The 72,089-nt window shown below is 33.4% G+C and overlaps 1 protein-coding gene across 2 annotated transcripts; it reads left to right on the top strand.

Annotated features, from left to right (window-relative positions):
* Positions 1-20,111: 20,111 nt before the first annotated feature.
* Positions 20,112-50,007, top strand: LOC114334776 (microfibril-associated glycoprotein 4). Of its 2 annotated transcripts, none has more exons than XM_028284869.2 (6): positions 20,112-20,273; positions 24,580-24,715; positions 28,962-29,186; positions 33,370-33,591; positions 33,667-33,897; positions 49,745-50,007. In XM_028284869.2, the coding sequence occupies exons 1-6, from the start codon at positions 20,205-20,207 to the stop codon at positions 49,912-49,914; spliced, it is 1,053 nt and encodes a 350-aa protein (XP_028140670.1). In that variant the 5' UTR covers positions 20,112-20,204; the 3' UTR covers positions 49,915-50,007. The 2 variants fall into 2 exon arrangements, with proteins under 2 accessions (XP_028140670.1, XP_028140668.1); XM_028284867.2 differs by having other exon boundaries at positions 28,953-29,186.
* Positions 50,008-72,089: the final 22,082 nt, after the last annotated feature.

The raw sequence follows: 72,089 nt of genomic DNA, 5'->3' as shown, positions 1-72,089 counted from the left end.
AAATACGCGCTAAGATTTTTTTACACAAAAACGGTGCACCATATGAAAATAAGATAAGAGAGGTTTTTTATCATAAATTAAATGAGGAAAACAAAAATAAATTTAAATTTGAAATATCTCAGTGGCGTACTTTTTTTATTTAAAAAAATTCTGACCATTGCCTATATGCGCGCCAATGATGAATACAAATTCTTATTTGTATGTCAAAAAATGCGCAATGACTATCTCTTAAAACCCACCAAATGTTATTTTCACAGCTTAATCGGTCTTAGAGGAATAAATAAATTGGCAGTTTGAAAGAAAAATTTCAACACCCCGTATCTCGGAAACGAATCTTTTCCCCTAAAAGTTTTTCATACTTATTTAGAAACATCCTGTATAATGTTAAATAGTGTAGGTGATAGACCACAACCCTGTTTGAGAACTTTTGTTGCGATGATTGTTTTTGTTATTTAATTACCTAACTTAACTTGCACCTATATTTTTTTATACAGTCTTTGTGTGATAGTCACCCATTTCTCTCTAAATAAAGGTGCAATCTTCTCATTGCTTCCCACAGTTGTTTCTTGGGCATGCTACTATGTTTCCAAGTCTATAAATAGACCAGGACTAATCTGTAAAAAAACGTGTATTTTTGGATGTGAGAGGTGGCATTCGGATTTTTGCAGATAAAGTTAGGTGACACCTTCAGTAATAATAATTGACTTATGCTCCTTCTCAAATATGCCCGGAAAATTAATAAAAAAAATTAAATATTTAAAAATTTCGAAAAACATCGATCTTTTTCTGCTTTTTTTTGCTTATAACTTTAAAAGGGTTCGTTTTGGAACAAAGTCGTACAGAAATAAAATAAAGATAATTGAATTTTGTATAATATACGACTGGTCAAAATTGTCTTAAGATATTACTTTTTCTGCAATATAGCAATAAATACAAAATAAGGGGGTAAAATACGCCTGTTGTTATTAAATGTTTCTTAACCACTTTGGTGGCACTTAGAACCTTAGTAATTCGCTTAGAAAATTTTTATAACTTACTTAAATGGTCTACCAAATGTCATTAAGATCCACCTAATAGACTTTGTATGATAAATTTGCGATATAAATTTTTTAAAAAAGTTCAAATGTGTTAAAATCTTTCTGAACAAAAAGTAGACCATTTAGAACTTGGCTAATTTTTTTGGATATAAAGAGGTGCTCTACCTATCTAATACACTTTGCAGAATTAAAATCGGATTATTTAAGGGGCCTCGGCAATGTTTTAAAATTATAAACAATTCTTTGGCTTATAAACTAGTAGCTTTGTTTAATAATAAAAAAATTAATTTTTAGCAATGCAAATAATTAATACCGGTATAATTTGACTTAAACTTTCAAATCCTGTCAGCAGAATTGCTATTTTATTTTTTAATCAAAAGTTATTCTCGTTCAAAAATTGCAATTTTTCGATTTTTTGAATGTTCCATCGCGTTTATCTCGAAAACTATGCATCTTACGAAAAAACTTGTAAGAACATTTTTTGCTTAGAATTACCCAATAAATACAAAAAAAAAAATTTTATTTTGCGAAAAATCGATGTTATGTAATTCCTCAAGTTCATTTTGTTTATAACAATCTTATCGACATCCGGATCAACTGTTACCAAAAAAATTCGTGTTCTGCGGGTCAAAATACATAAAAAAACTTGGGTAAGTCCATCTAAATAAAGGAGCCCGTAGCACCCCCTCCTGGACACAGCACTAATTTGTTTATAAGCAAAAAAATTGTTTATAACTTTAGAACATTGCTGAGGCTGCTTAAATAATCCGATTTCAATTATGTAAAGTGCATCCGATAGGTGAGTGCTTCTTTATATGTAAAAAATTGACAAATCTTTGTATATTCTATTTTTTGTTGTGCAAGATTTTAAAAAATTTTAATTTTTTAAAAAAAGTTTAGATTGCCAATTCATTATGCAAAATCTAGTGAGTCAATTTGAATTAAATTTGGTGGACGGTTTTAGCACATTACAAAAATTGTCTAAGCGAATTAGGAAGGTTCCAAGTGTAACCTAAGTGATGGAAAAACAATGAATAAGGACAGGCTTGTTTTGCCCTTTATTTTATAATTATTGCTATTTTGCAGCAAGGGTGTTAAATTAGGACATTTTTAACCAATAGTACCTGATAGAAAATTTAATTATCTTTGTTTTATTTCTATACGACTTTGTTCCAAAATGAATCGTTTTAAAGTTATAGGTAAGCAAAGAAAATAGAAAAACAACGAAATTTTTTGAAATTTTTAAATATTTTATTTTTTTTATTAATGTTCCAGGCATATTTGAGAAGGAGCATAAGTCAATTATTATTAACAAAGTTATCACCTAACTTTATCCGCAAAAATCCGAATGCCATCTCTCACATCCTCCTAAAAACAGATCCTTCCTAGTCTAAAAGGTCATATGTGTTTCAATGTTTTTCTCTTTGTTCTTTTCTATCAATTGCCTCATGATGAATATAATGGTCCATGTGCAGCTCTTTTTTCCTTATTTTTTATATGAAAACTATCAATATTGACATTACCCATCTAATGGATTAACAAAATTTTTAAAAATTATCATCTATAAACCGTTCGGGATATATATCTAAACAAAGCTTTTTCTTATGCTGATATAGAGATCATCTGTATGATAATGAAACGCACTCCAGTCAATAATGGCCCACTTCAGTAAACGAATCAGTGTACAAAAGAAAGGGAAACGATTTGTTTCCCGATCCGACCGAGCCTGGGTAGTCATCGAAACAGGTCATTAAATACGTATTATCATAACGTATGCAAAGTTATTCACCTACTACAAAAACTCTGTACCTAATTCGCCCAAGGTGTCCATACATAATGAAATTTTACATCTGAGCGGTTTATGAATTGATCTGCTCCAGCGGCATTGGTTGGTGTTCCTAGAAGGCGGTTTGTTTTGGTTTTTTATACAGGGTGTGTCAAAAGTAGCGGGGCGGTCGAATAGTTCGCGGAAGGAACGTCGGATCGAAAAACTGAAAAACATGTTTTCAATATTTTTCAAAAATCTCTCGAATTATACCAAACACGAGGCCCTACTCCACCTTCTGGAGGTGGGGCGGGAGGTAACTTTAAAATTAAAAGTTAAAATTTCTTATGCTAAAATAAGTAACTTTTATTAGAAACCTTTTTTCGATAATTTGTTATTAGACCAGGGCGCATCTGTAAAAATATTAGTACATTTGGACGTTGAGAGGTGACTCAAATTTTTTTGCAGAAGTTGCTTGAAAATAACTCAAATAATAATATTTGAGTTATCCTCCCTCTCAGAAAGGTCCGGAACATTGTTTAAATAATCAAAATGTCAAAAAATGAAGGAAAAATTCGATTTTATTCTTGTTTTTTGACTATAACTTTAAAAGTATTCATTTCAGAGAAAAGTTTTAATAACATAAAAGTTGGCTAATTAAATTTTCTACAATATAGAATTAGTTATAAATTTAAAAAGTAGTCACCCTTGTTGAAAAATAGCAATAATTGCGAAAAAAACATACAAAAACAAGTATTCGAATTTTACGTTTTTCAACCATTTATACTATATTTAGGACCTTCATATTTCACCCAGAAAAACTTTATGATACAGTAAAACAGTACTGTAAATTTCATTACGATCGGTTCAACAAGCTTTCGCAAAAAAAACTCATTTTTTCAAAATATTGCCGGACTGAAAATAAAGCAGAGAGCAAGTTGAATTTTTTTTCATATAGAAGTGAACTGTACCTTTCATTTACAATAATTAAAATCCATTAACTATCACGGCGTCAGGAATTTTTTTAAATAAACATTAATTTTTGGTGCTACGCGCAGGACAGCGTTGTTCGATTCACACAAGTTGATTTCCATCAAAATTTTTTCCAATCATTATCTAATATATTATTTTCTTACTTTATATTTTGTTTTATTTTAATATTTTAATTCCACAAAAATCAAACTAATTTGATTATTGTTTGTGAAATATTGTTTAAACAATTGCGTATGTTTAACGAATAGAAGAATACTGTACCTTTCATTTGCAATTTGCAAAATTAAAATCGATTAACTAACACGGCGTCAGGAATTTTTTTAAATAAACATTAATTGGTACTACGCGCAGGACAGCGGATAGTTTGCTCTGATTGGGCATTCAAATGACCTTTGATAATGATTGACACATTTTAATTTTTTTTACATTTCGATATAATTAAAGAAATTTGTTTATTGCAAAATAAAAACACATACTCTATCTTTTGAAATAACACTTTTTTAGCAAAAACTTTCTTTGTTCATATATTTTAACTTAGATAATAAAAGTTTATTATTTTTAAACATATGCAATTGTTTAAACAATATTTCACAAACAATAATAAAATTAGTTTGTTTTTTGTGGAATTAAAATATTAAAATACAACAAAATATAGAGTAAGAAAATAATATATCAGATAAAGATTGGAAGAAATTTTGGTGGAAATCAACTTGTGTGAATCGAACACCTCTGTCCTGCGCGTAGCACCAAAAATTCATGTTTATTTAAAAAATTTCCTGACGCCGGCGCTGTGGTAATTAATCGATTTTAATTTTGCAAATTGCAAATAAAAGGTACAGTACAATTCTATAAGCAAAAAAATTCAACTTGCTATCTGCTTTATTTTAAGTCCCGCAACATTAAAAAAAAAATGAATTTTTTTGCGAAATCTCGATTGTAGAATTTATTTTACAAAATCTATTAAATCGATGTTAATGAAATTTACAGCGTTGTTTTATTATATCATAAAGTTTTTCTGGGTAAAATATGAAGGTCCTAGGTGTAGCGTAAATGGTTGAAAAACGTAAAATGTGAATATTTGTTTTTGTATGGTTTTTTTTTCGCAATTATTGCAATTTTGCACCAAGGCTGAGTACTTTTTAAATTTCTAACCAATTCTGTATTGTAGGAAATTTAATTTAATCGAATTTTTCCTTCATATTTTGACATTTTGATTATTTAAACAATGTTCCGGACCATTTTGAGTGGGAGGATAACTCAAATTTTATTATAATTTAAGTTATTTTCAAGCAATTTATGCAAAAAAATTTGAGTCACCTCTCAACGTCCATCTCAAAACAGATGCGCTATATTTATAGGCTATTGATTATGTACTATAGAAAGGAACTACAACGTTAACGGGGTTTTATTATTTCATATGGTCAATGAATCTCTATATATGAAAAAACCGCGGAGTGCTACCATTTAAAGGGGTGCGTTTTTGAGAAATGGGTGAATTAGTCCCTGGGCACAGGTTACATTAGGGTGAGTTCTATGCACTTTTGGTACAAATACGTCTACATAAAAATTGTTCCTGGTTAAATTTATTTTCTAAATATAACTTTTTAAAGGCAAAGATACTTTTTTTTACAAAAATATATTCAAAAGAAAAAGCACAAAGAAACCCAAAAGAAAGAAATTTTGTTTTTTGTCCCGTAACTTTTGTCCACGGGGATATAGGTATAGACATTGCTTCACAGAAAAAAAACTTACATATTTTGTCTTTAAAATGATGTTTGGTAGAGGTCATTAGGATGTACAGTTTTCGAAATATGATTTTTCAAACATCGCCACTCACAGCAATTTTGTGCAATTTTCCTTGTTATTTCGCAAATATTGTTCTGTAACTTTTTTCTACGTAACTTTAGGTATATGCAATGGTACATGTAAGAGGAATAGAAATCAATTACCTTTAAAATGGTCTACTGTATAATGTTGTACAACTTCTTTTAAAGAGGTTATCTTTTTCAAGACTTTATACTTTTAACGAGTTTTTATATTTCTTACGATTACTTTTTAATTTTCCATTATAACTTTTTTTCTATATGGTATATATTATATAATAAAAAAGAAAGCTTATTCTGTTTACTTTAATATGGTGTATTATAAAAAAAACTCTAAGATAACTGAGGTGTCAGAGGAAGATATTAAAGCTAATGCTAAGGAAGAGATGGACTTTGATTTTGAAAATTTTTTAAATGTCAACGTTTAAATAATTTTAACTAAAGTGATGTTTTTTAAGACTAATGTTTATGTAATTTTTGTAAAAGAAATAATTTTAAATAATGCAGGTAAAAAATATCAAAGAATCACTCGGTTTCCATTATGTATTTAAATATAGATTATACACCATTTTAAAGAACAGAAAGTAAGCCATCTTTTTTGCGCAATATATAGATAGTATTGTATAGTATTGTATATTCATGTACAAGAAAAAATAAGTTAAAACGAGAAATTTCAAAAGTAATCGTAAAAAATGTAAAAAATAATATTTTTTTTATATTACGTATTATATAATATGCTATATAATAATTTTATTTTATTTTTATATTATATTATAAAAAAATCGTTAAAAGTATAAAACCTTGAAAAACCATAATCTCTTTAAAAAAAGTCGTACAACGTTATACAGTAGACCATTTTAAAGGTAATTGATTTCTATTCCATTACGTGTACCATTGCATCTACCTAAAGTTACGTAGAAAAAAGTTACAGAACAATATTTGCGAAATAACAAGGGAAATTGCCCGAAATTGCTGTGAGTGGCGAACTTTGAGAAATCATATTTCGAAAACTGTAAATCCTAATGACCTCTACTAAACATAATTTTAAAGAGAAAATATGTAAGTTTTTTTTCTGTAAAGCAATGTCTATACCTATATCCTCGTGGACAAAAGTTATGGGACAAAAAACAAAATTTCTTTCTTTTGGGTTTCTTTGTGCTTTTTCTTTTGAATATATTTTTGTAAAAAAAAAGTATCTTTGACTTTAAAAAGTTATATTTAGATAGGAAATTTAACCAGGAACAATTTTTATGTGGACGTGTTTGTACCAAAAGTGCATAGAACTCACCCTAATGTAACCTGTGCCCAGGGACTAATTCACCCATTTCTCAAAAACGCACCCCTTTAAATGGTAGCACTCCGCGGTTTTTTCATATATAGATGTCCATTGACAATATAAAATAATAAAACCCCGTTAACGTTGTAGTTCCTTTTAGCTATCTTATTTTGAATATAATCAATAGCCTATTATTAGAGGTATAAAGAAAATAATGATATTCTTTTTCTCATGATCATCTTTCAGTGCGTCACAGTTTTTTGATTTCTTTCTAACGTATTCAATTGTATATGACAGAAAAAAAGGCACGTCGGTGATTACTTCTAGTTCTGTGATTATTCTAGTTGTCGATAGATGGCGCCATAATTAAAAAAAATAATTTTTTTTTAATTAGATAATAATATTACAAATATAATCTGTATAATTTATAAGGCTATACAAATCAAAGAAAATACCATTTTATAAATGCAAGAAACACATTTGATTTGTTTTTATTCTAAATTGAAAATAAAATGTGACAACTGTCAGATTTAACTAAAATGTCATGTTAGAATAAATGTCATAAATGTGTATTATCACGGACTTACCCTTTTTCCTATCATTTGTGACGCACTGAAAAATGATCATGAAAAGGACAATATATTAGATTCAATGGTAAATATTCAAATTATTGCCGAAGTGTGACGTTTATTACGTTTCAAATTCTTAAAATTTTGTAAGTTTTATTTTCGTTTTTCTTAACTTATGAAAAATACAAAGTATCTTTTACGGTTTTTCAAATTATTGAATCAAAACGTTGACATTATAATAAGAAAAATGAGACCTTGTGTGACAAAATCGGTTTACCGAGCTCAAAGACATAGTTCTTCAAATATAGAGTAAAAAGAGCTACTTTCGAAGGGGCGTACCAAGGTCATCTAGAGGACTAAAACTAGCTATAGGCTATTTTTTAAGGTACAATAACATACTGAAATTTGGCAAAAATTCGGGGAATCAGTAATGGTACAGCTGGTAAAATGAGAGCATGCATGAAAAAGTTCAATGTTGGTAGTTCTATGGAAACAGTAGCAATCGATATTGCAGGTCCATTTCAAGACACGCCAGAAATAGATGATGGAAATAAAGATATCCTGGTAGCAACTGATTATTTTACAAAATGCAAACGGGGCTCATGCGATATTAAATGAAGATACTGCTTCCATTGCACAAGTACTTGTTAAATAATTCTTCAGCTGATTTGGTGTTTCTTTGGAGATCCACTCCAACCAAGGGCGAAACTTTGAGTCAACACCCCTATACAGAACGTTTTTAGATTAATTGATGTAAATAAAACCAGAACAACACTCTTGTATCCTGAATCAAATGAAACGGTGGAGAGGATGAACCGAACCGCAAAAACACCTGTCCAAAGTTCTATCCCAACATCAGAGATATTGGCATCAACAATATGGCCTAGCGTTCGGCTCGAATGAAACTACAGGTCAGACTCCCACCTGATGTTGAGTGAAGTGGGAAGGTCCGTATGAAATTAAAAAGAGGATAAATGACGTAATATGCGGAAATAAGAAGTTGTCAAAAGGTAAACCAAAAGTTGTTCATATAAATCGCCTTGCCCCAAACACGAATACACTCGCATGAGATGAAAGATGACAGACAGCTAAGGCTTAATGAATTTATGTCAAATTACGCAGAAAGAAAGGGTTCTAGTTTCGGCGTGACCACAGAAGCTCAGTAAGGTCTTTTATGTGTTCCGGAAAACGTCTATCTAGCCCAATGTGTTGCTCAAGGCCTCGAAGTGACTAAAGGAATCTCGTCCGATTCAGTAGGATATTTGGTCGCTTGGATGAGCTGTTAAGAAATCAGCAGCCTAAAGTCTGAAGATAACTGCGATTAGAAGTTGCTTCTCATTCCTTGCTGAGTATGGTGACCAGAAAGTCTTATACAGACAAGCCAAGCTACGATAACACCTACGATAACATACATAGCGTGCTTTAACTAATTTGAAGAAAGTCGTGTATAATTATGACATCACAAATTTGGTTTATTAAAGATAGGCCATGCATAAGAAAATCTGGATTGAAAGATTGTGAGAAGGAGTCGTGCAATTCAACTGTTGTAATAGACTGTTATTTCTTATTAATGGGTATATGCAGAGCTGGAGACTCCTGTAGATTCCGTCATCCTGGGTCTTCATCTAAAGTTGCTAATCTGGACGCTCAGATCTAAGAGGGGAGCAGTGTAAGGGAAAAGTTACTTTCAACAGGCCTCACATAACAGTTGCAACACGACCTACTGATTCGCGGAAGCTTAGAGATTTCTCGGCGCTGTTACAAGAAGCGACCAGAAACGAAATCATGTGATACATAGAGATGGGTAAATAACTCAGGTATTTTTTAGAAATAACCTATCCTAAGCGCGCTGGTAATAATTAAAGTTAGATAATAAGATTAATCCGAACTGTCAACGTCTAAAATAAATAGCTTTATATAAATTCGAACCGTTGGTTTTATTTGAACTTACCCATCATCATTCTCTTTGCATTATCCATATGCGGGGTCGGCTTCCCTAATTGCATTTCTTCACACAATTCTATCTTGGGTTATATCAATGTTAATCCCCTTTACCAACATGTCCTGCCTTATCGTCTCCCCCCAGGTCTCCTTTGGTCATCCTCTCCTACTCCTTCCAAGAATCTGCACTTTAGCTATTATTCGTATTGGGTGATTAACGTCTCGACGTTGAACATGACCAAACCATCTAAACCTTTGCTCTCTCATTTTGGCATCAATTGGTGCCACACCTAGACTTCCCCTAATATACTCATTTCTAATTTCATCCTTCTTTGTCACTCCACTCATCCATCTAAATATTCTCATTTCCGCCACATGCATTCGTTGTTCCTCTTTCTTTTTCACTGCCCAACATTCAGTTCCGTGCATCATAGCCGGTCTTATGGCTGTTTAATAGAATTTTCCCTTCAACTTCATTGGAATTTTTCTGTCACACAACACACCACTCGCTTCTTTCCACTTCATCCATCCAGCCCTAATTCTACTGCATGCATCTCCATCTATTTCTCCATTACTCTTTAATACCGATCCTAGGTACTTAAAACTATTGCTTTTCACAATCATTTCACCATCCAAAGATACCATTTTATTTGTAGTAACTCCATCTTTAAATGAACATTCCAAATACTCTGTTTTTTCCTACTAAGTTTTAAATCTTTTTCCTCCAGAGCTTGTCTCCACTGTTCTAGCTTTTGTTCTCTTTCACTATTTCCTATTAACACTACATCATCAGCATACATTAGGCAACCATGGAATACTACCCTGTAGTTTCTCTGTTATCTGGTCCAAAACTAATGAGAATAAATAAGGACTAAGCACCGAGCCTTGGTGCAATCCTACTTTCACCTGAAATTTATCAGTCTCTCCCACATCTGTCCTAACAGTAGTCGTTACTCCCTTATACATATCTCTCACAATCTTTACATATTCGCCAGGGACTCCTTTCTTATTGAGTGTCCACCACAGAATCTCTCGAGGAACTCTATCATATGCTTTCTCAAGATCACTGAATACCACATGAGCGTTGGTCTCTTTATTCCTGTATTTTTCCATCAGTTACCTTACAATGAAAATTGCTTAAAAATTGCAAAAGATTTATTTGAACTTACAACAATATAAAAAATATTCGAAATGGCTATTTAATTCCAGTCCAAATATTCTCACATAACTACTCTTTCGGCAATCATTGCTCCACAAACTTATCATTGATTAATAAAACTTTATTATTAACACGCTAGTAAGTAATAACTTCTCCATTTCAGTAATGACCGCGCAAAGTCAATATCCAACTACACATTCTTTTCTAATCAAAACTTTTCAACGCTTGCAAACTTTTGTAATTTCAAGTATGCACTGCGATGAAAAAGTTGGTCATTAGAGGGGTTCTCGATTCAATCACTTAGAATGCCAATAAAAAGGGTATATGATATGATCTACTAGTGAAGTCGTCAATCAAAATTGTTGATATTTTATTTTTATAGATGACGAGAATAAAAAATCGCTAAACGCCGTAAAAATAAGTGGCGTACACAATATTCCAACTACAAAAAAGCTGATATGAATATTACGTGACGCAAAAATGTATGTTCATTTTGATGGAAAATAAAATTCTAGTTTTATTTTGAAAGATTTTTTCATAATATATGCTAAATTTGAAGCAAAACGCGCCACAAAAGAATAACTTTGATACAGTTTGCATTTTGAAGCTCTTTTGTGGCGTGTTTTACTCAAAATTTAGCAAAAAATATTATGGAAAGATCTTTCAAAATAAAACTATTATTTTATTATCCATTAGAACGAAAATCCATCATGAGTTTTCCAAAGTTTTTTATAAATTAAACGTATGAACTTGAATGTAATGTTTCTCGATTACACGGCTAATAATCAGCTTTGTCGCATTATCGTCCAAATGATCTAGTGGCTACGACACAAAACTTGTAAATAGAGCAATCCGATCGATCAGGAGCAATTCAATCGAGTTCAAATCCCAGCAATCCCAGTACTTCTTTTCGTATATAATATCACAAGAGAGAAAATTTTGCCGGCAATATTTTCGACTGGTATGAAAGTTTGTTGCCTGGCAATTTTCGCGAATTAAATTTTGACTTAAATCACGAGACGTCAGTCGAGTGATTTTGTCAAAATTTCATAAGCGAAAATTACCAAAAGGCAACGAACTTGAATGAAACCAGGAGAAAATTTTGCCGGTAAATAATTTTCTCTCGAATGATATTCGACAAGACTATTTCACGAGACAATTAATGCACCATAACAACGAAATATAATCTTTATTTATTTTTTATCACCAGACACTTTCCTGACGGATCTGTCATAATTTTGTCGCTGAGAAATCACATTGCTAAGGAGTTTTGTCAGTACGAAACGATGCGTTGCTATGAAGTTTTATCAGTTAAAAACAGTCTAGTGAAATAGTCAATAGTAATACCACTAGTGATTCAATTTTCGCGATAAGTCTGTCGATTTACTTCTAAACGAAACTGAGTTGCTTGAAAACACCACGAGCCCGTAGGACGAGTGGTGTTTTCTTTAAGCAACTCAGTTGAGTTTAGAAATAAAAGACAGACTTATAAGATAAATTAAATCACGAGTGGTATTTTATTAGACTATTTCACGAACAAAGTGATAGGTCAAAAATTCAGTAGAATGAGAGGAAGGAATTTAATAATAATACATTTGATCTAGGTAACCCAAATCTACCCATTTTTTGAATAATTCACAATTAGTCATAATCACGAAATATTTATTATAACTATAAATAATTTGTTATAATTATTTTTTACCTATAACAATAAATATTTTGTAGACGAAAAATATACATTATTCTCGACTATAATTATTATAAACGGTGCAATTGTAAAAATTTTGAATGACCGTTATTAGGTGGATACAATGTATTGTTGCTATTATTACTTGATGTACTTGGAGTATTCCTAAAAGTATTCACTATGTTCTGATGATGTTCGGCACTAAGATGTAAATACGGTTTCATCGAGTTCGAACTTCCATGTCCAGTAATTTTCATAGCTTGTTGTTCACTAATGCCAGATTGTAGTAACTGACTAACTGCAGTGGCACGATTAGAGTGATTCGTTATTTTCACTTTTTTAGTGTCTAATCCTATCTTTTCTGCAGACATTTTTGTCCATTTGGATATTGTATTAATACCAATAGGACAATTCTTGTACCAATTACTATTATTTTATTTATTCCACTTGCCATTCACAGTCAGAAAAAGTCTATTATTGGTAATAGTTTCCCTTTTCGATATAAGTTTCCGGTATAATCTCACAGGACACATTTCAGGATTCTTCAAATTTTGAGTAAGCCATTTATTATCTGCACAGTTTTTATCACCACCTTGGCGGGTTTTGGAGAATATCGGGTTATATGCAATTCTGTTTGTTAAACAGCCTTTGTTGTTAGTCTCTTCCTTGAAAAAATGTAACATGGAAAAACTTGCTCCGTTACCTCTCCAAGCTAATTCTACGGCAGCTATATTAAAAAATTTCTTTTGGAGTCCCTCTGGCGTGTCTTCGTCCCATTGTAAGCACATATTTTTATATTCATCCGAAGTCATAGCGACAGAACTCATTTTCCTTTTATCGGGTACAGTTTGCAACAATTTTCTCTTACTATCACGAGCCGCTCTCGCTTCCTTGAAGGTTATACCTTTGAAGGTATCAATATGTCTCTGATACTCACAGAAATATTTTTCTTGTACCAATTTTGCAGTAGTGTTCCATATGGTGTTAATAACACTCTCCTTGTAATCACTACCATCAATTTTTCGCATGTTGAATGAAGGCCCAGTCTTTTAGAATGAATGCTAGTCTTTCGTTGTTATTTTCTGCATCTAATTTGTAGTTGCGATCCACACAGAACATCATAAATTGTCTCCATATATAAGATTTAGATTTTCTTGTGTTACTCGGTATATTTTCTTCAATGTTTTGGTTTATAACTTCGTTTGAAGTACCACCGAAACGACTCATTTTGACGTATACAGCTACAATAATTTTTTTGGCAAACGTCAAACTTTGCTTTGCGATCGTTATCCATGGTTCCGTCGTTGAAAACACGAAGCTGATAGACCAATCAGAATTGAAAGACAGTTGGTGTTTTCGCGATAACACAAGCTGTCTTTGGTTTGTGATTGGTTAGATTATGTGAAAATTTTAAGATGAGTGAAATAGTCAATATAATTCTTTGTGTGTATCGAATATACACTAGATTATTTTCTATTGGGAATATATTAAAAAAATGTGATGGCTGACAAACACACTCGGATTGCCCGATCAAATTTAGCGTCGTAACCACTACAACTAGAATATTTCGGCAATAATAATTAAGCCCCATTTGAAAGCTTAACTCAACGCTACCGATTGTGTGTATTTGCGGTTTTCCTGTCTCTCCTTGAATCTAAGATATACAGGGTGTCCCGAAAAGATTGGTCATAAATTATACCACAGATTCTGGGGTCAAAACTAGGTTGATTGAACCTCACTTACCTATATACAATAGTGCACACAAAAAAAGTTACATCCCTTTGAAGTTTCAAAATTAAAATCGATTTTTTTTCATATATCGAAAACTCTTAGAGATTTTTTATTGAAAATGGACACGTGGCACTCTTATGGTAGCAACATCTTAAAAAAAATTAAAGTTAAATTTGTGCACTCCATAAAAATTTTATGGGGGTTTTGTTCCCTTAGACCCCCCCAAACTTTTGAGTACGTTTCAATTAAATTATTATTGTGGCACCATTAGTTAAACACAATATTTTTAAAACTTTTTTCCTCTTAGTACTTTTTCGATAAGCCAGTGTTTATCGAGATATTTTGAATATTTGTCGAATCCACCACATATTTATATAGGGTTAAGTATGATTGTAGCGACCGTTAATAATCTGAAAATTTATTTATAATTTACATTTTTAGGTATCCACAAGGAAGAATTTCCTGTAGCTGGCTGTATACCATTAATTACAAGTAAAATTTAATAAAAAATTTTGGTCTTGGTAAAAGGTATATTATTTTAAAAAGCCCTATAGGGCTACAAACATCGAACAAAACGTTTTCGCTCTAAAAAGAGCATCATCAGTGTTGCAAGAACATGGTGAGCCAACCAAAAAATACGAAGGTCAAAGCCTTTCAAAAATGGACTAAAAGTCACATCAAAATGCTAACATAGCAAATTCCATCCTTTGGAATTTGCTATGTTAACAGAAGTTGCTCGCACTGGAAATGGACTTCTGGCGAAGATCGGCCTGCATCTCCAGACTCTCTCTTATAACGAATGAACGGGTACGAGATATTATGAATAGAAAAACAAACATAAATGAAGAAGTCCAACAAGAACAACTTTGTTGGTATGGCCATGTTCAAAGAATGGAGGAACATCGACTCCCAAAGCTAATAATGGAATGGCAACCCCCGGAAAGAAGAAAAAGGGGCAGACCGAAAACAACCTGGATAAGTGGAATCCAGAAAGCAATGCCTGAGGGAGATATCCGACCAGGAGATTGGACAAATCGACGCGGCTGGAGAATAGGAACCGGAAGGCGCAGGACGCTATAAACTGGTGTTATATATATCAGGAGATACATATTATGCTGTTCTCTCTGACTGAATCAGGATACACCGACGCGTGCAGTCTCAGATTGCAACGAACAAAATGGCTGGTGTGCCTCGAGCTTTAACAGCCTCGGAGGTTGTTGCCAGAGAAGGTTCCCACTGTTTTCAATCTAATGGGATGCAGAATGATATTTATATTAATGTCGTTTTATGTATTATTAGATTGAAAACTTAGTCTGTTTTTTAGCAGATATCGCTACGGCATCCCAGCCGTTTCGTTTCCTTCGTTGCATCCTGGTCAATGTTATACAGATTTATTAAAGACTGTATCGTTCATGTTAGTATGAGCTCTTAAATCATATCCCACCACTTTTCCTTATTCCGACTTTATCAACAAAAACTTTTCGTTTATAAATTTGCAAAAAGTCTGTGTGTTATTGCGTTGCCGCTCCTGCAATACTTAGAGCAGGTGTATTGATGGATTCTTGTGTAGTTTTGCCTTCTGAATCCAAATCTGAAAAGGCATTTCGATATATCTAACCGTCTTCGAGATAATCGACCTCAAAATCTAAAATGTGACGTCACAATCCGGTTATCTCCTACAGACGCACTAAACGTCAGCTCAAATGGCTGATTAGGAAGTAGGCTACTTTTTTTTAAATCTCGATTTGCCAAGCGTAGGTTATTTACATTTGAGTTTGACACTTCGTGAATGTCAAATTAAATTTTAAATTAAGTATTAATAAACATCAATGACATTTGATAATGAATTTAATTATTATATAAAATAAATAAGATGTTCAAAAATACAATTTGAATATAAATATTTTAAAAGCAATAATTTATTAACAGTTTTAAAAAGGTTTATACCAGTATAAATACGGCCTCCCCTTTATGATAAATGGACTGGTCCATTTGCTATAAAATTAAAATATTATGTATAGTATGTTTACTACAAAAGCGATATTACGTAGGTCCAAATTTTTGACGTAAGAGAACTGTCAAAACATTAGAATGTGACTTTTCATTATTGTCATGTTTATTATAAACACGGCAATAATGAAAAGTCACATTCTAATGTTTTGACAGTTCTCTTATGTCAAAAATTTTGACCTACGTAATATCGCTTTTGTAGTAAAAATACTATATATGGGCCATTCCACGAACATACGCCTGTTTTGGATTACTTCGACAACGAATATTTTACTGTGCAACATAAGAAGTACGAAAGTAAATGGCGCTAATAATTATTCCATTAAACAACAATGTAATTTGCAATTTACTTTCGTTCTTCTTTTTTGCACAGTAAAATATTCGTTGTCGAAGTAATCCAAAACAGGCGTATGTTCGTGGAATAGGGTATACCTAGTCGTTCCCTAAACTCGACACAACTGGCAAGTGATTGTAGAAGATAATTTTTTTGTTTTTTGAGAATTTTGCCGAAATTGGCAAAATTACTAATTATTTAGTAATAATTATTAACTATTTAGAAACTATTTTTTTGTCGAATTGGCAAAATTATTGACTAAAATCACTAGCCAGTATTGTGTCTGTGTACATCCTTCTAATGGAAAAAAATATTTGAAGATTTTGCTCAAATTATGGATACCAAGAACATTTTCATTTATAACTCTTTTATTTTTAATTTGACAAATAAAAGTTATTCTTCATAAAAAGCTCTTCTTGTTCTAAGATTTTATGATGCAATCGTGTCCCAAAACTAGGGGAATGGTCGAATATTTCGCGAACTAAACATCGGAAGGAAAAACTGAAAAATACGTGTTTAATAATTTTCAAAAATCTATCCAATGACACCAAAGACCAACTCCCACTACACCCCCTGGAGGTGGGGTCGGGGGTAACTTAAAAACCTTAAATGGAACCCCTATTTTTTCTTGCAGATTTGCATTTATTTCGTAAAATTAAGCAACTTTTATGCAAGACATTTTTTCGAACTGTGGATAAATGGCGCTATAATTGGGAAAAATGATTTATCCTGATACCACCGGTAAATTATAGAAATGGTCTAATATCTCGAGAAATACACTTCCAAATAAGAAACCAAAAAAGAGGTTTTTAATATTTTTCGAAAACCTATCGATAAACACTAAACATGACCCTCCAACCCACCCCCTGGAGGTGGGGTGGGGGTAACTTTAAAATCTTAAATAGCAACCCCCACTTTTTATTGCAGATTCGAATTCGTCATGAAAAATTAAGCAACATTTATTCGAAACATTTTTTAAAAATGCTGATAGATGGCGCTAATAAATCGTATTTTTCCAATTAAAGCTCCATCTATCAACAATTTAAAAAAAAAATGTTTCGAATAAAAGTTGCTTAGTTTTTCATGACAAATCCGAATCTGTAATAAAAAGTGGGGGTTGCTATTTAATATTTTAAAGTTACCCCCCACCCCACCTCCAGGGGGTGGGTTGGAGGGTCATGTTTTGTGTTATTCGATAGGTTTTCGAAAAGTATTAAAAAAATTTATTTGGTTTCTCATTTGGAAGTGTATTTCTCGAGATATTAGACCGTTTCTATAATTTACCGATGGTATCAGGATAAATCGTTTTTCCCAATTATAGCGCCATCTATCCACAGTTCGAAAAAATGTCTTGAATAAAAGTTGCTTACTTTTACGTAACGAATCCAAATCTGCAAGAAAATCTAGGGGTTTCCATTTGAGATTTTAAAGTTACCCCCACCCCACCTCCGGGGGGTGTAGTGGAGGTTGGTGTTTGGTGTCATTGAATAGATTTTTGAAAATTATTGAACACGTATTTTTCAGTTTTTCGAACCGATGTGCAGTTCACAAAATATTCGACCGTTCCACTACTTTTGGGACACCTTGTATAAAATTTTATTAATTTTATACGAGGTATATAAAAAATATGAATTTCGATCAAGAGTAAACTACCTTTTCGTACTTCCGGGCCTAAAGTGACAACTTCACTCCCTTGTGACAGGTACTAAAGTGTCACATTTAATCCCTCCGGGATTAAATATTGACGAAACTCCCGGAACGATTAAATCACAAACAAACGAATTTAAGGGATATTTTATTGAAAAATATAATTAATTAGAATGGTAATTAACGTTAATATTCAAATTAATATTGTGACAGTTCGTCATATTGACCAGTCTTTCCTGGGTTAATGCAGCAGGTAACTGACGAGTAACAGATAGGTCCTTTTCATATTGAACTGGTGTTTGTTTCGAAGATCCTGCGGAAACAGGAAGCGAGAATGAGGACTGTGGCATAACTATAGTGGACGAATCGGCGACTTGACCAAATATTTTATCTGAAATTTTTTGTTTATTTTTAATAGACGATTCAATATATCCCTCGGCCACGTTGGAGGATTTCCATCCTCCATGTCTCTTCAGCACGTCTATTGTTGCTCCCGAATCAGCTAACAAAGACGCAGATGTGCGTCTAAAACAATGTCCCGTATAAGACGTCGCATTTTCTAATTTCAAGAAAGCTGCTATTTGCCGTGGAATTGTACCAAACATGTTTTTTCCTACTACTCGCGTAGTACATTCTTTGTTGATGTATTGAACAAAAAATTTTGAATGAGTTGTCCCTGTCTTTCGCAATGCCACATATTTCCGAAATATCGCCACAAAACTGATGGCACTGTTTTCTGAATTTTTGATCACAAAATTTCGGTCAATTTTATTTTTGGTGTTTCTAATCGCAATTAGGAAGGAATCGCCCAAATCTCTCACATCGTCGATTTCTAAATCAACCAACTCTTTTCCACGACAAGCTCCCGCAACGCCCAAAATAAGTGCAACCTACAAAAAAATTGATTTCTTAAAATTTCTGAATATAAACAAATTTCCAAATTTACCTTAAGCATTAAATATTTATCATCCGGAGCCTCCCGTAAGAACTGATCTACCTGCTCAGACGTGAGAATTCTTGACTTCTTTGGCTTAAATCCCTCATTTCTTCTCTTCAAAAAAGCTAATAATTTTGGAAATTTACTTATATCAATATCTTCTCTAATGTTAATAACCGATTTCAGCATTGAGTAATGTGCCCAGAGAGTTGAGGCACAAACCGCTTTTGATTTATCATCGAAGTAGACTAACAGCGCATTTTCAGTAGGTTGTCTCACATTTTTTAAGCGGCACCACTTTTTAAAAGCATCGTACTGCTGCTCGTATAGTTTTCTAGATTTCGGTGGTAACAATTCTTCACCTACTTCGGCTGCTCTTTTATCAATATCAGATACACCTTCTTCACTCATGATACCAATAATTATCAATAACAATGTTTCTTTACAATGACACTAGTAATGACAATGTTTCTAAATTATAACTGTCACAACGCAATGTTACTATGGTAACTTATTTTAAAGACAGTTTATTAAATGAGTTGAAGAGAGAAAAAACTGATTGAAATTATTGAAATAATTAATAAAATCATACCGGAAGTACGAAAAGTATCGTATATACCTTGCGACTGAAGTACATTTAATCCTTCAGGTAAATTATGGCCCTCCCTGCGGTCGGGCCATAAACTTTACCTTCAGGATTAAATGTACTACTTCAGTCCCGCGGTATATAATGTACTATTATAGTTCATAACATTTAAATTAGAATGATATAATTGCACATTAAAACATAATTATTAATTCTAAACTACTTTTCATAATAGACATTTTCCATATTATGAATTAAAATACGTAAATATACAAAGTTTTCGTTATATCAATGCTAGCATTTTCAGCTTGTTTTTATTTATGTAATTTAAAACAAGATGCAAGCATTTGTATCTCAGGTAGAATTAAAATTGATAAAACTAGGCCTCTCATATCTTTGTTGTGACAATGGATATCAGTTGTAAAAATCCTACTCTTGCAGACCGTCAAAATTAACTTCTTTCTACTCTTAATTTTACTGTCCCAGTTAATTACGTCAGCACAAAAGATAAGTAACTGTCTTACACTTTGGTAGTGAGGGGACTTACTCGTCTATAAAAAACCAAAATTCCCCTTGCAATAAGAAAGATAACAGCGCCTTAGACATTTTATAGCAGTATCAAACCACCGGATACAGTGACGAAATTTTCCTGTCCTGAAAAATTTATAAAAGTGTTAACATCTTGATCATAATTAGTACGAATATCACAATGATCGCTGTTGTAACGTTTTTGTTGTTTTTCGTACACTTTAGTGAAAATGCGGTGTATGTTGGAAATGTAAGTTTATACTAGAATTAAATACAGGGTATTTCTTTGGGAAAGTAATATACGTTAGCTGAAAAAGGGGACACTTAGGCGATCTCAAAAACCCACTACTTAATGATGGGGTGATTATATTATATAAATAACTTTGGCGATGACAATGACATCGTTGATTGGGAAGAATAGTATGATATTTCAAAAACATTAAGTTTACAGGAAAGGCAATTAAAGATTGAGATGGGTTACGAGATCGGATTACTTAAGCAATACAACATTAAATATCCTTTCCATCAGAATATTTAAAACTTACAGTATTAACTGACAATATGGGTTTTACATCCAATCTATATACCACCCCAACTCATATTTTTCATCCCCATTTTGAGTTATAATACTTTTCTTTATAAAAATTTTGTACTATTTCACAATTATAAGGTATAAGGGACAATAAAACGGAACAGTTTAAATGTTTTATTAGAGTTTAACCTTCCGATGACCAACCTTGTTTTGTTACACGGATGACCAAGGGGGGGGGGGAAAAATGACCCCAGGTCAAAAATGTCAAAAATGACAATTAACAAAAAAATAAAGTTTTTTTTTTAATTTTTAATTTTCTTTTGGCATGGACTTTATGTCATTCAGCCAGTCACAACATGAGTATTAGTGTCATGTGTAGTGTGTATGTTGAGTAAGTGTCTTGTTACTTTGCAAATTCGACGTCATAAGAGTAAAACTACTTGGAATTACACATAATAGACGGTATTTTACTAAACATCAACTTCAGAATATATTTTTTATTGGTAAAATATAGGGAATTTTTTTTTATTTCAAAATACGAGGATATCTAGAATGATATTAAAGTCAAATAAAAAAATAAGGAGTTAAAAATTAAAAATACTTTTGAATTTATTAAATAAAAACCTACGCTGGGGTCACAATTTCCCCCGCTTGGTCATCCGAAGGTTAAAGAATAAAACATTTATTAAACCATAAAACCGCAATATTATTCTCTCCGAGATTTCTTCTTCGGGTAAATTTAGTAAAATGTGTTGATATGGGTTAGGGATACTGTTGTGCTGAGAGCGGGCATGTATTGTAAAATTGTCACCCTGTATTACCAGAAAACGGCAGTTCTCGCCAGTGACGCACACCCACACTCCCCTACACGCGACACAATATTTATTATATACACGAAATTTTCGATTTTCTAAATCTGACTGAATTGAAAATTGGGCTAACTCCCATCTTAATTTCAGGAAGAGACTCACCCATTCATATATAAACCATCCATTTTGGTCCACGGGTGTGGATTTTACGGCCGTTTATATTTAGGGTCTGTTTTTCGTTCTCGTTCCCAAAACTCCCAAAAACTTCGAAAATTTAACTTCGACCTTTACGACTTCTGATAGTACTAATCATTACCTTTCTAATGCATGTCTAATTTTGAAAATCGGTTATACCATTCAAAAGTTACCGAGCTCAGAAATATGACTCAATTTTTATTTAAAAAAGGGAAAATGTTTGTCGATATGTATGTATGTATTATTGTGTTTTCAATTTATCAATCAAAGGCAAAATGAAAATTAAATTAAATTTTTTTTAAATAACGCGGGCACATAAATTTGATACACCCTGTATATTGATCTGTAAATATTTATTAGAATTTAGTTTGGATGTAAGTAGATTTCTTTTTTAATGAGCTTTCCGATGAACCATTAAATACTTTTGTGAATAATTAAAGTGAAAAGGACGATGTATTTAGTTTTAAAATGGAAAAAGATTGTTTATTACGGGGACTATAGAATCTACAGGTAGAGGTAATTATCATTTTCTAGAAAAATGGTTTAAAAGAAACTTTGGAATTTTAATATCTTTGTTTCACCCCGCGTAAATGTTGTAGGGTTCCCCGAAATTAATTAGGATGGTCGGAATAATTTTGAAAATGACTGTTTGTTTGTCGAATGGAAAAGAGAAATGTTTCTGATTCTTGGCAATTTGGAAGGGGAAAAGTGGTTGGAATGTCGAGTGAATTTAAAAAAAAGAAGGCAGTATGTTATTGGCAGCGCTGAGGAGCGGTCGACGTTTTCGTGGATAAGTAATTAGCAAGTACCAGTGGTTGTTTGATAGTGGAGAATAGTGCTGAAAAGTGGATCGAGAGACAGATCAAATTGAGACGAAATACCTCTTTGATTCTGTGTTATTGTGAGAAGGAGAGCAGAGAATTTTTGGAGTTCTGTTTGAATCGAGAACTGGTCAAAAGAGGCTTTGGCTCGTTTTGGAGAATTGGTGCTGGTATGCTGATAGTTTTGAAGCTGGAGAACGGAGAGGGCTTTGATGAGTAGCCTTTAACATAGTCAACGAGGGAGAGCTGTTTTGGGTCACGAGAAGACATCAGAGTGAGTGAAGCAAAAGGTCAGTCAATTTATGTGAAAGATATTTTTATGTTCGGAAACTAAAATTTTGAGTAAAAAGCATATGAATTAAAATTTCAATATTTCAAAAAGTAAATAGGAAATATAGGTAATCTTGCAAATACATAAATTTGTTTTGTTTAGTTTGTTTTACCAAAGTCATCGGGAACAAACCGATAAATTGTTTTTTTTTAACTAGAATAAATTTAAGTGGTAAAAATTTCATTCGGACATCTGTTTCCTCAGGTTTTAGATTTGATAGATTTTTAGAGTATTGATTTTGATAAATAAAAGACAATTCTGTATGTTTATTTTATATTTTGCTTTATTTCTTTTTCCTTGTTTATCCCGATTAAGATCAACTAAGAGATACTGAAACCACGAGAGAAGATAAGTATAACGTAAGATAATTTAGACATTTTTTTTAATATTATAAAAAGGCACCCTGAGATTTTTTATTAATTTTTTATGTATGATTTGCGACAATTAAATAATTAATCAAATAAATAATAATTAATATAAAATTAATAAGAAGCAGATCATAACAATATGTATGTGGAAAAGTTAAACCGATCTGAATATTTTTTTCTGTGTTTGAAGAGGGGGTCAGGGCCGATTCAGGACCGATGTAGTTTGTGACTTTTGACCACCCATAAGCCAGCTATAGGACTTGGTAGGTACAAAACGGCATATTTTTTGGGGGTATATATCGTCGGTTCAAGAAGAGACAGGAGAACCGCAAATACACCAAATTAATAGTATTGAGTTAAGCTTTCAAATATTGTTCAAGCCGCTAGGATCAGACATCCACACGGCTCAGTATAGCAGACAAACTGAAAAACTAAACTTTGAAAATTTTGGTTTTTCGACAATTACTCAAAATTTCAACGTACGAATTTCGCCCATAATTGAGCGTTTGTAGAACGACTCTAGGTGAATCTAACGGTGTATACCTCATATCCGGGAAAATTCGAATTTTTAAGTTATAGTCTTCATAAATATGATCAAATCCATTTCTTATGAGAAAAACGGTTTGCTTCAAGCTCAATAATTTCTGTAATAGCTTCAGATATCATACTTGACCTTAGATTCATCAGATACTACTTCATGTACAAACGTCAATACGTTTCAAACTCATGTTTAGTAATCAAAATCGGTTAAGCCGTTTAGAAGTTATTAAGCTACAAAAGTATAATCCAGTTAACGATTATTCCTTAAATCGTTTATATAGTTGTAGTGGTTACGACGCTAAATTTGATCTGGCAACGGACAATTCGAGTTCATTTACCGGCCATTTCAATATTTTTTTTCAATATATTTCGAATAGAAAAAAAATCTAGTGTACATTCGATGGGCACTAGATCATTTAGGAGATAATGCGACAAAGGCGACTATTTATAAAGCTTAACGTGTAATCGAGAAACATTCCATTTAACTTCATACATTTCATTTATAAATAACTTTGATAAACTGAATATTACGTGGAGCGAAAATGTATTTTCATTTTGATGCAAAACAAAATTCTAGTTTTATTTTAAAAGATTTTTTCATAATATTGGCTAAATTTGAAGAAAAACGCGCCACAAAAAAGTAACTTTGATACAGTTTGAATTTTGAAACTCTTTTGTGGCGCGTTTACTTAAAATTTAGCAAACATTATGGAAAAATCTTTTAAAAGAAAACTAGAATATTGTTTTTCATCAAAATGAAGATACATTTTCGCGCCACGTATTATTCATATCAGATCTTTTGTAGCTGGAATATTGTATGCGCCACTCATTTTTACGGCGTTTAGCGGTTTTTTATTCTTGTATAACATACATAAATAGATTTATATTGAGTTTATCAAAGTGTACGTAAAGTTCTATGTGAAAGATTAAAATAACTTTAAGTTGTAATCCTTGTTTTAGATACACGAACTGCACAATGATGTAAATAATTTAAAATTCACAAAATTATTAAATGCAAAATTGGAAAATAGACCGGATCCATGGAAAACAGATATAAATAGTTTAATTCAACCAGAAAACGAGGAGAATAATATTGGTAAAAATTTTAATATTTTTATATAGTTGATTATAAAAGGGAATGACAAAAAAGTCAGTTCCGATAATTTTAGAAAGATCTAAACATTTTAACCTACTTTTTTGTATGCTTATAAAGGGTGTTAGTAAAAAAGTATGAAAAACTTTAACGGGTAATTCGCATATATATATATATATATATATATATATATATATATATATATATATATTTTTAAAAAATAATTACAGTTTTCTCTATGCTTCCTTTCCAAGATACGGGGTTTTTAAATTTTTATCTCAAACTCCCAATTTTTTATTTCTCTCTTTTTGCAAAGACCATTTGAGCTATGAAAATGAAATTAGGTGGGTTTTAAGAGGAAGTTACTGCGCAGTTTTTTACATACAACTAAGAATTTTGTATTCATCGTTGGGGCGCCTTCGGGTAACGGTCTGAATTTATTAAAGAAAAAAATGGTACACCGCTGCCTTATTTTAAATAAAAAATGATTTTTAAATTCCACTTTCAATTTATGATACAAAATCTTTTTTCCTTTTTTTCATATGGTGCACTGTTTTTATGCAAAAAATAAAACATCTTGGAACGTATGAATATTACTAATAAGATTTTAGCTAGGTGCAAGGCTACAATAAATGTTCAAAATGACCTCCTTGGGGTGACAGAAGAATTTTATACAGCGCGTGTACAGGTGATAGTCTGAACTTTTTTAAAGAAAAAAAAAATAGTACGCCCCTGAGATAATATGTCAAATTAAAGATCCTTTTTGAATTTCTCGTTAAATTTACAACAAAAAATCTTTGTTGCCTTTTTTTCATTACGAGCCGCCGTTTTTATGCACAAAAATAAAACATGATAATGTTTACAAAGTATTTGCAATAAGTTTCTGAAAGCTAACTCGATAACTTTGCAAGTTAAACATTAGAAATAAAGTTTTCGAAAAAATACACCAAATAAAAATGAGACCTGTAGCCATCAAAAAAAAATTAAAATGCATTTTGATTTTATATACAATCAACGTATGACAAGGGTCAATAAAAAAACAAATTTTTCAACTTTGTGTTTATTTTTTGGAATTTTAAAATTGGGTTCATCCCACCTAAAAAATGACAACGAAAAAACGACGTTTTTGGTGCTGCCGGGAGGGGGAAGTATAATTTTTAATCACACAGAACGTAAAAAATTGAGCAAAAATTGGATTCTGGGAGTGAAGGTATTTTGCTTATCTTAACGGGGGTACTATTTAAATAACTATATAAATTAAATGGTAAATAATAAATATATCTGGTGAATATTAATATTTTACACCTACTGAAATAGAGGGTAAAAACACAAACTTTACGTTATATTTTTGGGTTACTCAATGATTATCAGATAATACAAGAAAGTCTTTTAAGAATCATCATTGAAAAAATTTTAAGTTAAAAGTATTAGTACGTTCTTTAACGGTAAAATATTGCAAAGCCTCTAAATTTTAAAGAACCGCTTGTAGTCCTGTCGCCAGGGGGGTACAACGGCCTCCTTTATTCAGATGGACTTACCCAAGTTTTTTTCATGTATTTTGACGCGTAGCATACGAATTTTTTGGGTAACAGTTGATCCGGATGTCGATAAGATTGTTATTTACAAAGAACTTGAGGAATTACATAACCGCGATCTCTCTCAAAACAAAACATTTTTTGGTATTTTTTGGGTCATTCTAAGCAAAACATGTTTCTACAATTTTTTTCGTAGGATGGCTAGTTTTCGAGATAACCGCGGTTGAACTTTCAAAAAATCGAAAAATTACAATTTTTGAACCCGAATAACTTTTGATTAAAAAATAAAATAGCCAGTCTGCTTACCGCATTTGAAAGTTTAAGTCAAATTATATCGGTTTTAATTATTTGCATTGCTAAAAATTTATTTTTTTATTTTTTAACAAAGCTATTAACACATAGTGTTTCCCGTGCCTTTACATGCGTTATAACACATGCTACGTAGAAATAGCATCGATTGCACTAGTACCTATTCTACATACTCGTTCGATTTTAAATGAGAAATCATAGAAAACATCACTCACGCACTAGGTGTTTGTAGCTTTGTTTAACAATAACACAATAAATTTTTAGCAATGCAGATAATCAAAACCGATATAATTTGACTTGAACTTTCAAAGGCGCTAAGCAGAATTTCTATTTTATTTTTTAATCAAAAGTTATTCGGGTTTAAAAATTGCAGTTTTTCGATTTTTTAAAAGTTCAACCGCGTTTATCTCGAAAACTGAGCATCCTACGGGAAAACTTGTCAGAATATTTTTTACTTAGAATGACCCAAAAAATACAAAAAAAAAAAGTTTTGTTTTGCGAGAAATCTCTGTTATGTAATTCCTCAAGTTCTTGGTCAATAACAATCTTATCGACATCCGGATCAACTGTTACCCAAAAAATTCGTATTCTACGGGTCAAAATACATGAAAAAGACTTGGGTAAGTCCATCTGAATAAAGAAGGCCGTTGTACCCCCCCTGGCGACAGGACTATTGGATTGACATGAAATTTAGATATGTGTTTTTGCCCTGGAGGTGATTTTCGTCCAAAGAAAGTCCGGAAATGGATAAACTGACTAATTTTAAGTAACTTTTGTTCTATAGAGTTTTTTCACTAAGTCGATACTTTTCGAGTTATTTGTCAGTGAATATGTTCATTTTTTCAACAAAATAAACACGCTTTTAGACGGTTTTTCGCAAATAACTCAAATAGTCAGTATTTTGTCAAAAAAATATTCTTAGCAAAAATGTAGCCTGTAAAAAATTTAAAAAAAATGGTGTATGTATATATCACGTCTCTACACCTAGTGGAATCAGAGTTATAGCTAATTAAAAATAGGATCATATTCGTCAACTTCGAATACTTTAACGTGAAATCACCAAAAATGAAGCACATTTCGGGGAAAACTCATTACTTGTTTAAAGTGTTTAAAAAAAGCTTCATTTTTGTTTTATAAAAAAAATTTCTAGCATCAAAAGTAAACAAGTTACGCTCAAAATAAATTTAGTCCCTTTTTTTTTGGTAAAAAATCGGGAAATCTCCCCCTAACTAGTATCTCAAATGAACTTAATCGTTACGACTTCACAAGTTTTTTGACTCGTGTATGTATTGTTTATATGAACTCTAAGTTTCATCGGTTCAAAGTCCTTATTTTTGAAAGGGCTGTAGTTAAAAGGTGTTAAACAAGTCACTGATCACGAATGTATTCAAATTTAGAAACACCAAATCTTAATCAATTTTTGTCTAACAGGAAAACAAAAAAAAATATGATATTCAGAAAAGCAATGCTGACGTTTTTTGTTGTTCGAGATTTTTGGTATCTAACAATTTTTAAGTTATTTTGAAAAAAAGAGTATTTTTCAAAATTAAAATTTTTAAAAATTTTACTTTAAAACCAATTTTTTTCAAAAATCAGCATTTTTAATCGATGAAACTTACAGATCATATTATAAACACAATATAAATAAAATAATTTGTGGAGCGGTAACGATTAATTTCATTTAAGTTGCTAATTAGTGGGTGGTCTTCCCGATTTTTTTTTGCCAAAACAAAAGGGACCAACTTTATTTTGAGCGTAACTTGCTTAAATTTAATGCTAGAATCTTTTTACAAAAACAGAAATAAAGATTTTTTAAACACTTTAAAAAAGTTGTAATAGATTTTCCCCAAAAAATGCTTAATTTTTTGGATATTTCACTTCGAAATATTCTATTTGAAATTTGGTGAATATGAGTCTATTTTCCATTGGCTATAACTCTGGTTCTGCTAGGTCTAGAGACCTAACGCGTACACCATTTTTTTTACTTTTTTACAGGCTATATTTTTAATAAGAACGTTTTTTTCGACAAAAAACTTACTTTTTGAGTTATTTGCGAAAAACCGTCTAAAAATGTAGTTATTTTGTTGAAAAATGAACATATTCATTCGCAAATAACTTGAAAAGTGTTGACTTGACGAAAAATCTCTATAGAACAAAAGTTACATAAAATTAGTCAGTTTATCCATTTCCGGACTTATTTTAGACTTATATTTTTTCACCCCCAAGAGGGGGTGAAACTCACGCCCAGAGCAAAGGCACACATCGACACAATATCATTTTTTTTTCTTCAACATGTAAGCTATGAGTTTGCCAAATTTCATGTCAATCCAAGCGGTTCTTTAAAATTTAGAGCAAAAACCGTGAAAGAATGTACTACATTTTAAAATTAATATTAGCTTATTTAGGTAAAACGGACAACTACGTTGAAATTCCTATTAAGTTTTCGTTCGCTGTTGACAAGGAGAAAGACAGAAATGACGGTAATAAAAATTTTATCTTGAACATGTTTAGAGGATGTGACGCCTTGGTTGGTACAAGCAAAATACAATTATGTCGCCTTGACAAGGCCCAGGAGAGTTTAGATATCAAAAAAACTTATCCAAGAAGCTGCAGAGAAATTCTAGAAAGTGGTAAGTAACAACTGAAAGTTTGAAAAGAATACTTTTACTAAATTAATATTTTTAATTCCTAACCTTCTGACTATTTTCATAACCTTCTTATTCTGTAACTTAACAAAGAAGGCCAAGTGCGGAATACACTAGAAGGGCAAAACGGCATGGGGAGGATTTGGTGAACTTAGTTGGATACTTAACCTGGCAGTGGTCGCTATATGAGATTTTTTCTCACGGTTTAAAAAAATTGCGCACTTTTTTTCTGTTTCTTCTAGTCCCCTAACTATCCTCCCTCGACAATCTAATGGACTCGTCCGCTCAGATTTCAGATAGTGACTCAGTTTAGTTAGTATGACCATACTGTTGAGTCAGTGTGCTTCATGTGAGAGATTATCTCATCAAGCGACCACTGGCGCCACCATCTGTGTATAAAAATTATATTTTCCTCTTTAAACTTGAAATAATATCCTTTTATGATGTAATAAAAGGCGTCGTGAATGTGGTCGATGATTACTCTGGGCTAATTAGCAAAATTCATGGAAAAGTTATTTACCAGCAATTTTATTGCTGGAATCGAATTATAAGATGCTATATATTAATAATATAAGTATGCAAAGTCCGCAGATAGTGTGCTACTTTTTTTATAAACAAAATGACGCCGACAAATCGTATTTTTTTCAAATATTGCTCTATAACTCCGAATATTTTAACTTTACAACAAAAAGACCCAAATGAAAATTCACCGCAATTAAATTCTGCATAGAGATAGGTTTTTCACGAGGCACATCCTTTCACGTGTGTACAAATGTTGACCATTGTTTCTTATTGTATGCCAATCGGCTTGCTTCTGCTGTTGTTTTCCCCTTCCTTTGGATGATTTTAGCGACTACTGTATCCCAATCTTCTCTAGGTCTTCCTCTACTTCTTTTCTTTTGTATTCTGGCTTCCCATATTTTCTTCACCGGTATGCAAAGTCCGCAGATAGTGTGCTACTTTTTTTATAAACAAAATGGCGCCGACAAATCGTATTTTTTTCAATTATTGCTCTATAACTCCGAAGATTTTAACTTTACACCAAAAACACTCAAATAAACATTCACCCCAATTTAATTCTACATAGAGGCATGTTTTTCCCGATTTGCTCCGACGAAAATTTTCCTCTAAAAATGTGGGTTTCCCAACAATCTCGAATTCCCAAATAATTTTTTTGGGTCAGTAATTATTTATTAATAATTATATAGCTTAGTGAAATAAAAGATTTCTTGGTATAGATTATAAATTCAGAAGCCGGTGAAAATGAAACGAATATTTTAGCAACAATTCAATTGTTAATTAACAATTTACAGTCGCAATAACAACCAAAATAATCATGAGACATTGATCAAACTTAGAAAGATTATAAAGATGTGATGCCTATTTAATATTTTGTCCAAAAAATATAAATTTTTCATTTTTTTGCATAATCTTTAAATATTTAAAAAAATTGTTATAAACAAATTAACATTTCTCAGAAATTGTTTATTATATTCTAATTTTAAAAAATACTTAAAATGCGTATTTCATAGGTCTTAAAAATGAATGCTTTAGAAAAATTTTACAACCATTTGCAAAAAAGTTATGAAACAGCAAAGTAAATACACGAATTCTCCGTTGTTTATAATTTGTTTTAATTGTTTCAAAGCTTAAAAGTGAGTCTCTGGTACAATCTAATTACTTACAAAGAATGTCAAAAATTAGTGCAATGGTTATATTTTAATCAAAGATTAAAAATACTTTTTTTTTTATTTTTACCGCAAAAGTAGGCCTGATACAGAGTCGGAGCTAAAATGTTCACTCGAAGCGACTGACACGCAGCATACATTATTTATTAAAAGTGTACGCCACGCGGCCGCCTGTTGTCGCTTCGAGTGAACATTTTAGCTACAGTACTGTATTATTCTACTTTCGCGCGTGTAAATTACAAAAAAATATATTTATAATCTTTAATTAAATTATAACCATTAAACTTATAATCGAAATTTTTTTGTAACTAATTAGCTTGTACTTTAAACTCACTTCTACGCTTTGAAAGAATTAAAAAAATTATAAACACCGTAGTAATCGTATGTTTACTTTGCTGTTTCATAACTGTTTTGCAAATGGTTGCAAAAAAGTTTTAAAGCATTAAATTTCAAGATATTTGAAATGCGCATTTTAGCTATTTTTTTTAAATTATAATATAATATAAACTTTCTGAGAAACGTTAATTTGTTTATAACTATTTTTTTTTAACATTTAAAGATTATGCAAAAAAATTAAAAATTTATATTTTGTCGAGAAAATGTTAAATAGGCATCTCATCTTTATAAGATTTCAAAGTTTGATCAGTGTATCATAATTATTTTGGTTATTATTGCGACCGTAAATTATTCATTAACAATTGAATTGTTGCTAAAATATTGGTTCAATTTTCGCCAGCTTCTGAAACTATAATCTAAACCAAGAAAGCTTTTAAGTCACCAAATTATTTAATTATTGGTAGATAATTACTTATCTAAAATTTTATTTGAAAATTAAAAATTTTGTTGGGAAAACCCGCATTTTCCAAAGAAAATTTTCGTCGGAGCAGATCGGGAAAAACACGTCTCTATGCAGAATTTAATCACGGTGAATTTTTATTTATGTGTTTTTGTTGAAAAGTTAAATTCTTCGGAGTTATAGAGCAATAATTGAAAAAAACACGATTTTCGTGCGCCATTTTGTTTATAAAAAAAGTAGCACACTATCTGAGGACTTTGCATACCTATATTATTAATATATAGGATCTTATAATTCGATTCCAGCAATAAAATTGCTGGTAAATAACTGTTCCAAAAATGGTCTATTCTCCGATAATCAGCCCAGACTAGATATAAAAATCCTATATTCTATTTCACGGGTTAGTTGTAGATGGTCACTTACCATATATTTTTTAATGTTAAATATTGGCGGCATCAATAGTCACATTTTATATAAAGATAATAATAATAATAATAAAACAGAAAAATGTCCTGTATTTTTAGAGCAAATGGCTTTATCGTTGATTAAACCTCATCTTTTTTGTAAAATTTTGTAAAGAAAGGCAAAAGTTGGATACGTGAGAGAAAATCTCAGGCGCGACCAGTCGCGTAACAACCTACCTAGCGACCAATGCCAGGTTAACAACCACAAAATACGCCAATACTTGAGGATTCACCTGTATAGCCACATTTCGAAGGCTTCAAGTATTTTCTCCATCTCTTCAGTGATCGTCCAGGATTCAACTCCGTACAATAATATCGAGCAGACATAACATCGTAGGAGCCTTACTTTTATCTCCAGATTAAGGTTCTGGCTTTTACAAAGTTTGGCCATGTTATTGAATACACTCCTAGACTTCTCTATTCTACATTTTAATTGTTGTAGTGATCCCATTGTTCGTTTACTGTTGTTCCAAGATAAGTATACTGTTTTACTTGGTCCACTGGTGCATTCTTGATAAGCAGTTGGACGTCCCTAATTTTATTTTTGCTGATGACCATAAATAATTTTTTTTTATGTTTACTTGTAGTCCAAATCTTTTAATAGCTTTATTTACTGTGTTCATTAGTTGCTGTAAACTGTTCAAACTGCCTACAAAAATAACAGTGTCGTTTGCATAGCGGATGTTGTTTAGGCATTCTCCATTTAAGAGTTCTCCATGTTCGAAATTTTCCAAGGCTTCACTAAATATTTCCTCTGAATACCTGTAGGTTAAATAATAAAGGTGATAGTATACACATCCTTGTTTAACCCCTCGCAGAATCTGGATCGTTTCCGTCGGTTCATCTCCAAGATTTGTTCTTATTGTGGCTGATTGATTCCAGTTTAAATTTTGTATTTTACGCCCCTTTTTTTTCATCCATTCGGACTTTTGTTAGAACATCCATTGTTTTTCGGTGTTGAACTGTATCAAATGCTTTTTGCTAGTCCACAAAGCAGGTGTAAATATCGCAAGTTATATCTCTGCATCTTTTGAATAATACCTGTAGACTAAACAGTGTATCTCTTTTTTACCTACGCCTTTCATGAATCCAAACTGTGTGTTTTGTATTCTCTCTTCGCATTGCTTGTATATTCTGCGATGTAAAATTTTAAAGAGATCTCCTTATGGAGACAAAATATTTTTTTGTATTTAAATTTTTGTATTTTGTTTCTGTTTTAGGTATCAACAAATCTGGAATATATGAAATTAAACCCAGGACTAGCAGTAAACCGTTTTCTGTTCTTTGTGATATGGAAACCAAAGGAGGAGGTTGGACTCATATCCAAAAGAGATTTGACGGTTCTCAAGATTTCTATTTAGGTTGGAGAGATTACAAGTTTGGTTTTGGTGATTTAAATGGAGAGTTCTGGATGGGACTTGAAAATATATATCATATGACTGGTATGACAATTTTATGAGATTTTAAGCACAACTATATTATACAAAGTTAAACAAATTTGTTTTTGTTTTTTTTAGCTTTTGAGACAAATGAATTGTTAATAGAATTGACTGATAGAGATAAGAAAAATGCATATGCACAATATACGTCGTTTTCAATTGGTCCTGAAAAAGATGGGTATCCTTTAAATGTGCTTAAAGGATTTTCTGGTGATGCTGGAGATGCTTTAACACCTCATCTGAATGCCAAATTTACTACTCATGATGTCGACCAGGACACCAATCCAGGAAACTGTGCACAAATGTACAGTAAGTGCAATATTTTATTTTATCCTCAATGAAATAGAAAACTGAAGCGGACAAGACATACTCCATTGTGTGAGTGTGGGTTGAGTCCGATTTAGAATACAAGAAATATTTCTTTTAGAAAAATTAAGGTTTAATTTAAGCGAGAATAGCCAGCAATCTTTCTAAAAATCACAGTGCAATATTCAACCAGGGCATTTAATACTTAAAACACCGGAATAAATCTATGTTTAAATACACTACCTTAGAACTTTTTGCATTGTGCCCAGAATGATCTCTGGAAAAAGTCTATTATAAAAACGCTGGACGGAAGGGTCGCCCGAGAACTTTTTCGTACCGATATATTATCGTTATGGTACTATATACTGGCATTCTATAAAAATAACAAAGTTACTCGTTATTTTGATATTTTAGAAACACCTTCTGCACTTGAAAGTATTTTATGGTTCTACGCATCATTAATTCCTGCATTTGAGAAAATGTGCGATGCCATATTTCGGGGACACACTATAGATGTATAGATTATTGCATAAAATAATAGAATATTATAGTCATACTTTCATTTCAAATTAGTTCATTTTTCTGATAAATTAATATTTTAGAATATTTGCATTTCATTCTATTTCGATTACGCCAGTCAATGCGCGAGATTAAGAACAAGATATTATCTCCGAATTCTATCCTACTGAATTTTAATGAAATTTTGGGAGTAGTTCAATCTCATAAGTCAAAGTCTATCCTATATACTATGGCGCTTTTATCATGGGGGCGGTTCCCACCACTTCTCAGGGGTGAAATATGTTTATTTTCGAATTACATGGAGAAAAAGAAAGATTTTTAAGAAAATTTAAATATTCATTCTATAATTTGATCACATTTTTTACAAAAACCATTCATTTTAAACTCGTTTAACATTTTGAAAGTAGAAATAACACTATATTAAAAGGTATTGCAAAAGAAAAACAATGTATTTAAATCATGGTGGATGGAGAGTTAAATGTATATACTTTTCTTTTTTCCTTAAAGTACATTAGTCATATAATTTTGCACCATATCTCGCTTAATTTTTATGTAACCGACATTTAACGGTGCTCGTTTTACAGGCCTTTTCAAACACTAGAAAAGGTGATGGTAGTATTATACACCTAAAACCTACCGTTCCTCTGTTATTTCAAGTTGAATACACCAATTTGAGCATGCACCAAAAAACAAACTATTTTCACCTACCACATCTCTTTTTGTATTATAAATAGAACATTTACGAAGGAACGAATCTCTTTATTATTTATAATCTAAAAAATGTTTTATATAGTGTTTTTAGTTCGATGCATAGTTTTTAAGGTATTCACAAAAAATCCGTCCGAAAAGGTGTCAATTTTTCAATGAAAATGGCCAATTTTCAACTACGCATAACTCAAAAAGTAGTGAGTTCTCAAAAAAAAGTATAAACCAGTTTTTGCTTAGAAATAGGTTCTTTAGCCACTTCCGTGCTTATTTTGACCAACAAATTTACCACCCCCTTGAAGAAGTGGGAACCGCCCCAAGATAAAAGCGCCATAGTATATAGGGTAGATTTTGTTTCTTGAGCTATTCCCTACTTACTGTGAAAATATCAAGTATATCAATGTAGTAGGATGGAATTCGGAGCCAAATACCATCATTGGCTGCCCTACAATAATGCTCTGCTATGATCGCGTGAGAGAGGACACACATAAGATTAAAGCAAAATTTCTATTTACCGTAACTTTTCGAATTTTTGAGCTACATCAATGAATTTTATGTCATTGGAAATATAATTTTGCATTCTTTTAAAAATATATAGGGCCTATCTAAAAAAATTAAGATTTTTATTAATTTCCGGTTCAACTGGAAGCGATATTTTTATTAAAATTTATTTTGAAAATAGATAATAAAGTACCATATATGTCTGCAAAATTTCAAATTTTAGTTTCTATTAAGAAGGAAGTTGTGGGCACTCGAATATTAAAAAAACTATCGAAAAAATATCGAAAAAACTCATAACTCTCCTCCTATGGGAGTTAAGAAATCTGACTAATGTCATTCAATTTACCGATAGGATATCAAAAATATATCAAAAAATAAAAAAATTCCTTGGAGCCATCTTTGAGCAAATCTAGTTCAAATTTATGTCAAATTTTGACCCCTTAAATATAGGCAACCCGTAACTTCTTCTGAAAAATGATAACATCCTTCTTATAGCCCCATCTTTAGGCTATATAACGACTTTTTTAAATTAAACTTATCTTAAACAAATTTTTAGATAGGTAGGGAAATGTGCCGGGTGGGCGGTCGGCCATGTTGGCCGCCATTTTGAATTTGGAATTTTGAATTTGGAAATGTCAAATTCCGTATTTTTATTTACCTATCGATGAGCTTACTTTGAGTTGAATTTCATTCATTTCGGTCAAAATTTGCAAAAATGGGCCCTTAATAACCCCCCTATTTCGGCCCCCCTTTGAGAGGTTCTTTTTAAGAGCTAGAACCAAAACGTTTTCGCTCTGTAATAAGAGCATCATCAGTGTCACAAGAACATGGTGAGCCAACCAAAAAATACAAAGGTCAAAACCTTTCAGTCTGTTGTTGAAAGGTTTTGACCTTTGTATTTTTTGGTTGGCTCACCATGTTCTTGTAACACTGATGATGCTCTTGTTACAGAGCGAAAACGTTTTGTTTCTATGTTTGTAGCCCTATAAATGCTTTTTAAACTAATATGTCTTTTATCAGACAAAAAATGTTTTATTAAATTTTACAATACAAACAGTTACAAGAGTCTAGGTGAGAGGCATTATAATGCTTTATCTAGATTCTTGTGGTATTCTGTTTTGTTCTGTTGTTTTTTGGATTCGTTTAAATAGTTGTTTAGTTAGATATTCTCCTGTGTACTTTATGAGTTTATTCGATATTCTGTCCCTTAATTTTTCCTTTGGCTCTCCCTTCTTAATGTTTATTTCTTCTTCTGTCGTTAAATCTTGGTGGTTTATTATCGACAGCTTTGGCAAATAGGGATCGAAAATAATCTGCCCATGTTTCCTTTTAAATATGTTTTGTTTTGTTAGATTGTTCATCTCTTCAACAGCAGATCAAATCCCTGGTAGTGCCAATGAAACCCATAAGATGCAAAATAGTAATTACAACGAACTAATTGAACAAGTCTCAAGATTCGAATATCTGGGAGTCGAAATATGAGGATGTTAAAGAGAGCGTCTGAAAGCAAGCAAATAAAGCCAATTACGTGTCAGGATGTATAAGGGATGTCATGTGGATAAATATATATGAGGCTAGAAGAAAGACAAACATTTCCAAATCATGTGCAAGACCTAACATGACCTACGCGATAAAAACAAGATGTGATACAGCAGAAAGCAACAGGATACTCAGTACATCACAAATTAGAACGTTGAGGTCAATAATTGGGAAAACACTGAGAGACAGAATACCGAACGGCAGAAAAAGAGATCTCTGTTACATACAAGACATAGTATGGTGGGAAAGACAGAAAAGACGAGAGTGGAATCAGCATGTGACGAGAATAGCCCGTCAGGGTGGAACGAAAATAAAAAAAGTTGAATAGCGTTGTGTCATAGTTGAAAAAAGATGCTTCTTACAATCAAAACCAAGTATACAAAAAATAAAACAGGTGACTTTATATCTTTCAGCCTCGAAGATAATTTTTATTATTTTTTAAATTTTTGTAAGACATTCATGACATATATTTTATTATGCTGCTTAAGGTTGTAGGAAATAACCTAACAATCCTCAAATTGAAATTTTAACATTTAATCCATTCTCAAGTGACCTGAAAAATAGCAAACTGGAACAAAAAGACGGTATTTAGTAAAATAACATTTTTATTAACTTTAAGTTCAGAATAATGAAAAACAAAACAATAATTTAAAAATGATCTAGTAGGTAACTAAACAGATTAACATTATTCATCTCTATTTTTAAAGTAGTCAGATTTTTTTTCAAAATATGGCAGCATTTGTCTTGACTGAATCCTGTTTTTAATAACCCATTTGGTCCATTCTTTTACTGTTTTTGCTCTAAATTTTAAAGAACCGCTTGGATTGACATGAAATTTGGCATACGTATAGCTTACATGTCAAAGAAAAAAAGTGATATTGTGCCGATGTGTGCTTTTGCCCTGGGGGTGACTTTCACCCCCTCTTGGGGGTGAAAAAATATATGTCCAAAATGAGTAAGGAAGTGGTTAAACTGACTAATTTTAAGTAACTTTTGTTCTATAGAGCTTTTTCTCCAAGTCAACACTTTTCGAGTTATTTGCGAGTGAATATGTTCATTTTTCAACAAAATAACCATTATTTTAGACGGTTTTTCGCAAATAACTCAAAAAGTAAGTATTTTGTCGAAAAAAACGTTCTTAGCAAAAATATAGCCTATAAAGAAGTAAAAAAATGGTGTACACGTTAGGTCTCTGGATCTCGTAGAACCAGAGTTATAGCCAATGAAAAATAGATTCATATTCACCAAATTTCAAATAGAATATTTCGATGTGAAATATCCAAAAAATTAAGCACTTTTGGGAAAAGCCCATTATATCTTTTTTAAAGTGTTTAAAAAAAGCTTTATTTCTGTTTTTACAAAAAGTTTCTAGCATTAAATGTAAGCAAATTACGCTCAAAATAAAGTTGGTCCCTTTTGTTTTTGCAAAAAAAAAATCGGGAAGACCACCCCCTAATTCGCAACTTAAATGAAATTGATCATTACCGCTCCACAAATTATTTTACTTATGTTGTGTTTATATGATCTGTAAGTTTTATCGATTTAAGGTGCTTATTTTTGAAAAAATTTGGTTTCAAAGTAAAATTTTTAAAAATTTATTTTTTGAAAAATATGCTTTTTTTCAAAATAACTTAAAAATTGTTAGAGATACCAAAAATCTCGAAAAACAAAAAAAGTCAGATTTGCTTTTCTGAATATCATGTATTTTTTTGTTTTTCTGCTAGACGAAAATTGATTGAGATTTGGTGTTTCTAAATTTGCATACATTCGTGATCATTGACTCGTTCAACCCCTTTTAACTACAGCCCTTTCAATAATAAGGACTTTGAACCGATGAAACTTACAGATCATATAAACAATATATACATGAGTCAATAAACTTGTAAAGTCGTAACGATTAAGTTCATTTAAGATACTAATTAGGGGGTGATTTTCTCGATTTTTTTACCAAAACCAAAGGGGACTAACTTTATTTTGAGCGTAACTTGTTTAATTTTGATGCTAGAATTTTTTTTATAAAACAAAAAAGAAGCTTTTTTTAAACACTTTAAATAAGTTGTAATGAGTTTTCCCCGAAATGTGCTTCAATTTTGGTTATTTTACGTTAAAATATTCCATTTGGAATTTCACGAATATGAACCTATTTTTAATTAGCTATAACTCTGCTTCTACTAGGTGTAGAGACGTGATATACATACCATTTTTTAAATTTTTTACAGGCTATATTTTTGCTAAGAATGTTTTTTCGACAAAATACTTTATATTTGAGTTATTTGCGAAAAACCGTCTAAAAGCGTGCTTATTTTGTTGAAAAAATGAACATATTCACTGCCAAATAACTCGAAAAGTATTGACTTAGGGAAAAAACTGTATAGAACAAAAGTTACTTGAACGTGGTTAAAACATACTTGCTGCCGCGATACATCGATATGCTTCAATCACCGACGATTACAATGAAAGCTCTGAAGGGTTTTGACAGGACTGTGCGTATAGCCGTGCGTAAGATCTGTCGTCTCAATCGAACGTGCGCCGACGCTTATATTCACACGCCGATCAAAGAAGGTGGTCTGGGCGTGCTGGCTATGGCCTTACACGTCCCAGCCATCATGAGAAGGAGGATGACTAAACTGATCATCTCAGCACAAGGCATGAATGCCGCCATCATGTCCACAAACTACGTTAGTCACCTCTGGGAGAAAGTTTTGAAGTGGACACAGAACAACGGAGGCAGTTCAGCGTTGATCGCACGTGAGTTGAGCGAGAGACTAGGCACTGGCTATTGCGGTAACGGTCTTGCTCAAGGGTCCAGCCACAGTGAGAGCTCAGCCTGGATCCATAATCCACCTCCCTACTGGTCGGGGCGAGATTATGTTAAAGCAATACAGCTGCGAGGAAACCTTCTACCAACGAAGGGCATCCCATCAAATCCACCACACCTACGGCGATGTAGAATGGGATGTGACAGAAACGAGTCTCTTAGTCACGTCTTGCAGAAGTGCTCTCGGGCACATTGGCAAAGATGTAAGAGACACGACCAGCTCGTTTCTTATCTACGAAAGACAACCGAAAAGAAAGGGTGGTTATGTGAGGTTGAGCCTCGGATTACAATGCCGAGTGGCGAGTTAAAAATACCTGACTTTGTCGCTGTACTGGGTGACAGAGTACTGGTTGCAGACGTTGGCGTTCACTGGGAAGGCCCAGATCCGTTAAGTGTCGCCGCCGCACATAAGACGGCGAAATATACGGAGCCTTTATTCCTTCAGACCATGCAAGCCCGATATCCTGGGAAAATCATCTGCATGGCACCTCTTATAATAGGGGCAAGAGGTACTTGGTGTCAATCGAATTCGAAGATTCAGCGAATTCTTAGTCTATCACGGCTAGACATTAGGAATCTCATTCTAAAGACCATTCAAGGCAGCCTGTTCATCCATAGTCACTTCATGAAGTCCTAACATGAGTGTACTTATGGAACAAATTCCGAGTTATCCCCCCGGCTTTTCCTAAGAGGGGATATACGTTTCGTCAGGGTCATATTTTTAAAACTTTACCCTCTAAGACTACTTAATGTTATGTGCATGTCTTTATGTATTGTGAATGTCGGCGCTTCACGCCATTTTTGACCGGGTCACGTAAGGGGTCCATTATTTAGATATTTACCTCGCTAATTTTTAATTTCAGAGCATTTCTCTTGGGAGTGGCGAAGCTACGCAACGGGTGCGAGCGATAATACTAACACGCCGATATTGTCTGCTGAAACATCACAGCAAAAAGAGCCGAACATCACTGGTTGGTCGGATCAGCGATTCGGAGCGCGGGTGCGACCAACCAGTGAAAGAGTGCTAGATCGATGACGAGGGGGGCTGATGATGAATTTGCCCCTCGACCGGCATGCCTAGGCACGCCAACTGAGGTTTGGCTCCACTCTGACTAGCCAGTTTATCAATTTCCTGACTTTCTTTGGATGAATATTTTTTCACTCCCAAGAGGGGGTGGAAACCACCCCCAGGGCAAAAGCACATATCGGCACAATATCACTTTTTGTCTTTGACTTGTTAGCTATGTGTATGCCAAATTTCATGTCAATCCAAGCGGTTCTTTAAAATTTAGAGGTTTTGCAATATTTTACCGTTAAAGAACGGACTAATTGCGATTACTCTGACCACACACTGCAGCTGACGCTTCAGTTACTAAGCGAACGCAACTTTCTACTGCTTGAGTATTACAAGGATATAATGGAAAATCAGAAGTATTTATACTAGATATTAAATCAAGATTAATATCCATCTTCATTGTCATTGGTGGTTCAGTAGCATTTACTTTGTACCAAGATATCATCTCCGAATAACGGTCGGCATCAAAACGTAGCACAGGGATATTAAACTCCCGAAGAGTTTGTCTACGTTCACTCCTCACCTTTAGAATACGTCGTACGCCAAGTTCTTTGTATTTCAGATCTTCATCCGTAAGCATTAACAACAATATATTCTCCGGATGAGCGAAAAATGCATTACGTTGGATAACGGGATATACATGGTGTTTCATTAATAATTGTCCATATAGTAACTGGAGAAACCTTAGCACAAAATACGAAGATTTAACCTAAAACGTATGTTTGTATGTATCGGTTTTAGAACGTCTTTCGACGTTGTCCGATGCCTAACTTCCACGTCCTTCTATCATCCCATTGGCCATCTCTAAGATCCCTTGTACTCATTGCTTTGGTTACCCCTTCTTTCCATGTCTTTTTGGGTCTTCCTCGTTTTTTGCGGTTTGGTGGTACCCACTGCATGATCTTTTTGGGCAATCTTGTGTCTTCCATTCTTTGAACATGACCATACCAAATCAACTGTTTCCTCTCAATGTCTGTTGTTAAGTAACCATCTATTCCAATTCGTCGTCTTACTTCCTCATTTCGAATTCTTTCCCTACGGGATATACCTAATGATCTTCTAAACACATCCATTTCTACAGCTTCTAATTTGTTCCTGTTGTTCTCGGTTATTCTCCAAGTTCCTGCTCCGTAAAGTAGGCTGCTTTTAATAAGTGTTTCATAGATGTTGTATTTTCGCTGTATTCCTATTTCGGAGCTCCAAAGTATTCCATTTAGGCATCCAATTGTTCTTCTAGCTTGTGTTACCCTTTTCTTTATTTCCTCATTGTCTTTTCCCGTTCTATCGAAGATTACACTCAGGTACGTGTATTCACTACAGGATGTGATTTGTTCATTATCCTCTAGTTCGATATTGGATAACTCAGCTCCTATGGGTAGGTATTTAGTTTTTTCCACATTAATAATAATTTCCAAGCCCCACTGTTCATATTCCTCCTTCAATTTTCTTGCCATATACTATAGGTCGTCTTTGTCATTAGCTATGATGACTTGGTCATCAGCAAATTGTAAGGTATACAAACAAACCTCTCCGAGGTCTATACCCATACCGTGGCATTTACGTTTCCACTGGTTTAGTGCTTTTGCAACATATATCTTGAACAAAGTTGGTGAAATACAGCAGCCCTGCCGCAGACCCTTGTTAACTATGAACTTTTTAGATAGTGTGTTGCCAATTTTTACTTGTGATGTAGAATTTTCATGTAGATTTTTTAAGGCTTTGACTAGAGTGTAGCTGATGTTAGTTTCTTGTAGTAATTTCCACAATTTAGTCACAGGAACGGTGTCGTATGCTTTACGGAGGTCAACAAACATGAGATGGGTCTCTTGATTGGTTGCTGATTTTCTTCAATTAATTGTTATAGGCAGAAGACATTATCTGTGCAAGTCCTTCCAGCGCGGAAACCAGCCTGTTCTTCTTCTTCTTGTTCCCTATACTCCATCTCAATGAGAATTCTAAGAATGCGCCCGTACACCCGGCTTAGTGTACTAGTTACCGATATTCCTCTGTAATTTGAGCAATCCAACTTATTTCCTTTTTTATGAATGGAAGAAATATAAGCTACTTTCCATAAACTGGGTGGTGTGACACCGTTTATATATTTGTTCATACACCAAGTAAGTGCTTGAAAGAGTTTATCTGTGCCAGATTTTATTAATTCGGCAGGAATATTTTCGGGCCCTGGAGCTCTACCATTTTTGGTAAAACACTTAAATAAAATGTGGTCCCTTACTGAGTTACAGGGTGTTTTATCTAAAAATTTAAAAATTATTTTTGCTCAGAATTTTAAAACTATTCGACGTATCCTTTTCATACTTGGCAGCAAGTGCGACTACTATACACCCTATTAAATTATGATAAACAAATGTTTCTAGCTACTACCAGAGGCGTACGAGAGGGAATAGAGATTGGTTGACCCTTCTCAAATTCTACGCCACTGGAGGAATTACTATTTTAGTACCGTTTTTAGATTCTACAATACTTCCTACGTAAATAATATACTCTTTATTGGTAACGATAAAGTCATTAGTTTTCGAAAAATTTGAAGTTAAATATAAAACGGCACAGTTATTTTGATTAATTTATGATACGATTCATACGATTATTTTTTTCACCTGTCAAATTCTGACGTTTTTGCCTTTTCAGCCAATCACCACGCATAGTTCTAGCCAATCATTGAGTGTAATACTGATAAAACAGCCTCTTCCTTGATAAAACAGTCTCTTTTCTGATAAAACTTAAGGTACCCTAAATTTCACATAATACGTACATACCTGTGTTTACTAACTTAATTTATGAACAACCCTGGTACATAGATATTTTAAAAACACTAACCACGATATACTCAGATTTTCTACAGTTTTTATTTTCAAAATAAATATTTCTAAACTTTTCATAAACGTCAAACAGAACCGATGTAAACCGTACACAGAACACAGAACTAATTCTTCTATTTTGTTGCCGATTTCAACAAACCAGTGTTATCACATAAAAGGATTCGAATATTTACAACGTAATATTTTGGAACAATAGTTACTTTTAAAATACACATTATATTAGTAGAATTAGTAAAATAGTTCTAAAATTACATTCTCCTATTTTATTATTACAAAAACACGGGTGAATAATAATTAAATAAAATGCATTCACCTGGAGGTTAGGCAAAACCAATTACTACACCACTGCACTGTGGTGAACTCACCCAGCGTAGCTGGCTAAGACCACGAAGCAAGTAGGCCGCGCAATTTTGACCGATTTAAATTTTCGCGATTTAACATCGTCATAATTTAATTTAAACAAAATATTTACTCATAATACATCTTGGTTCACAAAATAATCTTTTCAAATACCACTCGTCCTCTAAATTTTGCTTGATAAATTTTTTCGTTTTCATACTTAAACTTCTTTATTTATGGTAAAATCACTCAAACAAACCGAAATGGATAAAATCACTCGTCCTTCGGGCTCGTGATTTTATCATTCGGTTTGTATTCGTAATTTTACCAAATAAAGAAGTTTTCGTGAAAACAAAAAAATTTATCGATAAAATTTAGAGGACTCGTGGTATTACCTTTGATTAAAATTTAAAAATTATTTGTACGCAGTACTTTAAAACTATCTAGCGTATCCTTATCATACTTTTCAGAAAGTGTAGGTACTGTACACCCTACTAAATTAAGATAAATAAACGTTTCTAGCTATTACCAGGGGCGTACGACAGGGTATAGTGTCTGGTTGACCCTTCCCCAATTCTACGCCACTGACGAAATTGCTATTTTAGTGTATTTTTTTGATTTTCCAGTACTTTTTATGTAAATAATATACTCTTCATTCGGAACGATAAAATGATTAGTTTTCGAGATATTTGAAATTAAAAATGAAGCGACACAATACATTAACCAAAATAACCGTGTCGTTTCATTTTTAACTTCAAAGATCTCGAAAACTAATGACTTTATCGTTACGAATGAAGAGTATACTATTTTCATAGAAAGTATTGGAGAATCCAATAATTGAACTAAAATAGCAATTCCGCCAGTGGCGTAGAATTTGGAAAGGGTCAACCATTCACTTTCCCCCATCGTACGCCTCTGGTAGTAGCCAGAAACGTTGATTTCACAAAATTTAGTAGTTTGTACAGTACCTATACTTCTTGCCAAGTATGAAAAGAATACGTCGAATAGTTTTAAAATGCTGAGCAAAAATAGTTTTTAAATTTTTAGATAAAACACCCTGTAACTCAGTAAGGAACCACATTTTATTAAAGAGTTTTAGGTTAAATCTTCGTATTTTGTGCTAAGGTTTCTCCAGTTAATATATGGACAATTATTAATGAAACACCCTGTTTAATTTTTTTAACCATTTCAGGTAGTGTGCTACATGCTTTGATTAATTGGAATAAGTGTCTTGATCCGTCAGTATATGATGGCCGAAGTTTCACTCTGAACCAAAAGGGGGCATAGACTTTGGAAATATAAGTTGCCAACAGAAAAAGACTTTCATCTGGAACTTCGGTTGCTACGTAAAGCCTCATAATTCGGTTAGCTGTTGTAAGCCATCTAGCATGTGACAGTTTCCCTGGATTTCTTGAGGCCAAAGAAGCAGATACGTTACCAGTTTCAACTGATTGCACTATGTCCAACAAATACTGTTGATCAGTACTTAAATCAGACTCGTTGCGATCCAGCTGTGGTAGATCTGATTCTATCCTTTTATACTGTTTTACTGAAAGATCTTCGCAGGATTACAGTTTTTTCGCAATTGAACCTTTGTGCCCGCAAGGACCTGAAGTTTCGCCATCAACTTCTTTAAACAGATGTCGCAGGGGAAGCTCATTAAAATGAAATAAGCAAATAAGCCACTGCAGGGGATGGTTTATTTCTTTCTCTAACAAACGAATTACCCCGTTCTTTGCTCCTGTATTTACTACCGTTCCATCTGATCCAACAGCAACTAAGTCATTTAAATTAAAATTCTGGCGTAAATAAAGTATAATTGATGCTTTGATATTTAATGCTGAACCACCTTCTGGAACGACGTGCGACGTGTCCTATATTGGGTGAGGCAGATAACTGGCCTATTAGAAATATTTAGAGAACTAAAGGCAACAGAATCATGAAAATTGGAATGAAGGGGTTTTGAAGGGTGATCTATTTAATGAAAATATTTTCATCAATTTGCCACTTCCGGTTATACCGGAAGTTGCTTAAAACTTCGTTTTTTTAAATGGGACACCCTGTATCTTTTTACATTTTTGGATTCTCCTCGATGTTTTCTTTCTTAAAATATGCGGTTTTGTAATTTTATACAGGGTAGTTTAAAAGCTAATTACGTTTTTTTATTAATTTCGTAGCAACTTTCACACCCTGTAGAATTGTAGTAGTTGGATATCAAAAACTCTATTTATGTTAAAATGATTTTTAATATAGTCTACTATTATTAAAAATTATTAATATAGCAAAATATTAAATTTTAGTATACAGGGTTGGTCGAAACCCGGAATGAGGATTTTCTGAATTTTCTTAAATGGAACACCCTATATTTTAGTATTGCAATGAAAAGACATTTTATGGTACTTTTTTATTCCTTAAGCATTCCCTATACCTAAATGCTTTAATTTATGCTTAATTGTTAATCGCGCCAAGAATGTAACTACGTAGGTATTTTGATAGCTCAACCATTATTGGCAATTTTAAAGATCAGTCTAGATTAATATGTATTTATTTCCGAAAAATTATTTGTGGTTAAATATTTTCACGGCCAACCTAATAAAATTTCACGTATTTTTTGTTGAAATTAATGTTTGGCTTGAATCACCAATAACTCACAAATTAAAGTAGTTAGGTATAGGGAATGCTTAAGAAATAAAAAAGTAGCATACAATTTAATTTCATTACAATAATAAAATATAGGGTGTTCCATTTAAGAAAACTCAGAAAATACTCTTTTCGAGTTTCGACCAACCCTGTATAGTACAATTCAACATTTAACTATACTAACAATTTTTGACAATAGTAGACTATATTAAAAATCATTTGAACATAAATAAAGTTTTTGATGTCAAACTACTACAATTCTACAGGGTGTGAATGTTGCTAGGAAATTAAGAAAAAAAACGTAATTATCTTTTATACTACCCTGTATAACATTACAAAGCCTCATATTTTAAGAAAGAAGACATCCAGGAGAATCCAAAAATGTAAAAATATACAGGGTGTCCCATTTAAAAAAACGAAGTTATAAGCCACTTCCGGTATAACCGGAAGTAGCAAATCGATGAAAATATTTTCATTAAAGAGATCACTCTTCAAAACCCCTTCACTCCAATTTTCATGATTCTGTTTCCTTTAGTTCACGAGATATTTCTAATAGGACTTTTATCTGCCTCACCCTGTATATTGAGAACCTGGTTCACTAACAAGAGATATATGTTTTTCTGTAATACACCGGCGTTTATTTGCAGTTGTTTTATAAATTTGTGTTCGATCCTTTCTGCCGTCAAAAAATAATCCTATAATAGCAGGTTTTTCCGTGGGTTTGGCCATACAAAGTTCTCGTTGTGATATTCGGGCTCTTCTGATTTTCGTTCTATCTATTGTCATTGTGGCATTTCCTTTTGATATAACACCCGTGTCTTCCAAAACAGCATTAACTATTATAGCTGCTGCACGATCGGACACCCCAGTTCTGTCACATGCAAGTGCCACTGATGGTAACTCTAATCTCATTTGTGATAAACTTTTATTTTTCAGATTTGATTTGTCTAAAAAAGAAAAGTTTTCATGTTTTTACTTAGGTACATGATTAAAAAAAATTATAACCTAAACTTACCCGAGACATCATCTGGACCTGGATCTGATCTTTTACCAGGAATATCGTCTTCCTCTTCTTGAATAAGGGTAGAGGCTACCGATTCAAATTTCAGATTTCTTCTTGTTAAGGTCGTCGTTTTTGATTTTGTTTCACCTAAACAATAAAATCAATATCAATGTTTTTACACATGGTTTGGTAAAATCGAGGGTAAACTTACATAGAGATTTAACAAAACTGCTGTCAAATTCAACGTCGTCCTGTTCATTATCTTCACCACTAGAACTGGATTCTAAAAAGTTTTCCTGTAAATCTAAATAACTACATCCAGCTTTTGAATCTCCTTCTTTAAGGAAACAAGATTTTCTGATCTGATTTTTTGCAATCTTTGTACTAACTTTTATGTCCACTGTTCCAATAGCCATTAGTCTCTTAGTTCTTTGGTCAGCAAGAAAGTTTTGTTCTCTTTGGGGTACTTTTTTTGATTTTTCACACTTACATGTTTGGAACTCACACTTGCAAGCGGCTATATCAAATAACTTAGAGGCCTCTTCTTTAAATGACTCTAATTTAAGTTTAATCGTCTGAGTATTCTTTCTACTCTTTAGATTTCTCTGCATAAGTTTGTAACGTTGGTGAAACTTTTTGATTTTGTCCCATATTCGATTTTTACTCACTATAGGAATTTAAGCTTTATACCAAATTTTTTCAATTTTTTTCACCGTTTGTTTTAAAATCTCACTAACAGGAGGATCCTTTCCGGCAAATTTTTCCTTTAAGTCATGTTGTACAAACAAATAATGGCACATAACATCGTTAAACGTTGGCAACATTCTATCATTCAATAATTTTGGATGTCCAAAAACAACACACTTTTCTTTACTTCTAGTTGCCATTATTATTTTCCCACCTGCGAGGACGTTAATATTTCACACACAACTAAACCTGACAGTCGTAATAGGCGTAAAACACTTAAACAAGTTAAGACAAGTAAGTTGTGATATGCGCAGCGAAGACGGCGCGATGGCCCGCTACCAGTGGCGGCGTCACTTCAGGAATTAACAAGTAATTTTTGCAAAATTAAATATGTTTGAGGAACCAGTAGCCCTGATAGTAGAAAACATTTATTTTAATATATTATTTTAAGTGACAAAATGTATCTTTTTTCCGCTATGATAGCTTAAAAATGCTATTTTTTTTATTAATGTCTTTATTATGACAATTTAATCGGAAATCGGCGAAATTCCGAAATTTAAGGGTCTTGAGGAAGCCCAAAATATTAAAATTGGTCAAAAAAATTTTGCCATCTTTTTTTGTTAACACTTACGCATATTTTAATAACTATGTCACACTACTTGGAGAAAAAAAAGTTTTTTCGTTCCACCCTACGTATAGTCGGAGACTCAAAACCGACAGGCAAGAGATTGCCCTTCAAAAGGTGGTGAGATAGTTGGCAGTCAACATCACAGCTACGAATACAAGATCAAAATCGGTAAAGAATTGGCGAAAAGGCCTAAATTAGAAGAAAAAGTTGAAATTCATCTCTTTTCTTTGTCTTCTGATCATTCTCTAGGTACATTCATCTTTGAGTTCGGTAGAAATCGTATTCCATCTATTTTTAGAAATTCTGCCAGTGTTTCCTTAAAGTTTGTTTAACTAAAGAATTCGTTTTATTTCTGATTCATATCCACCAGTACCTACATATCCAGGTAAATACATATCCAGTCCCTCTTTCGGATGTGCTCATATTATGTTATATATTATAAAGTTCATCATCATAATAATATGTGCAGAAGACAACACTCTTATCTTTTTTTTTGAACCTACTGAAATTATACACACATTTGCAGACAATTTATCATTTTAACCTATTTTTGTTTTAGACGGTGCTTGGTGGTATACAAGTTGCCACGCAAGTAACTTAAATGGAAAATACATGAATATTGCACTTTCGGACGCCTATAAACACCACGGCCTTAATTGGTCTGGATTCAGGGGCCACGAATACAATTTGGCTGGTTCTAGGATACTAATACGGCCCATAGGAGCATAGAAATTGTGAACGATGATACAATAAGTAACTATAGTATACAATCTAAAATTTAAAATGTATTAATAAATTTAAATAATAAATAACTCCAACAGATATAGATTTTTATCTAAGATGAGAAGAGATAACCAATCGGTATAACGCATCGGACCTTTTTAATTAAATATTTTGTAGGAAACAAATATTTGACATACTATATCAATAGGGAACTTGCATAAAATTTTAAATTCGAAAAAAATGTTATAAATCACAACAGAACATAATTTAAAACATGTATCAAAGATAAAAAAGTTTTGTTTGGCTTTCGTTTGGCCCCTAAAGACGATTAGAAATTCAAATTATACCAGCCAGCTCAAAACGCGTCGTGACGTCATCCATATGTTTACATTCTTCCAACAAAGTAAACAGAATTTTAAATTAGACGTTATAAACGTCAGTAGAAAATACAGTTATGTGGCGTTACAAGTGTTTTTGATCGTTTGAACTATTCATAGAAAACTTGTACTTTTACAAAATGGTTTTATTTTCCGTAGTAAACCTTCTTTCCTTTTCTTCAATAACTATATCAAACTCCAATGTCAACAAACTGGTATATATTATTACAATGACAAACGATAAATGTTAATCTAATATTTTTCCTTTATTCCGCGACGAAGTATTATACCCAAGTAGGTGGAGGCCAATAAACTAAAGAAGAAGAAGAAGAAGAAGAATATACCTAATTGTAACCATAAGCGGAACCATATAGTTAAACTGTGTGGACTTTACACATGAAACAGAAGACTTTAACCCGGGAGTAGTCGCGCTCACTTCTGTTAAGGCCGCGTTCATAGTGGACGAGCAAAGAGCAAAGGGCAAAGAGCAACGAGCAAAGAGCAAAGAGCAAAAAGTGCACGTTCAGAGTGGACGAGCAAAGAGCAAAGAGCAAAGAGCAAAGAAGTGCTAATAGCGGGTAGTTACGCTAGACGAGAGTTTAGTTCTTTTCCACTCGGCAGTATGGATAGGAGCGGTAGGATATTTGCTCTTTACTCTCACAGTAGTCCATGTAGTGAGACCGCTCCCGTCTGAAAAAATTTCCGATTCGGTCTCTTTGTGGATTCTTATTTAAAAATATTTTAAAATTTCCTTTAAACAAATCTGAAGGGTGCCCGGCGGAATTTTTGGGCAGAAATTGTTTAAACAATTTTTTTTAAACAAATTCAAAAGATCACGTTTTTTGCTCTGGAACATATATTTTTAAGTTTTGTGGGTCATTCTAAACAACATGTTCTCAAAAATTGATAGTTTTCGAGTTATAGGCAATTTAAAATCTGAAAAATGCGAAAATACGCATTTTCGGGGCCTAAAAACTCATATTTAAATTAGTATTTTTGAGGTTGCCAGATACTTAAATTGAAGTTTAAACATTGAGCTTCAAGACTATGAAGAGTGATCGCGTCTAACCTTAATTTATACCGTTGTTTTTAATTGTTAAATATGCGTGTTTATCCGATTTTTTTGCCGGTGCGGCGCGCTCTATTTAAAAAATCTCCTATTTTCCTCCGAAAATAATTTTTTCTAGATTTCTTGGGATTTTCTAAATAAAATAAGTTTCTTGACATTTTTCTCAAAAGTTAACAGTTTTAAAGTTATAAGCGATTTAAAATCCAAAAATGAGTTTTTTATTAACTTATAACTTTAAAACTATTAACTTTTGAGAAAAATGTTTAGAAACTTATTTTATTTAGAATCTCCCAAAAAATCTAGAAAAAATAATTTTCGGAGGAAATAGGAGATTTTTGAAATAGAGCGCGCCGCACCGGCAAAAAAATCGGATAAACACGCATATTTAACAATTAAAAAACAACGGTATAAATTAAGGTTAGACGCGATCACTCTTCAAAATCGAAGCTGAATGTTTAATCATCAATTTAATTATCTGGCAACCTCAAAAATACTAATTGAAATATGAATTTTTAAGCCTCGAAAATGCGTATTTTCGCATTTTTCAGATTTTAAATCGCCTATAACTCGAACACTATTAATTTTTGGGAAAAATTACAAGATACCTTTTTTGTTTAGAATGACCCAAAAAACCTAAAAATATATGTTCCGGAGCAAAAAAACGTGATCTTTTGTATTTGTTTAAAAATAGTTATTTATGAAACAGTTCGTGAAGTATGCTTTTTGCGAACGCACGCGATATTTAGAGCAGGAGCGACAACGGAGCGAGTGCTATACATCGCGTAAGTTCGCAAAAATTACTTCACGCACAGTTTCATACAATATTTTATCTACTCTACCATAAACAAATAAAAAAACTGTAACTCTTCGTCACTGGAATTCATTTCTATTCTACAATTTTTAGAGCTTTGACATTTAAAAATTCTAACTTCTTTCAAACCACAAAACTGTAAAAACTTTTGTCGTAATTTATTGCTCATTATGTCATCACCATGACAACGCCAAAGTTAAGGATATTTGATTATATGAAAGTGTGTTAAAAACAGTGCGAAAAAGTAAGTCCCATTTAAAATACATCGTTACTTCACGCTCACTTTAAACACTACACGCACTGCTATCTAGAATGACAGTTTTCACAAACTAAAATTTTACACATAATATAATATAGAGTAGATAAAATTGTTTAAACAATTTCTGCCCAAAAATTCCGCCCGGTGCTCTTCAGATTTGTTTAAAGGGGACATTTTTGAATAGGAATTGACAAAGAAACCGAATCAAAAATTTTTTCAGACGGGAGCGGTCTCACCACATGGACCAAAGAGTGCGAGCGGAGAAATCAAACTTGTTTGGTTTCGCCGCTTTGCTCTTTGCTAGCACTCTGTGTATCTCCATTTCCCAGTATGAGTTTGATTTCTCCGCTTTGCTCTTTGCTATTTGCTCTTCCACTCTGAACGCGGCCTAACGTGAATAGTCGCGTGTTAGATTCTATCTCAAAATACGAATTTAAATACGAATTTACAACAAATTTTTATTTTATAGTATTTGTATTTACTTGTTATGTTAGAAATATTATTTCTAACAATTGTTAAAGCTTATTGGCTTTCCCCAAAGCCATAAATTCCACAAAAAGAAGAAGAAGAAGAAGAAGAAGAAGAAAAATCCATACATTACTACACCCTTCCTCGAGGCACTTACGAAATGTTTTCAAAATTGCAAAATTGTTCATCAAGTTATCGCGAAAAAAGGTAAAATATGAGGTTATATCTAACGGCGCGACTACTCGCGGGTTAAATTTGTACTTCTAAGTTATTATGAGTTTTTTAAGCGTAAAATTTTGGAAATCTCATTTTTATACAAAACTGAACATTATTATGTAATAAAAAAAATGTGCAAGTTCCCTATTATTATTATTGAACATATTATGTATGAAACCATGTTAAACAAGCAAAGCACAAGAACTACTTTCTGTCCTCCTGTAACTTTAAACAATCACCAATTACCATCAGCCAACGAGGTAAAATATCTTGGTATTCATTTGGACAGAAGTCTCACATGGAGGAAACATATCTGGACCAAGAGAAAGCAACTAGGTCTCCAATTCAGAAATATGTATTGGTTAATGGGCCGTTCATCAAGACTATCTCTGGATAATAAATTGCTGCTCTATAAGGCAATACTTATGCCAATCTGGACATATGGGTTGGAACTATGGGGTCACTCCAACATCGAAATCATCCAACGCTTCCAATCAAAAACCCTCAGAACCATCTCTAATGCACCTTGGTACATCAACAACAGAATTATTCATCGAGACCTTAAAACTGATATGGTACAAGAAATCATCACAAAACGTAGCGCTGCATACATTGCCAAGTTGGAGGATCATGAAAACCAGTTTGCACTTAACCTCCTAGACAATTCCCAAGAACAGCATAGGTGAAAGAGGTTCAAACCATTGGACTTACCATTTAGAGTAAACTTTTAAACTAATTAGTTAGTAGTTATGAAATGTAATTATTTTGTACACAACTTTATAAAAATTGTATTTTGATTTTGCCAGTGGGTAAAGGCCACTTATCCGGAGATGTGGCGTTTTCGAAACAAACTGCGCGCGCCGGACATGTGATTTAGTGGTTACGGTCGCGGACCTTCCTAGTTTCCTAGACCAGTTATTGACGATTACATTTAGTACGATTAGGTTCCATTGTGTATTGTTTATATGTACAAAAATGAGTAGCTCTGATAGTGAAACCAGTGTTATTATTGAAAATAAACAAAGGAAAAGAAAGAAACGTATTATTAATCGGACCGTGCATAAAAGTGAAGTTATTAAGAAGGCTAAAGTTAAGGGCCAAGTCCATATTAATCACGTGGGAAAACAAGTTATGGAGAGAAAAATTGGAATCGACTGTACTTGTCGCAAGAAGTATTGTGAACATTTTTCGGAAATGGACAAGAATGCGTTGTTAATGTCGTTACATGACTTTGATGACAAAAACTCACAAGACTCATACTTATAAAATATGATCGAAGTAACTCCCATTAAGAGAGAGAGAAAATCTCAGAATGCCATTAAACGTATTGAGAGACCCAATAATTTTTTGTTTCATGTTTGTTTAAAAGAAGTACGTAAGCAGGTATGTAAGAAAGTTTTCTTAAGTTTATATGGTGTTGGCGAAAAGCATGTCAGAAGATTATGCCACCTACTAGTGACTGGATCCACTCCAAGAGATAATAGATGTAAATCTGTTAAATCTAGGCATAATTTAATACCAGGTGAATTGTGCTTTCAAATTTGTGAACACATACAATCGTTTGATGTAAAGGAAATCCATTATGCTAATATATTAAAAAAGTATTTGCCTGCTACTTTGGATGTCAAACGAATGCATAAAATGTTTATCGAAAAATTTCCGGAATTTAAAGTGAAATACAGTTTTTACTTGAAGTATTTTCATGAAAATTTTACATACTCTTTTGGTCGTCCTCAAGTTGATGTATGTTCTACTTGTGAAGAACTTGGCCAGAAAGTTAAAAGTACCACTCTCAACGACATTGCAAAACGAGTTGCTGTTGCAGAACTATTAATTCAAAAAAATAGGGCTAAGAAATTTTATAAAAAACTAGAGCAGATTAAAAAACTTTCTTCAGAGACGGACGAGATACTAGGAATCTCCATGGATTATATGCAAAATTTGCCGATACCTGACATATCTGTACAGGAAATCTTTTATTATCGGCAGTTATGGGTTTTTAAATTCAGTATACACAACTTAAAAACAGGAGAAGCTAAATTTTTTCACGAGGCGAGGCCCACAAAGAACCCAATGAAGTGTGCACCTTCCTAAAAAATTATTTTGAAAATGATGTTTCTGAAAATGTAAAAGAGGTCCATATATTTTCAGATGGCTTTGCAGGCCAAAATAAGAACCACACGGTAATAAGATTCCTTCTAGCTCTTGCTTCCTCAGGAAAATTCAATCACATTTTTCATTATTTTCCAATCAGAGGCCACTCATTCCTCCCGTGCGATAGAGACTTCGGGGTAGCAAAAAGACTCATTCGCAAGCAGGACCGAATTTTTCTTCCTGAAGAATATTACGAATTGATAAAAAAATCGTCAAGAAAATCTCTTTTTTCTATAGAACTGGTAAAAAATGAAACAATTTTGGAATTCAAAAAATGGTGGCCCAGGCATTATAAGAAAACCGTACTCTCCCTTGACTCCTATAGGAAAATACCCAAACATGAGAAAACAACTTTTCAAATTTCTCATTATAATGAGTTCGAATATGTCAACAAAAAACCGGGAATTGTTAAAGTACGTCCATTTATCGATGGGCTTATGTTTCATGAATTTTCCTTGGGAAAACCAGCTGGAGTTTGTCCTAGTTTGCCAACAGAGTCTGCTTACACAGAAAAAATCCCTATTAATTCGAAAAAATGGACAACATCAAGAAACTTGTACAATATGTGCCAGAAGACAAAATGTTTTTTTATAATGAGCTGATTTTATGGCCTACCACTAATAGTGATGAACCACCAGAGGAAGATTACTAAAAGACTATTTCTTAACCTTCAGCATGTTTTTTTGCCACCTAATAAATTTTTTCCTTAAAATATTGGAGTTTTATATTATTATTAATCATAAAATCATCAGTGTTTGTTTGGAAAAGGCCACAACTCCAAAAACTAAATTATTTTTTACAGTGTACCTATGTCTTTTTTATGTTGGATTTGTTAATGAAACTTCGTCATGCATCACATTTTGAGACTTGACTCCTAAAAGAGAAAGATATCTTCATTAATACCAAAATGAAACGTTTTTTTCGTTTCCTGTAAAATTAACATTTCTGGAGTTGTGGCCTTTTCGAAATAACCGATTCAATTCTACAAAAAATTAAAAACATATAAATTTTTTTTAAATACTTATGCATTACTACAATCTTCCTGGAGGCACTTACGAGTGGAAAGTTATGTTGCTAAATTTTTCATCAAGTTATCACGGAAAATATTAAAATGTTATATTTTTTTATAAGGGCGCGACTGCTCCCGGGTTAAGGCTCTTTTTCTCAGCCCCAGAGAAAGGTCTAGACTAGCAAACATACATACATACATAATCGGTTGCCTCTTTTACCATTAGGTGTCGAGGATTGGACTAGCAAACATTTTTTCATCTTTACAATTCTTCTTGCAATTCCAATACGTGTTCTGATTTTTCTACTTTGTTCATCGTTTGCATTTACCCAAGATACCAGATATTTATAGTAATTCACTCTTTCAACTTGTTTTCCCTCGATATCTTGCCCTCCTACTGTATGTTGCTTAAAAATAATCATGAACTTGGTTTTTAACGTTCATTTGTAGTCCATATTTTATACTGACTTGATGTAATCTACTTACTAATCGTTGCAGTGGTTCTAGACTGTCTGCAAAAATAGCGGTGTCCTCTGAGAATCTTATGTTGTTCAAGATTTTTTCGTATATTGAAAAATATTGTCTTGAAAATAGTTTCGCTGTACAGATTAAATAACAATACAGACAACAAGCAACCCTGTCTAACAGCTCTTTTGATTTCTATGGTTATTGTTTCGACATTTTCGATTTTAACCTTTGCTTTTTGATTTCATAAAAGATTGACAATACCCTGTATATCTCGACTGTCCACAGTCTTTTCTTTTAAAAGTTCTACGAGTTTCTGATGTCGTACCCTATCAAAAGCCTTTTGATAATCTATAAAGCAGACAGAGAGATGCTGGTTCATATCTAGTCGTCTTTGCGCGAGAACGTTAAAAGTGAACAGAGCCTGGCTCGTTCCTAGTCCTCCTCTGAATCCAAACTGTGTGTTATCGATACTATATTATGTCCTTGGCGGAGAACATCCATACAAGTTTGTAAAGCCAGAATGATGATGATTAAGAAAAAAGGGAGAAATTGTTATCAGATATCTATCTATCTAATCAGCCCTAAACATCAATTTTTGGATATAGGCCTCCTCTTCCTTCTTCCGTGCCTCTCTATCTTGGGCAGTTTGCATCCATTTTGACCCAGTGTGTTTCTTCAGGTCATCTGACCATCGCATCTATGGCCTGCCCCGTTTTCGTTTGTGGATCCAAGGTCTCCTATAATCGTTTTAGTCTATCTTTCACCCTTGTGCCGTAGGGTGGGATGAGACATCTTTCACTTTTGTTTTGTTACGGATCCACTCGTTTCTTTTCCTGTCTGATAGATTAATGCTCAGCAGATGTGTTTCCATGGATATTTCTGTCTTTGCTATTTTTTCCATATGTTCCTTTGTAAACGTCCATATATGAGGATAGGAATTACACATTGATTGAAGACTCTTGTTTTTAGGTATTGCGGATATTTTCTGTTCTTTAGAATATAAGACAGTTTTCCGAATGATGTCCAGGCCAATATTATCCTTCTCTTTATTTTTTCGGTCTGATTGTCATTATTTAATCTAGTGATTTGTTCTAGATATATAAGTTATCGGCCAAACCCGATTTCAGGAGAAACTAGTTTATCCTGATATAATAAAGACTCACACTCCAGGATAAACTAGTACGGCCTAGTCTAAATCAATTTGCAATTAGCAAAATAAAAAAAAATAAATAAAAAAAAATAAAATAAAAAAAAAATTAAAAAAATAAAAATAAATAAAAAATAGTAAAAAAAAATTTAAAAAAAACAGAAAAAAGACAAAAAATAGGAAAAAAACTGCCACAACAGATATAAACATTCACAGGCACATTACCCTAAATTTTTTTCAAGGCCTACCTATTTATATTCATCTTTAAGTCTCCCTACACCTTAATCAATTATGTTCTTTCTACCATTTGTAGGTAGGCTCACTGGGCCGATTATCAATTAAGTAATACCCACCTTCAGTCGTAAACTCCCCCTATCCGCGTGTCATTTTCAGACAGGCGAGAATAGCATAGCTAATACTATACTACTATTCAGCTCACTATCCAAAGACCTCCCCTGTCCGTCTGTTGATCTTAGGTAGGCGAGCCTGTCCTTTCTTTTTATGAGTTTATCCTCAAAGACCTCCCCCCTATCCGCCTCTCCGTTTCTAGGAAGGCGAGAATAGTATAGAAGGGCTTATGCCAATCTTCTCCTTTAGCCCTACTTACATAGACTGCGCGGGATATCCCCATGTATCGTTCACTAATGAACACGTCCAGGGATATTCCGGGTCGGAAGAGGGGGTGGTTTTAGTTGGTCGGCGGCTGGTTATGGGGGGCACGCGGGACGCATGGACCTACTCTGGTCTGTGGGCCCTAGCGTGTTCTCCTCTCCTGTCCGAGTCCAACAGTACTAGGGACACCTTCCCTAGTCTGCTAAGAGCGTTCCACCTCAATCCAAAAAAAAAAGTCTAAACCAATTTAGCCGAGTCGAAAGTAATTTAGCGAACATGTAAGGACTTTTACATGCGGGGAATTCCCAAATTACGTCCCAACTGGGATGGCAAAAAAATATACATACATATATTGTATCATATGATACATCGAATGAAGATATTGATATATGCTATAAATCAATATATTCTTGTATAATTATATAATATAAAAAATAATAAATAATAGGATGAGGTTTTATCCAACAATTAACAGAAAAGATAAACTTACGAATAATATCGAGTACGAATTAATATTGTTTTCACCAATTTTGAAGAAATTTGAAAACATTTAACTATTCACGTCCGTCTGTCCGTCCGTCCGTCTGTCTGTCTGTCAGTGAAATTAACTCCTCCGTAATTATGCCAGGTAGAATTACAAATGAGGTGTCAAATGAAAGCTTATAATCCAAGGATGGTAATAAAAGTGAGAAATTTGACCTAGGCTGTCTGTCAGTCTATCCGTCCGACCGCGAATATAACTCCTCCGTCACTATACCAGGTAGAATGACAAATGAGGGGTGAAATGAAAGCTTATAATCCAATGATTAACTATTTAGATGGGAAATAAGCCACAATTAAATTTCGTTTCGAAGCCCAAATCTGGTTTCGTTGTCAATATACAAAATACTACTAAAATAAACAAAAATGTAGTTGCTAAGTAAAAAAATTCTTCTAATAATTTAGTTAATCTGACTCATTTATATTGGAAATTCAGACGTATATTATACATTTTAAAGTAGAAGAGTTTAAAATGATATCGCCAATATTTATGAGTTGCGTTCCTGCGACGATTTTACTAAAAGAATATCCTCATAGAATATCCTCATATAACTCAAGAATATCCGTCACAAAAAAAAAATAGCATGTGATCTGTCTTTAAAAAGACAACCAAACAACGATGATAGTAAAATTCTCGCGTTAGAGATTCCATAGTAAATCACGAGGGAAAACCAGGAAAAAACCTCGTGATTCTATCCCGACATCGTAAGTATTTGGTCTTGTATTACATTTAATTTACTTTCAATAAACTAATACCAAATTCTGACTGTAATATGTTTAAACTAGAAATAATATTAATAATATATAGATGTTCTAGTCCAGAAAGCCACTGCGCATCCGCTAGGAAAAATATTCCGATTCGGACTTTTTGCACAATCTTACTCAAAAAGGAACCCTTTTAACAAATTTGCCTGTTGCCAGGTCCAAAATTGGGTCAACAATTTTTTGACAGAGTTTTCGGGTTCTCGAACAAAGTTTTTTTAGGTTTTTTGGATCATTTCAAACAGAAAATGTCTTTAGTAACTTTTCTCTAAAGTTGATAGTTTTTGACATACGCGATTAAAAATTAAAAAATTGCAAAATCGGCCATATTTATCCCTCAGAAACTATGTGAAAAACTAAAAATTTCGATGTTGCCAAAGTAAGAAGATATTCTTTGAACATCGATTGATGGCATCCCGAAGAGTTTTTTGCAATACAATATCGAAAACCCCTTTGGTTGTTAATTGTCAATCAAGCGGGCGCTTGATTGGCCACCGTTCCATGTATACAGGGTGTTAGTAAATAAGTATGAACAATTTTAATGGCTAATTCTACATGAAAAAATAATGCGGGTTTTCTCTATAAACATATGTCCGCAAATGCTTCGTTTGCGAGATACGGGGTGTTGAAATTTTTATTTCAAACTGCCAATTTATTTATTGCTCTAAGACCAGTTGAGCTATGAAAATAAAATTTGGTGAGTTTTAGGAAATAGTTATTGTGCATTTTTTGACATACAATTAAGAATTTTGTATTCATCATTGGCGCGCATACGGGTAATAGTCTGAATTTTTTAAAGAGAAAAATAGTACGCCAGCAAGATATTTCAAATTAAAAATTATTTTTAAATTCCACGTTTCATTTTTGATAAAAAGCTTTCTTGCCTTTTTTTATATGATGCACCGTTTTTATGAAGAAAAATAAAACATCTTGGCGGGTATTTTTCATTTCTTAATATTTCAATCGCTTATATCTCGAAAACTATCACATTTACAGAAAAATCACTTAAAATCTTTGCTATTTGGAATGATCCAAGAAACCTAAAAAAATTTGACTGATAAAAAAACATTAGTTTTAGGACAAAACAAAAAACAAACGTTTAAAAAATGTTCGACTTTTTGATCCTGGCAACATACAAATTTGTTAAGAGGGAATATTTTCAAGCAAGATGGTGAAAAAAAATTTAATCGAAATATTTTTCCGCACATATATTTACGCATGTTACATAATATATGTACATGCAACGGTTGCCAGTCAAGCTACCGCTTGATCGGAAATTAAAAAACAAAGGGGTTTTCGATATTGTATGCAAAAAACTCATCAGGATTTGATCAATCGATGTTCAAAGAATATCTTTTTACCTTGGCAACATCGAAATTTTCAGTTTTTCACATAGGTTCTAAGGGTTACAAATGGCCGATTTCGCAATTTTTAAGTTTTTAATCGCTTACATTATGCCAAAAACTATCAATCTTTAATTAAATCAAATTTAATCTTTGCCACACTAGTCCAAGAATATTTTTTTATTATTAACTAGCTGACCTGGCAAACTTCGTACCGCCTTAAAACTAAATAATGTTTGAAAGTTTAATACCTAAAACTTACCAGAAAGCCAAAAAATACTAAAAAATATTGCGTACCTATACTTTTTTCTACCAAATGCATAGTTTACGATTCTATAAGGGACATAGGTACAAACATTCATTTTTATGTATTATAGAGAATAGGGAAATATTTAGATTGCTATTAAAAAGTGGGGTTTGGTGAGAGAAAAGTGAAAATTTAGGGTTGTATCTTTCGAATCTATAACATATAAAATTAAGAAAAAAAGTTTGCCCAAAAAAATAACAAATAATGTCTCCCTTTCCACTTAGATTGTTGGTCTTATCAACACAGAAACCTTCAGAGGTTCATGTACAACAAATTTGCTTATTAAGATCAATCATAATATTATGACCAAAAATGCATAGTTTGCGATTCTATAAAAGACAAACAGATTTTTTTATATTGTCTCGAATAAATAATAAAAACGTGGTATTATAAAAATAATTACTTTTCAAAATAAAATGTCAATTTAAAAAACAAAAAGAATTTTCCGCGCCATGATTTGAACCTGGATCTCCTGAGTCAAAAGTAGCAGCCAAGTAAGCAAGGCTATCAAATGTTCTGAATAACGTGTATAAATATTTGACATTTAAGTTGTAGCGTTTGTCCATCAACTTTCATATTTTACCTTTTCTTTTCTAAAATCCCCGGTTTTGGGCCAGCTGACACATAATTTGTTAATAAGCTTTGGAACACCTACCTAAATAAAAAGAAACCAGCCATGCTAAAATGATCCGGTCAAATTTGACACTACCTCCCGGGCTATTAAGCTATTAACCAATTTTCAGCTTGCTATTAATAAACTTTTTTTGTTCCGCGGGATCCAGGCCTATATTATTTATAAAAAGTTTTGTATGTTCTAAATCCTAAAATACAGTCATCAAAAATATTAAATAATATTTTCAGTCATATATTAAGTAGAATGTAGGTACGAGGTTTATCAAAAGATTTGAACATTAAATTCAAAACACAATTTCACTAAAATAACAATAATTTATATTCTCTGTATATACAGAGAGGGGCTAAATTATAGAGAAAATTCATTTTCTCTAAAATGGACGACTTTGGAGGAAAATCCCGAAATAGGTCGATTTTTATTTTTAAATTACAATTTTTTGGCATATGTTTCATACTAGCGACGTCATCCATCTGAGCGTGATGACGTAATCGATGATTTTTTTAAACAGGAATAGGTGTCGTGTGGCACCTCATTTGAAAGGGTATTCAATTATATATTTAGTAATATAAACATTAATATCATTATTAATACAGGGTGGCCAAAAAAATAATTTTTGAATTAAATCAATTGACGAAAAAAGAAGAATGTATGTAATTTATTTAATCCAAAATAGTTTCTATTGCTGTCATAAAATAGACAAAAATGTTTATTTGGCAAATAAACACTGCTTTTAGCTTAAATTAAATGTTCAATCTGCCAAGAGGTAGGTGGGATGCTATTTGTGATTTAATTTGAGCGAAAAAAAAATGTTTATTTGTGAAATAAACATTTTTTTCTATTTACTGAGAGCACTAAAATGTATTTCGAGTTAAATAAAGTACATACATTCTTCTTTTAACGTCAATTAATTTAATTCAAAAATTATTTTTTTGGTCACCCTGTATAAATAATGATATTGTTGTTTATATTACTGAATAGAGAATTGCACACCCTTTCAAATGAGGTGCTACACCTACCCCTATTCCCATTTAAGATAATCGTCGATTACATCATCACGCTCAATTGGATGACGTCACTAGTATGAAATATATGCCAAAAAATTGCAATTTAAAAATAAAAATCGAATTTTTGCGGGATTTTTCTCCCGTGTCGTTCATTTTAGGGAAAATGAATTTATTCCATAATTTAGCCCCTCTATTATTATTTGACCTATATATTATTATATGGGGGATAAAGGGGTAGAATGCAAAAACATGGAGTTGATTCCAGTTTACTCCAATTAGCCTCTTCTATTTAAATCCGACTCTCATCTTCACGCTGGTGTCCCCTGTTAACCGACCAACCCAATCTGGAAACCCGGTATCCAACCCCGGGTGGAAAGGGGGTTAGGCGTTGGGTTAACTACCCAATCCCGTAAAAACCCATAGTTACGGAATCTAACGTAAAGAATGCTGAAGTAAAGAATGCAGATCACTTTCTAGTTGGCACCAGAATTCGAGCTAGAATCTCAAACGTAAAGAAGGAAAGAGGTACCAAAACAACGAGCCTTAAAATTGAACTCATCAAAAATCCGCAAACGGTAAAAAGGTTTCAAGACTATATCGAAACTAATTACATAACTAATGAGAACGTAACAGTCAGCGAACAATGTGTAAAAATAATATTAAAGACGCAGCAAATAATATTTTAGGGCCAGAAAAACCACCATCACGCAATGACTGGTTCGATGCTGAGTATGAGTACATTACAAGAAGAAAGAACGATGCATATAAACTGATGCAGCAAAGAAGAACCCGAGAAAATCAACAAAAATATAAAGACCTTAGAAGAGAAGAGAAATGCATTCATAGAAGAAAAAGAATGTGTGTGTACTTTTTACGCAGGTAAGAAGTTATACTTCTATTATATAATTTCAACGAAATAAATATACTTAACAGTTATAATACAAAAAATTAACAATAATTACCAAAAATTAACCAAAGCTTAAAAATGGCAAAAAATAAAAAAAAAGAATATGAATCGTCTGGGATATGAACCCGTGATCTCTCGATCTCTGGTCCAATGCCCTACCAACCAGGCTATTAAGGCGCCTGTTGTTGACGTTTCGCATATACATAATTACACATCACGGTGACAAGTGAAATATAAAAATAGATATTTTATTATTTTACGCCCAAGGAAGACAAATCCAAAGACACAAAAATTATAATAAATACTACATTTTTACTAAAAAACACTAATTTATTATTTTAATGGCTTATTTGCGCTGATACATAATTTGAAAGATTAGCAAAGAACAACATACTATTGAATGTAAAGAAATAAATTATTAATCATCTAGGTAGATCTTGGCCATAGAAATAAGTTGCTTTAAACTGCAGTTAAATATATCGCAGTAAATACTTAAGGCATTATAATAGCTGCACATGACGAATAGAGGAGAATTCAACATAAGGTTAGTTCTAGCTTGTGTATTTCTGAATGTAATCGAATTTCTTACTGGATAAGATGGATAAGATTATAATAAATATACAATAAAATGTTTTAATAATACTTATCTTACTCCTGAGGAAGACAAATCCAAAGATACAAAAATTATAATAAATATATTTACTAAAAACACTAATATATTCTTTTCACACTTTTTCTTGTACTGATATATTTATGCATAACTAGAAAGATTTACTAAACGCCATACTGTCTGCGTGCGCATGCGCGCAGTTTTATGAAATTTTAGTCTCAATCGCGCCTAAAGAAGTATAACTTCAAAAAGCGAACCTATGAAAATATAATACTCGAAGAACTTGAGACATTAAAACAGGAAAATCAAACAAAAATTTTTTATAAAACTCTGAATAATGCAAGAAAGGAATCAAATCAAGGCTAAGACTATGTAAGAATAAGGAGGGGCACATACTCAATACAAAAGAAGAAATATTGAAAAGGTGGGTGGAACACTATAAAGAACTACTTACTATCGAAGTAGAAGATCCAAATCAACCATCCCCAGGAGCAAGCAACAATACACCATTAGAACCTCCATCAATTCAAGAAGTACGGGATGCAATAAAACACCTAAAAAATAATAAATCTCCAGGATGTGATGGTATCATTGTAGCGTTTGAAAAAACTCCAACATTAATTTAAAATCCCAATTCCCAAAAAAATGTCTATTTTCCAATTTATTTTGTGAAGTTCAATATCATTATAAGATCCCAAGCCGACCCTGTATACAGCCATGAAGTATTGCAGCAACATTTCAATGTGTTACAAGATTCCTGTTTATTTGAGACGCAAAAACAGAATTTGTAAGAAGTGTTGACAAAAGTACAGTTCTAATGCGTAGATGAACTTTCTAGAACAAATCTTGAACTGAAAGTTGAGTTCTTGTCAACTAAGCATCCCTAAGGATCAAAATCGCTCGGTACTTCCGTCGTATTTTCCCCGATCTGTGGCTTCAGACCGAAGCGCAGATCAGTCCGGTTTGATTTCTTCAAGCGTGAAGATCGCTTGCCGACTCACCCCAAAAGGGCGTGGTGCCTTTTGTTACCCGCCGGTAAAGGGTATAGTATGTCGTTCTGGAAGATCTAGTGTGAGGGCACGATGTTTTTTTTTACCCCGTAGTGAAGTTGGGTGCTCTTACACTGTGTTTGAGTTGTGACGCAGTACTATACGCCGGCGTGGTATGAAGTCCCTGTATCTTGTCCAAGTTCCTGTTTAAATGAAGTCTTCCGAGTCCCGATTGATGTCCTGATGTAGACATTTTGAGTTCCAGTCCCGTGATGTTTATCCAGTTGATTGCCCCGAAATAAAAAGGAAGCCATGAAGCCCACCTCAGGTCGATGACCCTGCTTGTTTGTAGATGAACCCCCTTTCCGTGTAGTTTGTGACGTGTGATAAAGGATTTTATTTAAATATGGTATGATATATTTTTTTAAATTTTGCAAGGATCCCAAATGGATAAATATTTTTGTTGGTAAAGAGTTTTGAAAAATAATAGTTGTTTGTGCTTTCATGATGCAACTTGTAAATTAAAATGACAGTGACTTTGACCTTTGACAGCTGCGTCAAAATTTTGTTTTGACATACACTGTCCAATAAGTTCTTTTGTCATTCTTTTGTTATGTTAAATTGAAGATTTTTTGTGTAATGTAAAAGATTTGTAGATATTTTGTCCTGTAAAATCATTTCCTGTTAAAAGTTTTTTTGTTTGTTTAAAAAAAAACCACCGTAAAGTTTTAAATAAATGTTTGTGAAAGTGTATCTATCATCTCATTTCTGTAGCCTTTGGAAAAATTTTAACAGAAAACTAATGCAACTGTATGAAAGTTTTAGTTCAGAAGAAAAGAAAGAATATGGCATAGAAGCCAATAATAAGGAAAGATGTTGTCCCAATGTAACCCCAAAGAGGAATCAATGATGATTGTCCCCCCGATTGGTACCCGTAAGTAAGAAAGTATCCAGTAAGTACCCATAGGTGAAATAGAGGATTTATTTCAAACGGCGTCCCTTTTTGTTAAATAGTAGAAAGATCCTCTAGTCAGAGTAAGTACCCTTATGTATTTAGTTATGGTAGTGTAGTCATCTTAACACCCCTTCACCCTCCCTAACGAATCTACGACCTAGCTCCCGCACAACAAAAGAGCTGCCGTCCCGCAACGAGGCTTTATGTGTCTGCTTCTTCTTCTTTAGCCCCATTCTTACCCCCCAGTATCTCTATAGATAGTCTTTCCTTGTTCCCATATGAGCAGACATGTTAAACGCTTCAAATGGCGCCCAACGTGGGGCCTGTACTTTTTTTTGGCCTCCCTCAGACCCCATTTGCATGTTCCCACTACCATGTCCTTTTAGCCTCCTTTCGGTCTCATTTGTACTACAACTGTTAGGCAGTGCCCGTCTTGGGTAGCCGATCTCAGTTTGTGGTGCAGGTGTTTCCGATAACATGGAAGCTCGACTCGTGTCATGTTTTGTATGCCCACTGTTACAAGTCTAGCTTGTAGACATGTTCAACTAGTAGTTAGCCTATCTACTAGTCCCCAATGTCTTTAGCCACCCCCCACTTAGTGTTACATTTGTAACGTACACCCTGAAGTTTGACCCGAGTAAATATCGCCCAAGTCTTCCCATGTAGTTTAGCCCAGATTCCTCTTGTCTTGCCCCCCCGAAACTGTTTCATGTCTTTTAGTGCCCCCGAAACTGTTTCAGTCTGTTAGTCCCCATGAAAGAGCCCATTTTTGTAGTTTTTGTTGCAGAATGTTAATAATTTTTCCAAAGAGGTGTAAGTATGTACACATTTTGTTGTGATGTTGATTTGGTCATGCTGTTGATTGTATAGGCATGTACCATTTCATACATCATAGTGTATTTAACTTGTAACCCCATATGTATACTGGTATTGTATTGTATTGTATGTATCGTAGAACAGAATTGTATGTTATTGTAGCGTACTAACTGTATTGTATTGATATTGTACCCATGATGAAAGCATTGATTTGAATTTTTTTGAAAATATTGATGAAATATATAGACAAACAGTTGAATAAAAAAGTAACGTAAAATTTTTTTGAAAATTTTGATTAAAAGTAACGTTAAATATTTTGAATATTGAATCCAATTATGAAGTATAACAGTATGTTGTATTTTTTGCATGTATTCCTATAGATCAACAGTTTTTTACAGAATAACCGTTTTTTGTGATTATTGATTTGGTCATTTGAGTAGATGTGTAATGTTGTTGGTATGGTCCGTGTATGAGTTTAGTCCCGTATAGTCTGTGTGAGAGAAGTTACCCCTTGTAGAAGTCACCCCATGAAGAAGTGAAGAGGGAAACCGTGGAGAGGCCCCCCACTTCTGTGTTTTTTTCAAGCAGCCAGGAGAAAAGCTGTCACTTTTAGATTTGAAGATAGCGTTCTCTGTCGACACTGTTTGAGAATAACTGTCTTGAAGTGTAGAAGTTAGCCCCTGAAAAAGCCCCCCCCTTGTCTGTGTTGCCCCTTGTTTTTTTTTTTTGACTAATCTATCTTTGTAGGTGTCAAAAGGATGCCAGAGGTTAGTTAAAAAGAGCCCGTGAAGTAGTAGTTGAAGTCTCCCCCCCAGTGAAGTAGTTGAAGTCCCCCCGTGAATGAAGTATGTCTTTTTGTATCTGACATGTCACAAGTGTAATACTCGTGATGAAGAAAGTGTTGTTCAGCTATCTGTGAACACTTTCATTAGTAGTCGGAGCAAGAAATGTCTTATCCCGTGTGAGCTCATATAGGAACCAAATTTCAATTTTGTTTGTGTTTGTAAGCCCCTGAGTATATCTAGAAGTCAAAAAGTATGTTGTTGTCTGTTTGTTTGTCTATCCCTGTTTTGTCTGGAAGTTTTAGAGCCCATTGTCTGTTGTCCCGTGTTGTCTATTAGCCCGTGTTGTCTATTAGCCCGTGTTGTCTATTAGCCCGTGTTGTCTATTAGCCCGTGTTGTCTGTTAGCCCGTGTCCGTGCTGGAGTTTGATTTTTTTTGGCGAATAGTTAGTTGACCTCTCTTCTCTTTGTTGATTGAAAGTAGGCCAAGAGCAGAAGCTGTGACAAGGCTGGTGAGGTTAGGATCTGGCCGCGTTGAGTACAGGTGAAGCTTGCTTTCGGTCGATAAATGGAAGCGGTTGTTCGTCAGAACTGTCATACTTTCCAATGTCCCTTTGGTCTTCCCCTTGCGTGTTGCTTTCACCCCCTGTTTTGAAAAAGTAGCCCCCCGTTTTGAAAAATAAAGTCCACCCCCAGTCTTGAGAAATGAAATGCCCCCAGTTTTGAAAAGTAAGTCTATCCCCAGTTTTGAAAAGTAAAGCCCAACCCCCCTGTCTTGAAAAATGAAGTCTATCCCCTGTTTCGAAAAGTGAAGTGTAGCCCTGTTTTGAAAATGAAGTCTTTCCCCAGCTTGTGATTTGAAAATGAGAGAGTTGTCTAGTGAACGTTCATGAAAGGTTCTTATGTCCTGGATTGGACTGTTGATTGAAAACGTAATGATGTAGTGTTCTCTATATCATATGTTGCGTTCATTTCCCTTAGTCTTGTTTAAAAAGTTTGATATCCTGTTTGAACCCAGTATACTAGTCTTTTCGGTCTTTTGTTGTTGTCACACGTATCCCCCCTCCCCCCTTGTTAATATTGTCTTGATTTTAGTCCTTGTTGTTGTCATATACCCTTTTGTCTAGCCCTGTCTTGTTTGAATGAGTTGTTGAAGTAAGTTGTTGGTGAGATTTTGTCTCACTAAGGTGTTTAGACTGGATTGTCTAAATCCTCGTTTTGCAGAACCGTTGCCGAAATGTCCCGTGAAACTCGCTAGGTGTTAGCAGAGTTTGGGCAGATGTTTATCTGTCAAACATCAACTTTTTAGTTTTTGTGAACCGCTCGCGGTTAGGCAACGAGGTGACAAGGCTGTGTCTGCCCTGGTATGTCACTTGTGTTACTGCTGTGGATGTCAGCGAGGTCCACACAGGGCACAAGTTTAGTTTCTTTCCCAAGGCACAGAAACTCTTGTCACCTACAGTTCATTTTAGAGTCATTACACATTTAAGTCTACTCGACTTTAAAGAGTCTGGCGATTGATGGCACGCTAGCCCAATCCCTAACGATTTTTTTGTTTTGTTTAATCCCCACTAGCCATTATCTAAATATTTTGATATTGTTGTCCTGTCACACCTAAGATGTCCATGTTGGATTTTTTTCTGTTTGTTATCGAAAACTGGATAATCTTATCCAGGTTTCTCTTTTGCGCGGAGGCTTTGTAGCGTTTGAAAAAACTCCAACATTAATTTAAAATCCCAATTCCCAAAAAAATGTCTATTTTCCAATTTATTTTGTGAAGTTCAATATCATTATAAGATCCCAAGCCGACCCTGTATACAGCCATGAAGTATTGCAGCAACATTTCAATGTGTTACAAGATTCCTGTTTATTTGAGACGCAAAAACAGAATTTGTAAGAAGTGTTGACAAAAGTACAGTTCTAATGCGTAGATGAACTTTCTAGAACAAATCTTGAACTGAAAGTTGAGTTCTTGTCAACTAAGCATCCCTAAGGATCAAAATCGCTCGGTACTTCCGTCGTATTTTCCCCGATCTGTGGCTTCAGACCGAAGCGCAGATCAGTCCGGTTTGATTTCTTCAAGCGTGAAGATCGCTTGCCGACTCACCCCAAAAGGGCGTGGTGCCTTTTGTTACCCGCCGGTAAAGGGTATAGTATGTCGTTCTGGAAGATCTAGTGTGAGGGCACGATGTTTTTTTTTACCCCGTAGTGAAGTTGGGTGCTCTTACACTGTGTTTGAGTTGTGACGCAGTACTATACGCCGGCGTGGTATGAAGTCCCTGTATCTTGTCCAAGTTCCTGTTTAAATGAAGTCTTCCGAGTCCCGATTGATGTCCTGATGTAGACATTTTGAGTTCCAGTCCCGTGATGTTTATCCAGTTGATTGCCCCGAAATAAAAAGGAAGCCATGAAGCCCACCTCAGGTCGATGACCCTGCTTGTTTGTAGATGAACCCCCTTTCCGTGTAGTTTGTGACGTGTGATAAAGGATTTTATTTAAATATGGTATGATATATTTTTTTAAATTTTGCAAGGATCCCAAATGGATAAATATTTTTGTTGGTAAAGAGTTTTGAAAAATAATAGTTGTTTGTGCTTTCATGATGCAACTTGTAAATTAAAATGACAGTGACTTTGACCTTTGACAGCTGCGTCAAAATTTTGTTTTGACATACACTGTCCAATAAGTTCTTTTGTCATTCTTTTGTTATGTTAAATTGAAGATTTTTTGTGTAATGTAAAAGATTTGTAGATATTTTGTCCTGTAAAATCATTTCCTGTTAAAAGTTTTTTTGTTTGTTTAAAAAAAAACCACCGTAAAGTTTTAAATAAATGTTTGTGAAAGTGTATCTATCATCTCATTTCTGTAGCCTTTGGAAAAATTTTAACAGAAAACTAATGCAACTGTATGAAAGTTTTAGTTCAGAAGAAAAGAAAGAATATGGCATAGAAGCCAATAATAAGGAAAGATGTTGTCCCAATGTAACCCCAAAGAGGAATCAATGATGATTGTCCCCCCGATTGGTACCCGTAAGTAAGAAAGTATCCAGTAAGTACCCATAGGTGAAATAGAGGATTTATTTCAAACGGCGTCCCTTTTTGTTAAATAGTAGAAAGATCCTCTAGTCAGAGTAAGTACCCTTATGTATTTAGTTATGGTAGTGTAGTCATCTTAACACCCCTTCACCCTCCCTAACGAATCTACGACCTAGCTCCCGCACAACAAAAGAGCTGCCGTCCCGCAACGAGGCTTTATGTGTCTGCTTCTTCTTCTTTAGCCCCATTCTTACCCCCCAGTATCTCTATAGATAGTCTTTCCTTGTTCCCATATGAGCAGACATGTTAAACGCTTCATCATCATCCAGCCTCAAAAGTCCACTGCTGAACATAGGCCTCCTCCCCTCGTTTCCAACCCCATCTATCCTGCGCCGCCCTCATCCAGTTTTTATTTACCTTTCTTAAGTCGTCAGTCCATCTTGTAGGCGGTCGACCGACGCTTCTCTTGTCTTCTCTTGGCCTCCATTCCAATAACCTCTTCGTCCATCGCCCATCTGTCATTCTGGCTACGTGTCCTGCCCATCTCCACTTCAACCTGGCTATCCTCTCGATGACGTCAGTCACCTTTGTTCTTCTCCTGATTTCTTCGTTTCTGATTTTGTCTCGCAGAGTTATTCCTAACATTGACCGCTCCATTCTTCTCTGCGTGACTCTTAGTTTGGTAGCCGAGGCTTTAGTTAAGGTAAGTGTTTCTGATCCGTACGTCAAGACTGGGAGGACGCACTGATCGAATACCTTTCTCTTTAGACATGTGGGTAACTCACTTTTAAAAGTTTCTCTCAGTTTTCCAAATGCTGCCCACCCAAGACCGATTCTTCTCTTCAGCTCATGAGTCTGGTTATCCCTGCCAATCGTAATTTCATGTCCCAGGTATTTATATCTATCT

The sequence above is a fragment of the Diabrotica virgifera genome, chromosome 7, assembly GCF_917563875.1.
Source record: "Diabrotica virgifera virgifera chromosome 7, PGI_DIABVI_V3a".
Lineage (NCBI taxonomy): Eukaryota > Metazoa > Arthropoda > Insecta > Coleoptera > Chrysomelidae > Diabrotica > Diabrotica virgifera.
The sequence above is the reverse complement of the archived record's forward strand: the minus strand, read 5'-3'. Positions and strand labels throughout refer to the sequence as shown.

Excerpts from the sequence above, each read along its gene's own strand:
- LOC114334776 (XM_028284867.2), top strand. The coding sequence starts at position 20,205 with ATGATCGCTGTTGTAACGTTTTTGTTGTTTTTCGTACACTTTAGTGAA. Across the intron at positions 20,274-24,579 it reads ATGCGGTGTATGTTGGAAAT|ATACACGAACTGCACAATGA; the intron begins GTAAGTTTATAC and ends TCCTTGTTTTAG. Across the intron at positions 24,716-28,952 it reads AAACGAGGAGAATAATATTG|CTTATTTAGGTAAAACGGAC; the intron begins GTAAAAATTTTA and ends AATTAATATTAG.